Source organism: Cucumis sativus (genome assembly GCF_000004075.3).
Source record: "Cucumis sativus mitochondrion chromosome 1, complete sequence".
Lineage (NCBI taxonomy): Eukaryota > Viridiplantae > Streptophyta > Magnoliopsida > Cucurbitales > Cucurbitaceae > Cucumis > Cucumis sativus.
The window spans coordinates 683,497-754,471 of NC_016005.1; the positions used below are offsets into that span (position 1 = coordinate 683,497).

Below are 70,975 nucleotides of genomic sequence, written 5' to 3' on the forward strand. Positions count from 1 at the left end.
ACAGGAAAACTCTATCTATTTCCTAACAGCTACATAGTCACTCATACATTAGTCTGTCAGCATAGTAGTTACTCGACTGACAGAGATACGATTTACCTTAAAGAAGTGCAGAAAGAGTATAAGCAAGCTAAAATACACTCTTTGGCAAGGATAAGGAAATGGATATTACAATATTGAAAGACAGTTCATCTTGACTCACTGAAAGGCAGTCTTTTAATAGAATATGGAAAGGTTCTGGCGCATCAACTGGAAAGGAAGTAGCTTGTGCTTGGCGTACTCTAAGCTCCGAAGCGGATCTTCGATTGAATTCACCTCTTCAACTCGTTCAAGCAAGTTTCACTAATGGCCGAAGTCAAGTCCTTCTTCGCGCCCAGACGGACCCCCTCGATTCTTTGTTGCGGGAATCAGGCTGGAATCTCTCTCTCCCTAGCCCTAGGATAGAATGTGATCTCTTTCTCTCCACTCCCCCTCCCTTCCGTCCTCTCTTCTCAGATTTCTTTGACATAACATAGAAGGCAATCTCCACCATGTACACAAGAGCAAGCAGAGCGAAGTACGACCGAGAAGAAAAGAGAAGACCAGAAAAAGGTTATGAAAGAGACTATCGACCAATAAGGATAGAAGCCTGAGAACGAGAAAGATAAAGAAAGGGGAAGGTTATTGCGAGATCGTATAGCAAAGCAGGACCAGAGGAGAGGGTCGGAAGGAGCTCGAGTTTAGTTGCAGAGGGTCGGAGCTCTTCTCAGTTTCAGTTGAATAAACCCTTGCACATGCAAACTCTGTTCCTAGAGATAGGGTATAAATATGCTCCTCCGGTCCGGAGGGAGAGGTTATTCAATATACCGAGTTGGATGGATCGGATTATGAGTGTTGAGGGAATTGTTATCATACTCTAATCTGAGTTCTCATCATCAGTCTTCTTGACAAAGAATCAGAGGCGCGTATTCTCGGCAGAAGAAAGAGTTCAAAGAGTCCGCATCCCTACAGCGAGACAAGAAAAGGAATAAGTGCTGTTGCAGTGAGTAAAAGATCTTTCATTCTCAGTTGGAGAAGGTTAGCAGCTTCTCTCCTCGATTCAGGTACGGCTCCCTGGTATGCTAGGCTGATGGAGACTTTGGAAGCTCATTCTCTGACTTGTCCGGGTGGAGCACCCTATAACCGATTGAGGTTTCTCATTCACTTGTCCAAGTCTTCCGCTTATTATGACCCGAATGCTTGTCGGTGGGTGGGGAAGTGAGTGTTGCCGATCTTCTTCGGTTTCTGTAGTGGATTGATAGCTTTTCAGCTAAGATTCTGTAATTGTTAGTAGTTTCACGAGTAGGATAGATCGACGGAGAACTCAGACTAAGAGTTCTCAAAACAGCTTCGTGTACAAGAGAATTAGGCTCATACAGGACGGACAAACTCCCCTTCATCTGCAGACAAGAATCAGTTAATATGGATAAACAAGTCCCATAACAAGATAATATGGATAACCAAATCAGTCCAAAGTCTGCAGCTTTAAGTGGTTATTATATGGACCGGCTGGATCGTCGGCAGCAAGAACTCAGAGTCATGATCGGCCGGATCGGAGGTATTAAGTTTACCAGATTGAGTTCGACAGGTAACTTGAGGAATAGGGGAAGAAGTTCCAACAAGAGGAGAAAGGGGAGAAAGCAAGAGCTATTCGGGTCTTTCAGTTCGTAGGACGCATGAAAAGAAATAGGAATGAGACCGGCCGGGCCGAGTCGAATCGGGTAGGGTCTGTCTTGAGTTCTTCCCCTCTTCCAATAGGGAGAAGAGCTTCAACTATTAATTCTGAGTTCTTTCCTTATTCCCTTTAATGAGTCACTGAAAGAGGAAGCGATACCAGAGGGGATAGGATCGAATATCCTTTTCCATCAGGATCGGTTTCCGCTTGACCTCGGAACAATGTAATTGAGTCCTTTACCGAGTTCACGGTATTCCGAATGAGAGAGAACAAGAGGCAGCTAGAACTCAATAGGAGTATTCGAAAGGATATGCTTTATTACTTAAAGACCCTGAAGAGTATGAGTCATCTTTCTCAGTTTCCGTATCGGAAAGGTATGAATATGCTCCCACGTAGCGGTAGAGGTGTGAACCAGCACGCGAACTCTGATTATCAAGGTCGAAGGGTCTTTCCTTCGTTATGATGGAATTCTTAGAAGAAGAAGTGATCTTTCATGAGTATGATCAGCCCACGGAGCGGGAATTCTTATGCAATAGACCGAGAATACGAGGTCAGAAGACAGAGGAATGAGAAAGAGGCTCTCCCGGCCGAGTCTCAGAACTCTTCTACTTAGCCGATAGGCATCGGAATCTTTTTATCCCGACGGATAGGGTAGGTAGGTTGCTGCTACGTTGGGAGATGAGGAGGAATCCTCTGACCTTGGGGAGGCCCACTACGCGGTTATCAGTTAGTATGATATGTTTCCGAGTTGTAGAAGCAAGCTAGAATACGAGACTTCCCACTACGCGGTAAGACCAAGACCTCATTCTATCTTTCAGTGAATAGGGGGTTAGGATGTGGCTCCTCGACCGAAAGGTCTTATGCTTTACAAGTCTTCTTTCGTAAGAGTCAGTCGCTGTGGAACTTCAATCGGCATCGGAATGAGACCGATCGGCCGAGTTGGAGCAGCTTTACCTAGTAGGATGAGATCTTGTCCCATTTCTTCAGAGGAAAAATGAGATAGATCTTGAATCAGAGAAAAAGGGGTTAGATAGAGATAGGCTTTCCCAATAGAGAGTTGGGCCGGGGAAGAGTTCTTCTTGAGTCAGCTAGGTGCGAAGCCACTCGACGAAGGATAGGATAGAAGCTGCGAGAAAGAGTTCTAAGATCTCAAGGATAGAAGAAGCTCTCCCGCTCCGTGGGGGGCGCAGATCAAGGGAAGAAGCGCAGAAGTAGTCCCGCGAATGAAATAATCTGATATAAGAAATTGAAAAAGAAGAAATTCAGAACAAATATCGGTAGTTCTTGCTTTCTCTCTGAATCTTCCTCTTCGAAAGAAGAACCTACGGCAAGGCGCCATTGAATCAGACTAGGGACAAACTCCCCCGATCGACAGGGCTAATCAGCCTCCCTCTAAGTTCTTTCTACTACTACAATAGCCTCAGTCTCATGACTATGCTTTCCCCTTTTCTGAATATCGTACCGAACCCAAAGTTGAGACCACCCACTCCGCGGTTGATTCGCAGTGGCTTGTCTTGTTTGTGTCGTAGTTGTTCAAGCAAAGCGCTTAGATTGTTAACTCATATAACGAAATAATCTATATAATGAGAAAAGATTTCCCATACCGAACCGAAGAGAAGCATTCCAAAGAACTGAGATCGGAAAGTGGACTAAGCAAAGTCGACACGATGTACAAAGTAACTCGACCCCAAACCTAAGGCAGAGGGACTAGCTAGGGCCGGGCCCCATTCCATCGACCGCGGTGAAGGAATTATGCCCGATCGGGGCATATGGTTTGACAACTACGAAAGAAAGCGGAAATCTTCTTTGAACCTGGGTTTCTTATATAGAAAAGACTACCCGTCGGACCCTGACATTCGCACTAAACAATGGCGTCAAAGAGGCAAGGGGAAGAGTGAATGGGATCGACCGGATAGGAAGAAAGAAAGCTCCCTGAGTCTGACTTAGTTAGTTGGGGGGTCAGTCCCAGTTGCAAGTAAGATAGGATAAGACCGACGATGCATAGCCACTTGTTCATTCTACAATCCATGAAATTGAGAAAAAAGGCTTGATATTAGCCTGGGGCTAGAGATCTTCCTTACTCCCGAAACGACTCAAGAGATCCAGCAACCACTCCTTCAACTGGTCCGAAGGACTTCTTTATGGAACTTAAGCTTGTTGTAGGCTATACGAGTTGATTGCATTTTCAAAGCAAATGCTAATCCTTGTTCATTGATTTCTCACTTGGCTAATTCCCGGATGAATACCAAAGGTTTGAGTCCATTTTTGAACATCTTTTCCCGTTCGGAGGCAAACTAAGCTGCTTAAGCCACGGGAGAGTCATATTATGGATGGGGATCCAGCGGACCTGGTTGAAGGAGCCGTAGTTGCTGTCCTTGCTTTTGCTGCTATCTCTCTTCCCTAACGCCGGATTTCATCCTTTTATTTCATTGATTTATGTGCACCCTACTATTCATGGGAATAATGGACTCATTCCTTGATGGAGGCATCTGAGTTGTTGTTAGTTCTACTAATCGGTTACCTGACGGGAAATACCCCACGTAGCGGTAACCTAGAACCTAAAATAAATACGAAAGCCTAGCCTCCAGAAAGATAAAGTAGCGCTCGGGGAATAGGTTTCTTTCCGTGTTCAAGGTCTTAAAAAGGGTAAGGCCTTTCCTTATTCAATCAGTCTGAACAAGTTTGAGTTCCATGAAGCTACTTTATTAATGGGGTGATGAGACGGGGTTAGTTAGGCTAGAAAGGAGAGGTGCGGCGAGGGTAGAACGATTGGATTGACCCCTTGAGGCATCGGTTCTTGAGCCCGTTGAGGCGCAAAGAATATTGCGAGACCGGAGGAGAGGCATGAAATGGCTCGACTGAAAGGAGAGGCATGAAATGGCTCGACTGAAAGGAGAGGCATGAAATGGCTCGACTGAAAGGAGAGGCATGAAATGGCTCGACTGAAAGGAGAGGCATGAAATGGCTCGACTGAAAGGAGAGGCATCCCTTTCTCTTTCATCTCTTTCCGGAAGAAGAAGAGAAATCGGAAACCTACCTAATAAGGTGCCTCAGTCGGAGTCAGTGGGGCACTTCAGCAGTGAGTATTCCCTCTTGAGTCAAGCAAGAATGCTTAGCCCGATGCATCAAGAAGAAGGGAAGATCTAAGTAGTATCTTCGCCGAAAGGAATTTGTCTCCACTAGCCTCATTCTTTAGGTTAGGATGCGACCGAGTAAGTAGGGTTCAAGAGGAAGACTAAGCAAGAGAAATTATGGATAGGATAGATCAGTTTCATAGGTGACGAGGGAGCGCTATGATGATCGACCGAGTGGGAGAGGGGAGATTTTTGCAAGAAACCGCGGAAAAGCAGCTGCCATGGGTCTTCGGTCAACGAGCCCAATGTTCAAAGGGGAGATTTTTCCATCAGAAATCCGCTAAATCAGAGAAGTAGGAATCCGCTACCTTGTTGGCAGCTTTCCCTAAGGGGCCGAAGCACGTAATCGCCGGCAATGAATTTGACAACAGGGGCTACTTTTATCTAGCCAGAAAGCAGAGGAAGTATTATCCGTCAAATAGGTTATGTTCTACTTCTCATAGAAATAAGTAGTCTTTTCATCTGAAATCAGTACTCTCCTCGACTTATCCACCTGAAAAAGGCAAAGAAAGAAGAAGAAGACATTAGGCAATACTCTCTATCTCTATAGAAAAGAACTTTGACTTAGCTATTTAATAATAGGTCTTTCTCAATTCATTCAGCCTTTCTTTCTCTCTGAATTGAATGCGCCTCAAACCTTGTTCATTGACTCCTTCTTAGTCGAGCTGCTTCGCACCTTTCAGTCGTCCAGAGGCTCAAAGAAGATTTCGAGAAAGATTAGACTTGAAATTCAGATCCTAAAATAGTGGGACTTCTTTATAGGACCGGTTTTTAGTAGGTTTGGAAAGAGGAAGCCTAGGGAGAAGGAGAAAAGTGATCTTCTGCGTCTTATTTGAGAGATATGGTCTTGCTTGGGATTGCAATATATCTAATCTCTAAGAGAGATGTTATAGAATTAGTTAGACTTCTCAGTTGATACTAGTTGTTGTTTACAAAAATTCTTGATAGAGCTTCAATCTCTCCCATGGGGCTTGGTCTAAGCCTGTCAATCCAGTAGGCCAGAAAGGTTCCGCGAGAAGTCTTCCTCTCTATCAGCCGCATTTACAATGCTTGCCTTTTATCCGCCCACTTCCCCTATTGCTGAGAGTGCTTACCCTATTTGTCTCTTTCTTCTTCTCAAATACTTTGAGCCTTTAGTAGGACCTTCTTTCTTTAGAGAAAGGAGCCCTTCCAGAAAACCAAGAAAAAGAGTATAGGTACCATTCTTTGACGACCCGTTCTCGATGACCACTCCCTTGCTTAGGGCTCGGTATGCGGTAAAAAAGGCTTTCTGACCGTGAATGGGAGCTTATCTCATTCCTCCAGGGCGAGTGTAAGAAAAAGAAAGCTGAAAATGCTAGCTTCATTCCGTTAAAAGAGCAGGACATCTTGTGTAGGCTTGCAAACATGGGCTGGGTTCCTTCCTCAAAATAGGCAAGACTGGGGAAGGGCTTGCTTGTCTTCTTTAATTCTTCTTTAGAGTAGAAAAAGTAATTAACCAACTTCTCTGGTAAGATCTCAGTCGATGCCAAGCATGAGACCTCGCATCATCGTTGATCCGCTCTTTCTTACTCAGCTGTAAGAAGACAATAGGATCGGAACCGTGAACTGGTGAATAGCTTTCTTGAAGAGCCAGGGGTTTCGGCCGGTTTTACCTACTATTGGATTTGAACCAATGACTCTCGCCGTATGAAAGCGATACTCTAACCGCTGAGTTAAGTAGGTCAAGCCTCATTTGATCAGTACCCTAGGGACCTCTCTATCTTTTAGTGGATAAACAAGGCGCAAAGAATATTGCAAAGGTCCAGATGAAAAATAGCATTATTTCTCTTTCTGGCTTAGCAATCAATGTTCTTGGTAGGCTTAAACGCATCTCTCTTTCAATAGGTTTCGCTTCGTCGCCAACAGCAAGCGCGTACCCTCCAGGGTGAGATCTGAGATCGTAGACAAATCAGATTATTTATGTAATTCGTCGATGAACCCACGTAGCGTCAATATTCTTTGAACCGCGGAGTGGGTGTCCCCTACAGCTTCGCTACTGAAGTAAGGAAAAGCCTCTATCTATGTCGCCCTCTTGCATGTGATTGGTCATCAAGGGAAGCGGTCCAGGCAGTCCGTGTTTTCGTCATCTCAGGTCCAGAAATTTCTTTGAAAGAGGAGTTCAGTCGCGCGGATAGAGGAGTTCACCCTCAATACAAGCGAGAAAGGGAGAAGGAATGGCTCAGGAATCGACTGGTTCCGAGCGGACTTGTGGAGCTGCTGCTTGGATTATCTCCGAATAATCTCCGCCGTCTTAGGAAATGATTGAACTTCAAAGTCAAAGACGGATGCCGCCGCTGCGAGGCGAAGGAGATGCATTTCTGGTCTTGCGGTGCACTCATTCCCCTTACGAGAATGAAAAACCAGCTCGACTCGAGACCAAGACTCCTTACAACTCGCACCAATAGCGGGAGGCCGGAGATTGATTTCAAAGGCAGCCCAGCCCCTTTAGTGATTGTGATTAAGAGCACACAGCTTACCTACTCAATCTCATTTGACGCGAAGCAAAAAAAAAAGGGGAACCCTTCCTTCCCAGCTCAGCCGCTCCTCCCCCCCTAGCCGCCATTGCTTTAATGGCGAAGGACTATTCGCTATTCTTAAGGGCTGATAGTTGGTCCGGCGGAAAAGGATCAGTCGTCCGTCTCTTAGTGATACGTGAATTGCTCAGTAGTGCTTCGCCACTACCGTAGCTGGCGGAAATAGCTTAATGGTAGAGCATAGCCTTGCCAAGGCTGAGGCCCACGGAGCGGTCGTCAAACTTTTCACGCAATATTCTTTCTCTCAAATTTCATTGATCCTTAGGCTCCAGTCCGAAGGACAGACAGGTTAATATGGATAGGACTGAGGACGGGATTTCTCAATATTCTTTGCGCCTTTCTTCTTTCTCAGGAGCGGAATAAAGAATAGACCTCTCAGTATCCGTCCGTAGGACTATCCATTAGAAAAGTTTTCACAAACTATGTGAATTTCGAAAATCAAATAGGACAATGCCTTGCTATTTCCCGGCTTTTTTGCTTCTAAATAGGACTAAATCGAATATATATATCTAACGAAAATTGTCTAATTTTGACTGATTTTTCATGATTTCTTGCTACTTCCCTATGGGCAAAACCTAGCAAAATCATGTATTTCCCTCCGTCTTCAATCTAGCAGATTAATCTGAAATCTAGCAGATTCATAATGATTCTTGAATTCGAGTTATGAAATCATAATGATTCTTTCATTCTCGTTAATGAGCTTCTTTTCTTTGCGCCTGGACCTTTCTTTTTGGAGCTTTTCTTTATTAGTTTAGCTCAATTAATCTTCACCTCAACTGGGACCAGATCCTCTTTATTTGCTTCTTCCTCATACTCAAGATAAGCGAGCAGCTCTTTCGCAATATTCTTTGCGCCTCCCCCACTCCAAGAAAGAGATAATACCGCCGCCTCTCCTTTCAGTCGAGCCTCACCTGCCTGCTCGTAAACTGATCATTAATGAGAATGGAGATTTCAGGTACTTCTGGATGGAACAAGACTTCTGACTCGTACTGGTATTCATGAAAGGACGACGGATTCCCCGGTACAGGAAAGCTGCTTACAACTTCTTCTTCAACGGCAACTGATACGGATGAAAGAGGTGGGGTTCTTCGAGTCGAGCTGCTTCTAACCTCTCCTCTCGCTTACTCTTCCTTCCTCTCTCTCGCTACTTTGTGCCTCTGACTTTGGTCGAGCTTGTGCCTCTTAGGCCAGGCCCACTACGCGGTCTCGCTTTCAGTTAGAAAGTCTTATGAATTCATACCTTTCCAATCCAAGACTTATGAGAAGAACCTCACTTCCTTTCGTACTCTGACTCATACTCAGTCTTTTATGCAAGCCTATCTCCCCTACAAGCAAAAGAAGCATATTTTCAATCCTCGGTCGAGCAGCCCCACTCCCAAGAACCGCTACGTGGGCTTCTTAGATGAGACGGATGTAGAGCCAACTCTGCTGCTTCAACTGGTCCCGCCCGCTGGCTGCTTTGATAATTCAGAGTTTTCTAGCGCTTGAGCTTTCTTCTCGTTCTCAACTTCATTCCTCAACGGGTCTCGCACAAGACCCCTTTATTTATGGATGTTCATTGAGCCTTGGGTCTCGCTACTTTTCCTAATAGGTCAACTCGCTTACTCAGGAAAGAGATGAAAGAGCAGTTCCTTCCTATTCTCATTCCCTTGCTTATTACTCAGACTCTGCCGACACTTTCACTGAAAGAGATGAAACTGAGAACAGCTCCGACCCGCGGCAAACTTCTTCTGGGATCGCTGATGGGACCTATTCATACTTCCCTTCTCCTTTGCTGCCGATTCCCCTGCCCCTCGTTCACTCTATCGAGCCGTCAACTCCTCCTCCGCCTCTGCCTTCTTATCTTTTTTAGAAGGAGTCTTGTCCTCCCCTTTTCTCTGTCTCGTGTACTAAGATAGATGATTCAACCTCTGCCCCTAATATTCATACTAAGAGCCTTCCCAGTCGTACATACGCAATTTGAGACCGAACCCTCATTCATCTATTTTGGAAAAGGGGTATCAAAATACCATCTATACTCCGGGACATTACATTAAGGATCTCTGAAAGGCGAAGATTAATTGAGTCGACTGAGTTGGAGAAGGAGAGTGGGATCCATCTCGATCTTAGATCTCCTGTTGAGGTAGGTTAGAGACTCTTTGCCTCGAAATAAGGTGTACTCATTCCGATCCCTTATTGTCTCGTCCGGATACTCAAAGAATGGGGGCGTCCTCAGGAGGCAAGACTTTAGACTTAGGGAAGAGTTCCTGATATAAGCGACCACGGAAGGAGGAACCATAACCCCAAGTTCAAAAGATAGGGCCAAGACAGCGTGATTAGACGATGCGAAGGCCAGCATCACAATGAGTCCTTTTGCTCTTCTGGGCAAGTGAAAAGAGGAATGCGCCTCAGTCAGAGGGTTACCCCAAATGGCACTCGCCTTTCCAAAGACCAGATTCTCATGAGCGCGCGAAGCGGGCAAGGGAAAATAGGGATGAGTCCTTATGAGACGCTTCCCTACCTCCTTCTTCTTCCTTCTTCGAGCGCGCATGATAGAGAAAATCAAATCCATGTACGGAGAACCGAGAAGCGCTTCGGTCATGTACGGACTTCTTCTTTGAGCTAGTTGAAATTTGATGAGGATCCCAGAGGGCCAAATTGCTTCAGCCGTAGGATTTTCCCTCCTGGTAAGGGCCTTGATTCTGATTATTGGTCCTAGTCCACTCGGCTTACTTCTTTTCCGCGGTATGGATATAGCTATCGTTGACGCTGAGAGAGAGCAACTCTTTTCAGGGACCACCCCCCCCCGACCCTTATCGCACCTCTCGTATGACCTCCTTATGTGGGTTCCTTACCCTCTTCTTTCAGCTCCCAGCGCTACGCACATGTCGCCTACTCTCAGGAACCGGCTAGCCTTCAGACCAAGACCTTGCTTATTCCACTTGGAGTATCTTGGCCCACCGATCCCATGCCATCGAATGCGACCATTCAACCGAACTAGGTCCGATTGCGCCATTATAGCGGTGCTAAAAAGTTATGAAATCTTCGTCCATTCTCTGGGTTAATATGGATAGTCATCTGGACCCCTTATAATTGGGCACCGCGGAGTGGGGACGCATTCGATAGCATGCTCTCTGGCCGTATGTATTCGTTTTGCACGGTCGTGGGTAGTCGCTAGTTCGTCTTAGTATGGGCCCAAACATCCATATCTGAGTATGCTAGCTGGTCACACAGGCAGTGCCTTCTTCTATCTAACTGAACGGTAAACCGGGAGGGCGCAGCCCCTCCCTAACCCCTTTTTGGACACGATGACATAACCTCCCTTTTAAGTAAGCGGCCTAAGGCCTACCACTTACCTGAAAGGGCCGAAAGTTTGCCCCAGGCCCGAAGGTTGGAATTGACCCCCCAGTCGCTTCAAAACCTGTACCTCCCGCTTGATCTTCCTTTCTCATGCCATCCCCGGATCCAGCGAGTGGGCCCAAAAGTTCAGACCCCTAGACTCCACCTTTTCGATTATCTCTGAGATGGTCAGAGCCTCGGTGACACCCATCCCAGTGGGACTCAAACTCCCTGAGACCGGCCTTCCTGGGTGGATTCCTTAGATGCCATCCTCGGGTACTGCAATGAGGAGTATTGCTTCGGTACAAGTTTAGCGCGACAACTAAATTGAGGGCAGTCGAATGCTCACTGCTTACTTACGATAATCGAGAAATCGAGAAAATCAATGGGATTTCTTTCTTTTGGGGAAAGCTCTTGAGTTCTGTAAGAGGAAACCGCCTCTAAGAAGCAGAAGATTGTCTTTGTATTGAGAGCCCAAAAAGAATTCGCAAAATGGGCGTGTTTCCGCTCCGCTTTCCTACGCCTTTATATAAGGGGTCGGGACTCCTAATCCTAGGCCTTGATTCCATTCCCCTTGGAGGAGAGGGAAATAGGGACTAGATCCCAGGGACAGGATAATCAGGACCTCCTTATTCCTAAAAGGGCCGAAGCACGTAATCGCCGGCCGATTCGCCGACAAAGACAAAGAAAAGAAGAATTTCAGTCCGATTCTAAGACAAAGCAAGCGATTCTTAGCCTTAAGATCCTCCGGATCGGTATCGCCTTTGCCTTCTTTATCCGGGAAATTGCCCTTCTTAGTATAGGGATTAGTATAGGGCCGGGGAATGAGAAGACCCAGGGAAAGAGGAGAATCTAGACCTCTAGATACCTACATCCGAGGGGCCGAGAGGGACTAATAGTGGCTCGGTATCGGCTTTGCCTTTTCCTTCTTTATCCGGGAAAGGAGAATAGGGTATGCGGGTCCGATACCCCTTAAGCCGATAGGCACACTAATCCGATTCCTCTTCCTCTGACTCCCCCGAGGGGTTGGGGGGAAAGCCTTAATTCCATATTCTTCCTCTTAGTCTTCCTTCCGGCCGGCCAAGGAAGCGATTGGCCGAGAAAGAAGAAGAAGGAAAGAACCGATTCTTAGCCCTTGACCGAGTGAGTTGTCCTCTTTCCTACGCCTTTATATAAGGGGTTGGGACTCGTAATCAGCCTTCTTCTATATATTCTTTGCGCCTTTCATTCTTCCTCTAAAAATGACATAATATCTAAAGAGGATCATATTCTTTTTTTATGCCTCCTTCTCCAGAACCTACTAGTAAGAGGCCGACGGAGCGGTTAAAGGAAAAGGTTCGCCTATCCCCTTGTTCATTGAGGGACTCCTAATTTTTAATAGAATGAATGACTTGCACTCCTTTCTTCTTTTCCGCAATATTCTTTGCTCCGATCATGAAAAGAGCCGTCCGGAGGACCATCAAAGAAAGGTCCAGGGTCCGGAGTCCGGAGTCCGCAGGGCCAAAGAAAGGTCCAGGTGATTTATCCGTAGGACCATCCATATGGAGGGAAGTAGGACTATCCATATGGAAGTAGTCCGGAGGATTTATCCGTAGGACCATCCGTAATTAACCGAAGCAGTCCGCAGGATTTATCCGTAGTCCGGAGGACTTTCCGTAATTAACCGAACTTTGCGCCTTAGTTAGTCTTATTCCTGAAAGTATTATTCCGAAAAAAAGCTGTTAAATAGCTTAAATAAGCGGTTCAATTCCCACTCCTAAAATCAAAGCTCCAGATGAGTTGACAAGGTTCAAAGAATGATCGGAGTCTGCCGCTTTCTTTCATAACTGAGCCGAGAATGAGGCTGGCATAGTTGTCTCTCGCATGCAAGGAGATGCTGCTGCTGGATGTCACGGTTCTGGGGCGCCATGATCCTTTTCTCTGGAACAAGAGAGGCGCAAAGAATATTGCTCGACAAATGCCCAAATAAAATCAAAGAGGTAGGGACTTCATCAATCATCGCTCAGTGAGCTATTTATTGCCGCCAATAGCGCTTCGCTTGCACGCCAGCGCCACGCCTGGTAGAGCTATCGCGCGCGGGCGAAGGAGATGCATTTTGAGTACTGGTAGTACTGGACAAGCTCAGAGGGAATAATCTCTTTCTTCTTTCTTCCTTTCTTTCCCATGACGACTAGGAACAGGCAAATCAAAAATTTCACTTCGAATTCCGGACCTCAACATCCTGCTGCTCATGGTGTTTCACGATCAGTATTGGAAATGAACGGAGAAGTGGTGGAACGTGCGGAACCCCATATTGGATTACTCCAGTGCGGCACGAAGCCGCTGACGCCGAGTCGGCTCCTATGCCGCTAGCTATGCCCTGCTTGGTCCCCCGACACGGTGGAGGTTCCGTAGCGCGTCATGAGCACCGGGCTAAGGGGCGGTTTTTCTACTCAAGCGAACCGCCCTACCTTACTACAACATAGGGACAGAAGGGAGAAGGTTGTGAAGGTGGCCTCGTTATCCACACCTCTGGTCGGATGAATGGAGGACCTCCAAGAAAAAAGCCTAGGGTTTGAATGAGCGTTGGCGGGTCCTGGAGTGCCTGTCAAGGGCTCCCGCGCATACCCCGGGGTGATCATCACCACCTGCACCTCACATCTCGGCACAGTGGAACGTGTAACCCGCCTGCTGTCTCATTCAACTACATTTGTTCGTTCCTATAATCCATAGCCTAAGATCAGGCAGCAGCGAGGGGCAACCTGCCCATACAGCCAGCGGGGAGGATGGCACTACTGGCAAAGACCGTCTGGCGAAAACGCCGCAGGCGCGAAGCGTGGTAGGCCTGCGCCGGGGGGGAGCATAGCATAGGCGGGAAAGGGAGCCCGGACGGTGGAAGAGCCAGGGGAGGCCGGGTCATTTGACGGAAATGGAAGGCTTTTCCCCTATTTTCAAAGGCCTCATTCAAGGTTCCGTCTGGTCGAAAGATCTTTATGGAAGTGCATCAATTCTTGGAAAAAGAGTGAATGTCTAATCTTTCTTTGGGTCCTCCGTTTTAGAGTCCTACGGATAAATCCTCCGGACCAGTTCTTCCCGCTATTTATGGATGTTCATTGATCCTTAATAGAAAGCCGAGCCTTTAATTCTTTGCACCTGTCCTCCGTCCTTAGTCGTTCTTTATATCCATATTAGCTTAGCTTTCTGCGCCTGAGGACGTCCGAAGGACTCTAAAAAGGAGCGTTCTAATGGAATTCATATTCCGCAATATTCTTTGCGCCTAATCTCATTCATTCAATATTCTTTTCACCTTCGGTAAACTTTAGCGGAATCCTTGAGTCCTCCGGACGGACCGGACCACTATTTCTCAAATTCTTTGATCCTCTTGACTTGTCTTTCCTATAAAAGATAAGAAAGTCCATTCAATGAATAGATCTCTTTGAAAGGGTACGAGAGAGAGCGCTGCCTACACGCGAATTAGCTTCCGAGGTCAAGCAGTCTCAATATTGAACTACAGGATTGATTTGCGAATTCATGCTGGGCTGGGCCACCTCGAATGGCGTGAGCCGCATGCGGGGAGACCCGCACGTACGGTTTTTAGGGGGATCTGGTCGAAAGACCGGCGCCCACCCGACTAGAGGGACTGAGAAATTAATAGAGTACAAAACTTATCTTCAAGCTTTACCTTATTCTGATCGTTCAGAGGGCGATCGCGGAGTCACTGAATGAAGTCCTCCCTTTCTTTCGGAGGTGCTGACCCGCAGCGAGGCAGAGATGACTAAGTTACATATTCCATATGGCGACGACAACAGCATGTCGTAGAAGGAGATAAGAGGTGGAGCCAACGACCCACTAAGACTAACGTATCTACAACTACATCCCCGAGCGGCAGTCAAACGGAGGCGTGAATGCAAGATGCCAGCGGAATGATCGGCCGGACAGAGGCTAGGGCTGCTTTCTTCCCACCGCGTCCTTCCTTGTGTGTCGGAGATATAAAGCGAGTGCACCGGAAAAGAAGGGGAACTGGGTTGATCTATTCTATGGCGAAGCATCCGAAGCATAACTGCACACTCACACGATCTTTGCCGAGAGATAGGAGCATTCGGTGGAACCGGTGAACTACACTTGCTTCTGGATAGATGTGTGGGACAGAGGGCTCGTGGTACCTGCAGCCCACCCTTCCTCCTCTGCTTTGAGAACCGTGTGAACGGAGAGTGGGCAGAAGGGAAAGAGGTCCTCATACGGAGTCGCACACTGACTTTTTCTGTGCGGGAGACTGGAGAATGGGTCGAGTAAACTCCCCCGGGGCCGGCCGGCAAAATCACAGACTCAGTGCTATTTCTTTTTTCTTTATTGAATTTCAAAGGAGGCGCAAAGAATATTGCGAGGCAGAGGTAGTACTTCGAATGGCGAAGAGAGGCGGCTCGGCAAAGAAGGAATGGGAAAGATTCTGACTTCTTTGTTGGCGAAACGAAGGGCTAAATAGCGCCATTCTCTGAGCCGGTCTGGATTTCCAATGCCTCGGGAAAGAGGTCGATCTCGATGACAAGACCTTTTTCTTCTTTATTGGGTGCCTTCTTTTAGAAGTAGTCGGAAAGAGAAAGCCTAAAGAAGGAATTGCATGAATGATCGAGGATTCAAGTTCCATAAATCAGTCCAAGGCTCAAAGAGGTTAATATGGAAGGTGAAAAGTGGTTTTCAAAGTCAGAGCTATCCCTTATTATTGAGGGCTTTGACCACCTGGACACTCGCCTACTCAGTCGCAAGGATCAAAGAATTTGATTGACAAAGAATATTGCGATTTTACAGACTCAAGAGGATCAAAGAATTTGAGAAATAGGCAGTCATAAAGGCTCAGTTAAGCTTGATAAAGGACTCCTTCGCCCATCCATAAACATAAATAAATAGAGAGAGGCTCAAAGAATTTGAGAAAGCCTACCATAAATCAGTCCGACTATCCTGGGAAGTCGCGCTTTGCTTACCGGCTCAGGCTTCCAAAGGCGACCAGCTTGAAATACCTTTTCTTACGTTACGCTGCCATTGATTTTTCCAATCTCATTGAATAGCATGGCCTGGGGTAACTTAAGTGGGAGAGCCGTGTTATGGGTGACCTTATTGCACGGTTCAGAGAGCACTTGTGTATGTGATGCAAGTGAACGTGTACGAAAAAGCTGTAGGAAAGTGAGTTCTTCGTTCCGTCGTCGACCCTATCTATGTTTCTACGATGGCCCAAGAACACGCTCATTCTTCAGCTGTAGAGAGACTTTTGAATTGCGAGGTACCATTACGAGCTCAATATATACGAGTCTTATTCCGTGAAATCACTCGAATTTCAAATCATTCACTTGCTTTAACTACTCATGCTATGGATGTGGGAGCATCAACTCCGTTCCTGTGGGCTTTTGAGGAGCGGGAGAAATTATTTGAATTCTATGAAAGAGTCTCGGGAGCCAGGATGCATGCCAGTTTCATACGACCAGGTGGAGTGGCACAAGATCTGCCTCTTGGCTTATGTCGAGATATTGATTCCTTCACACAACAATTTGCTTCTCGTATCGACGAATTAGAAGAGATGTCAACCGGCAACCGTATCTGGAAACAACGATTAGTGGATATTGGTACTGTCACTGCACAGCAAGCAAAGGATTGGGGATTCAGTGGTGTAATGTTAAGAGGTCGTGCGACATGAAGACATTGATAGCAATATGGGGGAAGTTCCCATCAGGCAACAAGGGTTCTGCCTGACCCTACTTAAGCATGCATATTATGTCAGTGAAGACTTGGTGTGAAGCCTTGGAGCTTACGTTAGAAGAGCAAAAGGCCCGGGGCTAGGGTAAGCTGAGGGGGGACAGCGTAAGTGAGCGAATGTGTGTAAGCCCAGTCAAAGATGACTGTTCTAGGCGGGGCGGGCCACCCACCTGAGAATGGTCTTGGTCCTACGGACCGTGAACGGATTCGCCTCTGGCCTCTGGGTACGTCTCCACCGCATAAGTTCACCGGGGTGGAGCACGGTCCGCCAAAATCGGCATAGGTTAGGTGCTATTGATGGAACATGGTAAGCCTATCTTTCTCCATATGGAAGTGCTGCGGGCACATAGAGATGTGGGTAGAGGAAGCCTCAAAAAGCGAAGGCCGAGCTGTAGGTCACGTGACCTGCACCGAGTTGGTGGCTGACTGGGCTTTTTCCTAGATCAAAGCGGAGAAGCGAGCCTGATTCTTATCCAAAAGTCGGTCCCAAAAACTTTAGGGTTCTTCCCGTGTAGTGGGCTTGCTTTGCGCAACTGCGCCCCACTTTAGGAATTTGGTGTCCATTTAAAGTCTAATCTTTCACTCAAATTTCATTCAGCCTCATTCATTCAATATTCTTTTCACCTTCGGACCGTCCGAAGGACAGACGGGTCCTCCGGACCTGTGACGCCTTCGCACCTGGAAGTCGCTTCGCTTCGCGCCTCCTACAATATCCCTGTCTTATGGAGCCGGAGGACGGACCAAAAAATAGGCGAAGCGAGACAGAAAGAAAGCATAGGAGGAAGAGCCATAGGCGCAGCAGCTAGAAGAAAGCATAGGAGGAAGAGCCATAGGCGCAGCGCTTGTGATTAGAATCCCAGTCAAAAGAGAAATCAGCCTTTTGCCTTGGGAAAGAGAGAATTAATGAGAATGAAACTGGAAGTCTGACTCACACTTGAGAAATTCATGTGTCTCGCAAATGAGAGAGGATGTAGTAGGTCCATGAATGAATTGCCTTTTCTCCTAGGCTTTCCTTTCCAATCCCTATTTTTTTCTTTATGAATGAAAAAAGAAAGGCTGAATGAAATTTGAGTTTGCGCCTTCTGACTTTATCAAGCTTAACACATCTACATTGAATTATAAGGCGCAAAGAATATTGCGAAGCGAAGAACAAAAATCAGGCTCAATGCAAGAAAGCAAAGAACTAAAAAGAAAGGTCCAGATGCGTCACAGGTCCTCCGGACTGCGACTGAGGCGCAATGAAATATGCGTTCAGGATCAATTCAAAGTTCAGCGGGAAGAACTGGTCCGAAGGACTATCCATATTAACCCAAAGAAAGATTGACCTAGAAAGAGAGGACCGTAGGAGGCTCAAAGAATGATCGGAGTAGGTGCAAAGAATATTGCGAAGGCGCAAAGAGCTCAGAATTTTCTCTTTTTATCCACCCCATAAATCAAGTCCAAAAAATAGGCGTCCTTCGGACTGGTTTTTTTAGCATCAAAATTCAATTCTCCCAACATCGTTCGTCTTCATGTCTTTCTGGGAGTCGAGGGCTCTTCACTTTCATTCAGGTCTTTCCTTATTCCCTTTTTGAATGCATGAGACATGAAAAGAAAGAAAGCCTCAAGCAGAACCACATTCCTTTTGCGTGCGGATGTAGCTAAGTGTCTGACCCTTGTTTGTGATTCCCTGCTGTTGCGGCCTATCCTTGAATGCGCGTGAACCAACCCAAGAAAGAAGGAAAGGATGCCTCTCGGGGCATCTGAGAATGATTAGAGCTGTATGAAGGGAAACTCTCACGTACAGTTTCTTTTTTTTTGGGGGGGGAAGGAGCCCGACAGGGTCCCCCCACTGACTTGGCCCGGGCCTAAGTGAAAGTGAAGTGGTGGGCCTACCCATCCCAACCAGGGGTATGCTGGGATTTGCGAAGAGCAGCACCTTACGATGTTCATGACCAATTGGATCCTGACGTACCAGTAGGTACCAGAGGAGATCGCTATGATCGTTACTGTATCCGTATCGAAGAGATGCGACAAAGTGTTCGGATCATTGTGCAATGTCCTAATCAAATGCCTAGTGGGATGATCAAAGCCGATGATCGTAAGCTATGTCCTCCATCACGATCTCGAATGAAACTATCCATGGAATCGTGTGCCGTGTGAAACGTAGATCATCGCCGTTCTTAACCGAGACTCAGGTTAAGCTCCGTCTCGGAACCTTGTGGGGTTAGGAGTAAAGCATCCCGAGGTTGACGCATCTCGTTGGGCGTGGAGAAACATTGGGAACCAAAATAGCTTTCTTCGGAGCCGTTTCTTCTCCCGTCCCCCCGCCCCGGCATAGCGCTTCGCTTTCGGTGATTCTTCCGAATCAACTGACTTCTCCCTTCTTCATTGATCTGGGGGAAAAGGAACCGTCTACCTGTTGGGAAGCTAGACATTCAGTAAGTGGCTTGATGAGGATAACTAAGCTGACACGCCGGAGTTGGCTGCTGGCACAACTGGGTGGTGCCTTACCGCACCGCAGGTTCACGCGCGGTAGCGTTCGTGGTGGTGCTTCAGGATTCCAATGTACTGCATCCAAGATCAGAACGAGCTTGCCGGCGGACCATTGCCGTCCCATTCTTGAGTGAGCTGGAGCGCAGCCATCTTATCCACTGAACTAGCGTTAAGCTATTGCTTCGGGTCGAAGCACTAAAAGAAAAGGACCAGGAAAGGCGGCGGTATAGGAACCACGGGACCCCCCCACTAGTCTAGTAAAGGGAAAAGAGAAGTGCGCTCCTCTCCTGTAAGTAAAGCAGCTTCGCACCTCTCAAGAAATAAGAAGAGCAGCTAAAAGGAAGGAAAGATCGAATTCAGAGATCATTCAACTCTCTTTCATACTCTTTCTCTTGTTCCGCTACGTGGGCTTCCTCTTTCTTTTCCCTTTCTTGGTCGAGCTGCTGTCAATATTCTTTTCACCTGCGCACCTGCTTCAAAAGCCCTTTACCCTTTGAATAATAAGGTCAGCTTCATAGTTCCAACCTAGATAAGGCTTTTTTATGCCCTTTTTTTAGGTTGGGTTGCTGGATACGGGATCCTCGTAGTAGGCTGGACCAAGATCCAGCCGAGAGAGGGCAGCCTTTAGAAGGAAGAGGTTGGGAAAGCAAGAGAAGGCTGAGCCTTTTCTTATCTTTTTCCCTAGGCTCGCCCCTCTCCCTACGGTCGAGTCTCTTCGCCCCTCTCCTTACAGTCTCAATCAAATTCTTTGACCCTCTCCTTACAGAAAAAAAAGAGGGATTTGGATTATTGACCCAATGAGAAAGCACTAACATCTTCCTCGTTGGGGCTTCGCGCACTGGGAAAAGGCTAAGGCGACGGGAAATCGGCCGTCAGTCTGAGGAAGCCCACGGAGCGGTATCGAGAGGGCTATCACAGTCAGGTGGAAATTACCCCCGTACCCCTCTTTCATTATTATGTTAGGGGGTTGAGGCGAGAAATGGCTTGATTCACCCTTCCGTTCGCCACGCACCGGCCCCATTCACTTGCTTATCGTAGAGGCTTGAAGTATACAGTGCCCCACAACGTAGAATAGTATAGTGGGGTTGAAAGACGAGAGTGCCCGCCCTTTCTTTCAAGTAGGCCACTTTTTCCTCCACGCAGCCCGGGATAAGCGTGACCGTGTATATATATCTATATATATCTTCTCCTCTCTCATTTCTCAATGTCCGCTTCAACCGCTCTTTCAACTACCAAAAAGCTAAGTTGGCTTGACGAGCGCAGATGTGAGGAAGCGGGAGCAATAAAACAAGAAATCTCGAGGGCGAAAGAACGAAACTTGAAAGCAACCCGAACCTACTAAAACGAAAAGGAAGAAAGCCTAGCGAACAAGCCAGATCAATTATGAATTTGGCGGAATATAAGGTTTGAATTCAGAGGAAGAATCAGATTCAAGTCATAAGACGATAGAGGAAGAGGTTAAAGGACAGCGGGGAAGTCATATCTATCCATCCTTATTCGGTAAAGAAAACGGAGCGGTAAAGGTGCAAAGATCTATGGCCCACTCCTCCTTCAGCATAATCTATAAGAAGATTTGCACTGGGGGATATTCTTTGCTTGCTTTTCTTGTACTTTTTATAGGACTAAACTAAAGGGTGCAGATGAGATTTTCATGGGAATGCAGTTCGAGCAATCCGGACGGAAGAAAATCAATGAGGCCTCCTAATCGCATATTTCATTGCGCCTCCTATAAATAAACAAGTCCTCCAACTACGTTGCCTCCGCTCCCCCTAATGGATAGTCCTTCGGACCTGTCTTATGGCACCGCTACGTGGGCTTAACGGTTCATGAATATGGATCAAAATCAGTCCCACTATTTAAGGCTCTTTTCAGATTTCGAAAGAGTTCATTTTTTTCAATTTGAGAGAAGGACTGATCGATGTTATTGGCAATGAACAAGGTTCAAGCCTAGACTTAAGAGGAGCGCAATCAATGAACAAGGGGCCTACTAGAAAAGGAAGAAAAGAATGAGAGAGAAGAAGAACCTACTATTTGGAAGAAAGCCTATCCCAAAAGAAAAGATACATCAAAATAGAAGTTGCGCTTTCTTCTTAGTAGGTTTAGAAGAAACTGAAAGAAAAGAAACGGAAGGATGAAAGGAAAGATCAGTCAGAAAGACGCAATGGATAGTCCTCCGGTTCAAAGAATATTGACTAGCGCAAAGAATTTGCGAAGAAGGCTAGGCGCAAAGTTCGGTTAATTACGGAAAGTCCTACTTCCTTCTAATGGATAGTCCTCCTTCGGTTAATTACGGATGGTCCTACTTCCATATGGATAGTCCTACGGATAAGAATCCTGCGGACTCCGGACTACGGATAAGAATCCTGCGGACTCCGGACCCTGGACCTTTCTTTGATGGACAGGTGACGGGGGATTTGATGAGTGCAAGCGAAAACTAATAGATTTCATAGTCCTTCGGACGGATACCGCGCCTTATCCACGATCTGAATTCAGCCTTCGGTTCAATTCCCACGCCAAAAACAAAGGTCCAGATGAGTTCAAAGAATATTTCATGAATTTCCTCCTTTCAAATTCAAAATAATGGAAATAAGGGTCCTGACGTTCAATTATTCCAAAAAGAAAGGTCCAGGTGACCTACAATATCCCTGTCTTATGGAGCCTCCTCCTACGCGTCCAGATCCCTTTCAGTTCCACGCAATATTCTTTGCTCCTACAACTTCGGATATTGATCAAAGAATTATCGATTAGATCCATTGAATTTCAGGCTCAATGAAATTTGAGTCAAGATGACATTCTTTCTTTTCTGGGCCTTGTGTTAAGCAATTCCAGAAGAAAGCCTAGGACCATGAATTTATAGAGAATAGTCCTCCGGACCTCCTTCAGCATAATCTATGAATGATCGGAGCATGAAATGGAGAGGTGCAAAGAATATTGCGAAGGCTCTTTTCAGATTGAGAATATTGCGAGAGTAAGAGCTATCCAAAAATCATGAAGCACCTGGACACTCGCCTACTCAGTCGCAAAGTTCGGTTAATTACGGAAAGTCCGGAGGACTACTTCGGTTAATTACGGATAGTCCTCCTTCCTTCCATATGGATGGTCCTACTTCGGTTAATTACGGATGGTCCTACGGATAAATCACCTGGACCTTTCTTTGGCCCTGCGGACTCCGGACTCCGGCGCATATTGCGAGGAGCAGCTTAATTTATAGACCAGATCCCCATATTCATTAAATAGTGGTCCGGTCCGAAGGTGAAAAGAATATTTCATGAGATTAGGTCCATTCAAAATGACAGGAAAAGTGGAAATATGCCACTCTTATTCAATGAAGTGCAATATTGACTGCAAAATGGCGGATTTTTCTTCTTGCTGCTTTATATAAAGGGGCCAAAAGTGAAAAATGACTATTCCATTTGCCCAGGGAAAAGAGTGAAAAATGGCTCAACCCTTATCCAGCTGCCAGCTATAAAGAAGTCCGACTATCCTACTAGGCCTTGCATTTTGTGCATTTTCGCTAATACCTAAAACATTTAAGCGGAGGCCTTTTGTTCAAAGAAGATTTCCCGGTTGATTTTCCTCCCCTATCTTTTTATGGCCTTCTACGCGCTTGATCTTTTTAGTAGTCCTCTTTCATTGATCTATTTTGATGCCACAAACAACTAGAAAGAAATAAATGAGAAGCTTGATTTTAGGTTTCAAGGCGCAAAGAATATTGCGAGATTTCGCCTTCTATTTTTTTCCATTAATCAGTTGCACTCCTTAATAGAAAGCCGAGCCTATTCGCACCTGGAAGTCTTGTCAATATTCTTTTCACCTTCGGACGGAGGCAAAGATCAGCGCTTTTGCTACTGAGAAAGCGAAGGGTCAGCGCGAAGGTTCAAGACTTAGCCGAGCGTTAGCGAAGCCTCATTCTCATAGCGAGGCTCGGAGAGTTAGCGAAGCGCTGTAGTAGGGGCCCTATGTGCTATAATGCTGAGCCAAGGACGCTCCGCCTTATCTATATCAGCAGTCAACTGAGTTCTTCACGAATTAGCTCCTTGGTAATGGCTCAATCTATAGATAGAAAGCCTTATGATGGGAAACTACCACGTTAGGTTTGGAGAGAGATGGGACCGGCAAGACCCAGCCAGATGCAAGCTTTTTCTTTCAATAGCCGGCCAAATGACTAAGAGGATCATCATCGGTCTACTCTACCTCAATTCACCATTTCGAACTTTATACAGAAGGTTTTTCCGTACCAGCTTCTTCTACCTATACCGCAGTGGAAGCACCTAAAGGTGAATTTGGTGTCTTTCTGGTCAGTAATGGAAGCAATCGTCCCTACCGTCGTAAAATAAGAGCACCTGGCTCTGCCCATTCACAAGGACTCGATTCTATGTCCAAACATCACATGCCAGCGGATGTGGTCACCATCATAGGTACTCAAGATATTGTGTCTGGAGAGGTAGATAGATAGGACTACTAGTTGCTCGATCAGGGCCAACGCTTTATTGCGAGCCAAAAACCTCAGCGGATCCTATAAAGAGAAAGCAGCCTAGTGGAAGAGGTTAATATTGAAAAAGAAAGAATCTCATCTTGACTCAATGAATTCAGCCTAGATCAGTTCGCAATATTCTTTGCGCCTTATAATTGTTCTTTGCGCCTAGCCTTCGGACCTGTCTTATGGGGCCTTCGTAGCTTAATAATGGGGATCTGGACGTAGTATGAATCTCGCAAGTCAAATTCTCTAATGGATAGGCCTCACGCAAACCGTAATATTCTGCCCCGTCCTCAGTCGCAGGTTAATATGGATAGTCCTTCGGACCTGTGACGCCTTCGGACTGGAGCTTTATTTTTCATTAAGAAAAAGGACCAGTCCTCCGGACGGGAAGATCAATGAACGAGTCAATGAACAAAGAACAAAGAATTTGAGAGAAAGTGAAAGATTGAACCTTTACCCTCGCGGGTACATAGGAGGTTCGGGTAAGACCTCACCCAGACTGTCTCAGTTTCACCATCACGAGGACGAAAGAGTACAAACCCACCATTCCCACGGGGCGGTATGACGGGGTCTAAGCTAAGCCGGGAACATCACTCGCCCAGAGGTTTAGGCTCAAAGAATTATCGATAGGCTTTATGGAACCGCAAAATTAACTGGGAGTCTTCCCTCAAATCCTTTGAGCCTTGTTTTGTCTTCTTTCTCTTTCTTCAGTCCTTCTCTCGCAATATTCTTTGCGCCTTGCTTTCCTTGATAGCTGCTAGCCTAAAAGGTAATGAAGTTGGAAGGAACTCGACGGAGTTGACGAAGTTGAGATCAGAAGCTCGCCAGCCCTGAATTCTCATTAATAGAAGGGATTCACTGGATGAAAGTGTGACGAGAGTCAGACGTGAAGAACTGCTCTGTCTAAGTTAGCGCGTAGTGGGGATTTCTCAGTCCGTTCGGAAGCTACTGTAGGAGTTCCAGAGATTGACCGATACTGGGAAGATCTTCAGAGACGCCCACTGCACCTGGGAATCTTTCTCTTGACTTCAAGGCCCAGCCCTTCATGAAAGGCCAGCCCTTCATTAGTCAAGGGAATGAGAAGGCCCACGGAGCGGTATACCAGCGGGAGCGGGGGATAAGTGGAATTCCCCCATTCAAGGAAGAAGATGGGAATCGAGTGAGGATCTCTTCTCGCTGTGCTCGCATAGCTCTTGGTCTTCTGGTTACGGGCTATTCATTTTTGATGAAAGAAGTAGGATCACGTACGGATTGAATTGAACTCGACTCTCAGATAGAGGCGTCTTGCCCAAATTCCCCATGAAATGAGAGAGAACTTCTCCTTCCCCATAAAGGGAAAATGTCCTGATTTTAGGCTTTTCTTCTATTAGTAGTAGTAGTAGTAGTAGTAATGATATTTGTCGAAGATTCCTTTCTCAAATTCTTTCTCATATTTCTAAATATTAGTGGAAGGCAATCGCATCGCAAATTCTTTGCGCCTCCAATTCCCCGTCACCTGTCCATCAAAGAAAGGTCCAGGTGATTTATCCGTAGTCCGGAGGACTTTCCGTAATTAACCGAACTTTGCGCCTAGCCTTCGGACCTGTCTTATGGCACCGCTACGTGGGGTCTGAAACTGCTTTATAAAGGATCATGACTCTTTGAATTTCATGGATAAACAAGTCCGGAGGACGGGGTCCAGATGCGCGAAGCGAAGCGACTGGAAGGCGCAAAGAATATTGCGTTGATGAGTGCAAGGCTTAAAGATTTTTCTACCGCACCGTGGGGGAGTCAGAAACCGCATCTTTGCAAATATGAAGGCGCGAAGCGAAGCGCATGAATTAAAGAGAGAAAGATAGGCTGAATTCATTGAGTGAAACCTATTCAAACCGTCGTCAGGACCCTTATTTCCATTATTTTGATATCTCCGAAAGTCAGGCAATATCCATATTCAGTGGAATTCAATATTCTTTCAGTTCCATCAAAGAAAGGTCCAGGGTCCTACGTCCGCAGGGCCAAAGAAAGGTCCAGGTGATTTATCCGTAGGACCATCCATATGGAGGGAAGTAGTCCGGAGGATTTATCCGTAGGACCATCCGTAATTAACAGAAGTAGGACCATCCATATGGAAGGAAGGACTCTAAAACGGAGTGGGCAAATTTCATTGATCCATAGTCGCAGTGAATTGAGAGACCAGATCGATCCAATTCCGACCTGTGAAATCGTCTTGCGCCATATGTACTGAGATTGTTCGGGAGACATGGCGAAAAAAGAAGAAAGTTTTCAGTTCCGTGGCCTATTCATTTCATTAGCATTTTTTTGAGGATTCCAGCCCGAGAAGAACGAGAAGAAAATGTATGGGAAAATCATATGCAAAATATATCATAATTATTGCCCATTATTCTTTCTTCTTTAGAAAGATCCGAAGGCCAAATTTTCGGAATAGGCGGTCTCTGACTTTCCTTTTTCGTACTAATCCTTATATCAAAGATCTTTCAAAAATCTCAAAAAATCTTTTCAAAGGAAGGGCTTCCTTTTTCTTGTTCTTTCTTTCCTCATTCTCTCCTTGACCTCCATAGTCCTCTACTTAATACGACAAAATCTCACTACTCTTTTTTTCTAGTATTTTTGTATTAACCACGGGCGGCTTGGTTCTCACCACTTGTTCTTTTGTTGATGATCCATCCGCTTCTTCGGAGGATTCCTTCGACCTCCAGGTCCTCTCGGAGCCTTGGCCCGTAACTCCAAATAGCGCGGAAGAAACCTCTCTTTTTAATAGAATCAGACGATTAGAAAGAGAGGATTGTATCTTTCTGCTGGGAAGGGGTCCAGGTCTATTCTGGAGGGAATCTGTGAAGAGGACTCTTGATTCTTATACAACTCAGGAGGACTACGATTTCTTCCTCGAGTTCTCAAAGAGAGATCTGGAGATCCGGGAGCTGAGACACTCCTGTTATCAAAAGTTTTTTGAACTTCTTAATGAGAACCCTGACCTCGTGGAGAAAGCCCCCTGCGATCCAAAGAATTGCCTTATCCATTTCTTGGAAGAGAAGCGCGGCGAGCTGGACTCCTTTACGGAGTTGAGCGTCAAAAAAAGAGACAGAGAAGAAATCGAATTTCTAGAAGTGGAGAAAAATTGTTTTTGAAATTCTGAAATGACTGATGGAATTTCTTTCATTATCTTTCTTTTTTGCGAGAAAATATGGGGTTTCTTTCGGGTCGAAGGAAAGAAAGAGAGAAGGAAGTGGTCGGTCTCATCACCAAAGAAATCAAGCTGCATCTTTCCAAGAAAATAGCGAGACCGAAGAGGAGAGGTTTGAGGGAGGGGTTTCGATGAATCATACATATTTAGGAGGTTGGTTGAAGATGATGTTACCCGGCGTTCAGAACCAGCCTTGAAGTTCATTCATTTGAAAGAAGGAAGAAGTAAGGAAATGAGACGACTCTTTCTTGAACTATATCATAAACGGATCTTCCCCTCCACACCAATCACGAGTTTTTCTCCATTCCTCTCGTATATCGTCGTAACGCCCTTAATGCTAGGTTTTGAAAAAGACTTTTCATGTCATTCCCATTTAGGTCCGATTCGGATCCCTCCGTTGTTTCCTTTTCCTCCCGCACCTTTTCCTCGAAATGAGAAAGAAGATGGTACACTCGAATTGTATTATTTAAGTGCTTATTGCTTGCCAAAGATCCTACTTCTACAATTGCTAGGTCACTGGGTTATTCAAATAAGTTGTCTTTTCTGTGGTTTTCCCATGTTAAAACTTCCGTACCAATTCGGTCGATCCGGAATGGATCGGTTAAACATTCTATTAGGGAGCCTGGTCTTGACTCTTCTGTGTGGTATTCATTCTCGTTCGGCTCTTGGAATCACATCCAGCCGTGGTTGGAACAGTTCGCAAAATCCAACCACTTCACCTACTTCATTGCCCCCAACCCTTTCTCGTACCTCTATTGAAACAGAATGGTTTCATGTTCCTTCATCGATTGGTTATTCCTCCCCGTTCGTCTCTCTTTTTCCAATTTCGGTCTCTCTTAGTTTACAAGATTGAATGGCTAATTTCGGACCCTCGATTCGATTGTTTTCCAAGAAAGCCAGGTATGTAAGCCGTGTATCTGGATCTGGGAGGAAGTTCAAAGAAGGGCTTTCGCTTTAATCAAATCATTAGAATGATAAGACTTGGGGACGACTTCTCCTATTTCAAGGAGGACGAAAGAAAGAGAGTCAAAGGCATAATCCTATCACTCTCTCTTTGTCTAACTTGTTCAAATCAAAAGAAAAGAAAGAAAAGAAGGATATACCATTTGACTCTAAAATCAAGCTGCATCTTTCCAAGAAAATAGCGAGACCGAAGAGGAGAGGTTTGAGGGAGGGGTTTCGGAATTTTTCTGCTTTTCTTTTTCGGTATGCCGCTCCGCGATCAAGGAGCGAAAGAAGCAAGTGGGCTGTGGTGATGTCAGAATTTGCACCTATTTGTATCTATTTAGTGATCAGTCCGCTAGTTTCTTTGATCCCACTCGGTCTTCCTTTTCCATTTTCTTCCAATAGTTCAACCTATCCAGAAAAATTGTCGGCCTATGAATGTGGTTTCGATCCTTCCGGTGATGCCAGAAGTCGTTTCGATATCCGATTTTATCTTGTTTCCATTTTATTTATTATCCTTGATCCGGAAGTCACCTTTTCCTTTCCTTGGGCAGTACCTCTCAACAAGATTGATCTCTTTGGATCTTGGTCCATGATGGCCTTTTTATTGATTTTGACGATTGGATTTCTCTATGAATGGAAAAGGGGTGCTTCGGATCGGGAGTAATCACTAGTGAGAGGGCGATGCCTACATTAAATCAATTGATTCGTCATGGTAGAGAAGAAAAACGGCGCACGGACCGTACTCGAGCTTCGGATCAATGTCCCCAGAAGCAAGGAGTACGCCCGCGTCTTGCAACGAGAACACCGAAAAAACCTAATTCAGCTCCACGTAAGATAGCCAAAGTACGGTTGAGCAATCGACATGATATATTTGCTCACATTCCGGGCGAAGGTCATAATTTGCAGGAACATTCTATGGTCTTAATAAGAGGAGGTAGAGTGAAAGATTCGCCAGGTGTGAAATCCCATTGTATTCGAGGAGTCAAGGATTTGCTGGGAATTCCGGATCGAAGAAGAGGCAGATCTAAATATGGTGCAGAAAAACCAAAATCGATATGAATGGAAGATGCCTCTGGAACTTGTTTTTCTCGTCGAGGGAAGAACCACTAAAAACTCGGAATCTCACTACTTCCGAATGACCTCTCATTCCGTCTACTACACTAGCCAAGAAAGAGTGTATTAGAGACTCCATTCGCCCGTGAGTAGAGGTGCAAAGAATATTGCGGAGAGAAAGGCGGAAAGAATATTGCGGTTCAGTCAGGCGCAAAGAATTTGCGAAGAAGGCCAGACAGGTCCGAAGGACTATCCATATTAACCCGTCTGTCCGAAGGACGGGATATTCTTGGGGATTTGAGATGCGTTCATAAATTCAGTTGACCACTTCTGACTTAGTCTTGCTACACGAGACGAGTGAGGGGTTCAGAGATTGAGCTCGCGGATAGCTTCAGTCTAGAAATTTCAGAAGCATATGGAATCAATGAATAGAGGGAGAAGGCCTCCTTTGTCGATTTGCGCTCCTTAACATAGGCTTTCCTGGAGAGACTTTCTCCTATTAGAACCTACTATTTGGAGGACGTAGAAGGCATCAAAATGCAATTCCCCGCTCCCGTCAAAGAAAGGTCCAGGCGCAAAGAATATTGCGAGTCATGATCTCCAGCTCGAGTTTAGGAAGAGGATCTGGGCCCACGTAGCGGTATTGTATTCTATGAATACGAAAGGGTATTAGAGGTTGAATGAGTTGTAGAGGGAAGAATATATCGACCGATCCCCTTATTTATTATTCATGAAAGAATCGGAATAAAGAGCGGAGCCGGCTTCGATCTAAGATGCTGAAGACTCAGTAACTTCAATCGTAAGCGAGAGTCAGCGGGACCGATCGGGGAAGGTTAGAATAGACCAGTTGAGGATAGGGATCGGGAGTAGTATGATGAGTTCTGAGGTATCCGTAATTGCATTGAAGAAAGGCCCTACTTTGGAGTCCGTAGAAGTCCCCTTGTTCATTGATTGCGCTCATCAACACCTTTGGAGTTGGCTTTCTTCTTTATGAGACTTTCAGTCTTCCTTTCTCAAATTCTTTTCCCCCCTAATCGACGATAGGTCGTCTGAATGAAGCTGAACCTTCGCCTTGTTCATTGACTCCTCTCCTATTCGCCTATTTTTTGGTCCGAAGGCGTCACAGGTCCTCCGGACTGCGACTGAGGCGCAATGAAATATGCCTTGAATGATTGAATGATTGAGAATTTGACTTTGGAATTTCACGAAAAAATCTCATTTCTCCCTCCGTAGGAGTCTCCTCTGGCTTCTTATCTGAGGTAGGAGTCTCGACCGAGTAGTAGGTTCTTGTCTTTTATTTCGATCTACGTTAAAGACCATAAAGGCAAGATTGCTCATCAACCCGGTTCTTGGGACATTACAAGAAAAGGATAAAGAGAAAGAAGCCTCGCCAATAAGGCATGAAAGAGCTTACCGATCGAAGTTATGCTTCGGCAACTGTAGCGGATGAGGCATCCGAGTATAGAAAGTCGAGCCACTATTCAACCTCTGAAACAACCTATTCAACCGCTCCGTGGGCTGAGACTGAGGCTTACTCAGCCGATGACGCTGCCTATCGGTCTCGCCCCTACTCAGCTCAGTCTGACCCTTCCCGCGGATCTGACTAAAGATATCTTCCCTAGCCTGATGCTGAAAGTTCGAGATCTGACCTCTCCTTTTGAGTCTTATGACTTTTTAGTGGAATTAAGAGGTCCTTCGCAAATTCTTTGCGCCTTGCCTTAGGCTTTTCTTTTAGAATAGCCGCAACTCAATGAATTCAGCCTCTCAACAACGCAATATTCTTTGCGCCGCGTAGTGGGCTTACCTTTAAGACTCCTTCTTTTCAGTTCCATAAGACTCATCTGGAGCTTTTGTTTTTGAAGGCTCAAAGAATGATCGGAGCATGAAATTCAGAGAGAAAGAAAGGCTCAAAGAAGATTGAGAAATCCATATTAACCTTTGGGACTTCTTTATGAAATCCATATGAAATTCAGAGCGGTTCAGAGGTCGAAGTGGGTTGAGTCCGTATCAGTCCTTGTGCCCTCTTTGAAGCAGAGGTCATCGACCGCCTTTTAGTTCATTCCCCATTATCTCGTATATGAAGAATAGAATATTCCCACGGAGGCTCAAAGAATTTGAGAAGGAGCTTTGAATATTGCGAAAAAGGAAGGGTGCGCGTGCGGAGGCAAAGAAAGCCATCAACTTCTAATTCCCCGGTCTAGTGGACTCATTTCCCTGGATTCCTACTTCCGAGACACCTCTTGATCCGAGTACTTCCCGCCGACCCCTTTCTTCTTATATACTCAAAATAGTGGAAAGGGATCTACCGAACCTTCCCCCTCCTTGATCATACTCATTCACATTCTTCTTATGCCGACCTATGAGATCAGGCTTGAGTTCGGCTAGCCCTCTTTTTAGATATTATGTTCAGTGAGAGGGAAAAGAAGGGCAAACAAAGAGGTGTGGGGTTGCTCGGGCCTCTATCTATTCTCTCATTGGGTAAGCATTTTCTCGAAAAAGACTGTGAAGGTCTTGGAAAGAAAGAAGGAATCCAGATAGGAATCATTACTAAAAGAAGAAGTCACGGAGAGAAGGGAGAGTCAGGATCGGTCTTGAACCAGATCGGCGGGATAGCATCTTGAGTCCTTGAGTGCTTGGCTCCCTATCACATGATAAGAAGAATTCGACCATAGTCTAATTGAGCTGGGAGGGCCATTGAATAATCGAATAGATAGGAAGACTGTAAAGGCAGCGAGATCTTTTTTTCCCGTGTAGTGGGTTGGATGAAATTTGGAGAGGGGATTACTTTGTCCACTAAGGGAGAGAAGTACTATTCAAAATCTTAGTCTTTGGTAAGGCCACTTAGAGGTTCAAATCCTCCACTCTGATTCCATTCCGTCTGGTTGGAACATCCTATTGGCGGAATAGAATGAAAGCATATTCACCCGTACTCTCCCGCCGATCGACGGTCTCTATCATCTCGAACTAATCAAGTCTTTTCCTCTTCTTTCATGAAATATTCTTTGAACCTCCCGCTCCGTGGGAATTGAACCGTTAAGCCCACTACACGGGAAGAAAGCCCACCTTCCAACTAGTGGATTTCAGACTCGTCCTTTTTTTTAAGACTCCTTCAAATTTCAGGCAAAGAATATTGCGTTGCGTGAGATTCCACTTCAAATTTGAGAGAAGCTGTTAAATCCTTTAAAGCAGACGTTAGGCTCAATTCAAAGTATCGGGATCTTGTAGACCGCTCCTCTTGAGTCTGATTCCAATAATATCCGTCACCTTTCATGCAGCTGCTTAAAAAAGCGCAAAGAAGCGAATCCTAGGCTTGATTCATGAAAGCTATAAAACAGACGTAGGATCAATGAAATTTGATGATGATGAGAGTCCGTCCGAAGGTTCAAAGTTCGGTTAATTACGGAAAGTCCTCCTTCGGTTAATTACGGATAGTCCGACTTCCTTCCATATGGATAGTCCTACGGATAAATCCTCCGGACTGCGGACTCCGGACGTAGGATAAATCCTGCGGACTGCTTCGGTTAATTACGGATGGTCCTACGGATAAATCCTCCGGACTACGGATAAATCCTCCGGACCCTGGACCTTTCTTTGACGGTGCAAAGAATATTGCGGATTTGCGTGAGAATGAATTTGCCTGACGAAAACCCTACCCGACCCCGACTCGGGCATATTATATTCATGGGTCGAGAGTTTAGTCTTTCTCTTTCTTTACCACCAACGGCTTCTGAAACGGCAACTACAACTAATATGGAGCGTCTCCTTAACTCAGCCTTTCATGTTCATGATGAAGGATGAGGCCACTTCTTCAACAAGATCTCATGCCTCTGGCAGTCGAGTTCGCTTCCTTTGTTCCACGTCCCTCTCTCCTATTTCTACTAATAACGAAAAAAGACGAGATCCCGCATCCGGAAAGAACTCCTTACTTTGGAAAGAGATAGAGAAAGATGGATGCTTCTGACTAAAAGAAAGTTCAGTCAGAAAGCCTAGGGGCGTCCAATTCTCTTAAATGAGGCTAGGGCTAACCGCTGCTCCAGGTCGAGCAGCATTTCATCCTCCACGAGCCACCGATGGGGTTTGGCTTCCTCGTTCTAGATCTGGTCGGTTGGGGAGCTCCCTTTTCTTGGGAGTTCATCCCTTTCTATAGTTCATCCCTCGTTCTTACTTCTTCATACCACATACATATTAGCTAATAATTGCTTTTTCTTTCCACTTCTCCAGCGACGAGAACACCGGATGGTGCTGGAATCCACTACAGCCCTCTTCCTCTTGAGCATATTTGATGCCCGTGAACCTCTAAGCTCTACAATCGCACATTCAAAAAAGAAGTTTGAAAAATCCTCGCAATATTCTTTGCGGGTCAAGACGAGGGGTCCTCCGGACTATTCAACCTATTGGAGTCAAAAAATCAAGGTCCAGATGACAGGCGCCATAAGACAGGGATATTCTTGAGTTTCTGACTCCCCCACGGTGCGGTAGTCCGGCAATATTCTTTGCGCCTTGCACTCATCAAATCCCCCGTCACCTGTCCGGAGGATTTATCCGTAGTCCTACGTCCGCAGTCCGCAGGGCCAAAGAAAGGTCCAGGTGATTTATCCGTAGGACCATCCATATGGGCCAAAGAAAGGTCCAGGTGATTTATCCGTAGGACCATCCGTAATTAACCGAAGTAGGACCATCCATATGGAAGGAAGTAGGACTATCCGTAATTAACCGAAGGAGGACTTTCCGTAATTAACCGAACCTGGCACCGCTACGTGGGCCTGAATTATCGAATATTGCGGAAAGAATATCCTTTTTTTTCTATGAACTAATATTTCGGAGCCTTGTCTACGAAGCAAGTTGTTCAGTCAGCGCATAAATCGTCTGCGAGTGTAGAGTAGTACCATTAGCCTAAAGGCTCCGTATCCTGAGCTATTGGAACTATGACTCCCGCGCTCCGTAAACTAGGCTCGGCCCCGGGTCTCGTCTCAAGCTGTGGTATAGACGACTCCCGTCACAAATCCAGAAAAGGGTAGCTAGTGCCCTTAATCGATTGAAAGACTTCTCCGTGGTTGCAACCACACCTACTCTTAGTCTAGTCTTGTGACCTGGGCTTTTGAGGGATTCCCTGAAAGCCTTCGCAAGAACCGCTTTCTAGTTGGATTCTATAATAGCAGATAAGGAGTCAGAATCAAAATCCCTCGTAGGTCGAGCAGCTTCTACATCCAGCCTCCTACCCTATCTGATGAAACTCGGTCCCTAGGCAAAATCTTGTGCCTTGCTTGCTCTGTCTAAGAATTCCTTAGAATTCTGATAATGGAACAAGGGATCTAGCTGCCGAAACAAGACCTATGCACCTATGAAAGACCTATTCAAGATCTCATACGAAAGCTTTGAGTGATCGACGAGATGATAACTCTTATGCTGCCTCAGCTGCAACGGGAGACGATTCTTTTACCGATATTCCCTCGTCGACTCTGTCCTCTCTCGTTCGCCCCGAGACCGCCCATCCAAGCTAAGGGAGAGGTGAAAAGAATTTGAAAAGCTACTTTCTTCTTCTCCTTCGTAAACTAAAGAGGATGAGTTCGAGCTTACTCTGAATGTCCCCTTTCTCAATAGTACTTCCGAAAGAAAGAGAGGAGAATCGCAACTCATATTGCATTGAGCCTTCCCCTCTGATTTTATGGATCGGTCGATATATTCTAACCTCTCACCACTCTTGAAAGAGCATTGCTTCGCACCTCGAAACTGCTCAAGAAAGATCAATGAACAAGGTGAAAAGTCGCATATTGAATTGCGCCTCCGGACCACTCCTCCTTCAGCATAATCTATAAGAAGATTTGCACCGGGGATCATGACTTCTCGCAATATTCTTTGCGCCTGTGAAAAGTCAAGAAAAGAAAAGAATAATGAACTCATTAACGATAATGAAAGAAGCTCAAAATGGGAATGAAAGAAGAATTATGAATCTGCTAGATTTCAGACATCTTTGTGCTAGATTTCAGATGAATCCGCGGAGGGAAATGCTAGGTTTTGGGCCTATAAAGTAGCAAGAAATCATGAAAAATCAGTCATTTTTCGACAATTTTCGTTAAATAGAAATCTTTGATTTACTATGAAAAAGAAGCAAAAAAGCCGGGAAATAGCAAGGCATTGTCCTATTTGATTTTCGAAATTCACATTGATCAGTTCTAGTTTGAGTTTCTGGTCCGGAGAAAGAGAGGTCTATTCTTTATTTCACTCCAGGTTATGAAAGAAAAATGATGATTTCATTCTCGTTAATGAGCTTCTTTTCTTTTCTTGACTTTTCACAGGTGCCATGCAATTATAAAGTAAAGGGTCCAGATGTTCCGTTCCATAAGACAGGTCCTCCGTTTTAGAGTCCTTCTTCTTCTTTCTGGGAGTCCTCCTTCGGTTAATTACGGATGGTCCTACTTCCTTCCATATGGATGGTCCTACTTCCATATGGATAGTCCTACGGATAAGAATCCTCCGGACTCCGGACTACTTCGGTTAATTACGGATGGTCCTACGGATAAATCACCTGGACCTTTCTTTGGCCCTGCGGACTGCGGACCCTGGACCTTTCTTTGGCACTCCGGACTGGATCTTGTAGCTCAAAACCTACTATTTGGAAGAAAGAAAAGGAAAGCAGGGAGACAAGACTACAGTTCCCGCTCCGTCTTCCGCGTAGTGCGATCTATTTTTTCCTTCTACGTCCTACGGACTCTTAATCTACTCAAAGGAAAGCCTAGACTGATCGATCTGGGGGGGGATAATGAGATGAAAAGCGAGAGGAAAAGAATCAAGAAAAGTGTCTTTCAACAAGGGCAGAAGCCATAGAGTCACCTCGCCGAAAGGAATCCCCCGAGGCAGTGGAAGTCGTCGCTCTTGCTGCAGATGAGCCAGTCCCACCAAGGCGCTTATAGCGGGGCGTATTTATCCTTTACGTGTCCGTCCAATCATCTAAATCCGAGTACCTTCCTTACTCAAGCATGAATGAGGATCCGAAACTCTTTCCTCACCGCTCCGTGGGCTTCAAGAGCCACTACTACTTCTACTTCTAGAAGAACAAGAAGAGCGGCAGCAAGGACAGCAGGCACAAGAGCCTCTGCCTCCGAAACAGGGACGGATGCCCCTCTCATTTCTCATTCAAGATCTCATACCCTGGTCGAGAAAAAAGCCCTTGCTTTCAATGCGCCAGTGGGAGTGAAAAATAGACTTCTGGGGAATCTTTCTTATTCAATGGAAGAACCTTCCTGTGCCGCACCGCGTAGTGGGGAAGAGTGGAGATCCCACTCTGAATCTTGAGTGATAGCTTTAGGCAGCTTCACACCCCCGATCCGGTCGGTCTAGGCTTTTCACTGGTACGAAAGATAGGATTCGTGGACTCACTCACAAGACCTTGTACGATTGAAAGGATGTAGTGGTACGATTAGATCGAATAAGCCCTTCTCGCTAATAACCAAGAATTTTCCTTTATCATGGGTAAGGACAGGCTCAGATAATAACCTCTATTCGCAATGCTGACATGAATAGAATGGTTCGCATCTACTAAGATAAGATCACCGAAAACATTCTTTGAATACTTGAAAGAGAAGGAAAGCCGTCAGTCCTTTAGCAAAAAGAAAGGTCAAGATGACATTCTTTATTTAGGATCAATGAAATATGAGAGGCGCCATAAGACAGGTCCGAAGGACTATAGGGAGAAGGACGAGGTTCAAAGTTCTAATGGATAGTCCGGAGGACCGAGGAGAGGATCAAAGAATTATCGAAGCGAGAGGTGCAAAGAATATTGCGTTGACAGGGATATTGTGGGCATGTCTTCTTTTTCTTCATTTTACACCTAGAGAAATTCTTTCTAATTCCTTGGGAAACTCCTTCTTTTATGGGGATCTCTCAAAAGGAAGTGTCTGAAAGAGAAGGGCAGAATCATCCATACCTCTTTCAGCCCTTGTTCATTGAGGCGGTTAGGAGCAAGACAACGAGTTGGATCGGACAGCTCACTATCAGAGTTGGGCCTAGTAAGGATAGGTTTGAATTGCAGGTCTCGGCCCTCGGGTTTCGGAAGAAGAAAGAGAAAGCCCTTGTTCATTGAGGCGGGCAGACAGGGAGAAGAAGGGAATGGGGCGTGGAAAGGCCACTAAAGCGAGAGGTTCAAATCCTTCCGTCCCAGTCTTCGATGAGAGGTGGGAGCTTCTCGTCATTCTTGACGAAGAATGCAGAATGAACTCAATCGGTACTCCACCCAGGAGCTCATTCAAACTCCCCAACCAAGGCGCGATAAGCTGCTCGACTTAGAGGAAGGAGAGGTGCGACTTCCTGGTCCTTTTTGTGCGGTATTCAGTTCCGGAAGGCTCTTATTAGAAGCTTCACACCGAGCTAACTAAGCTGCTTTATCGAGGAGTGGGTAGAAGCTAGGGTTTGAGATTGGTATGGCATTGAATGAGATGGGGCTTATTTATGCTGAGTTGGATCGAAAGATGTCCCAGAATTAGACGAACTATGAACTCCTCATACGAGGGAAAGGTGCGAAGCCGCTCTCAAGAGTTCACCCGAAGGAGAGGTGCGAAAAGATGCTCGACATTCAAACTAGAAAGTGGAGTGGAACAGCGCGAGACTAACCCGCTGGGTCAGAGGAAGGTAGCTGTTGTTGGTGCAGAAATGCGAGGTTACGTACGAAGGATCGGAAGTGGCAGTTCTTCATTATGAATGATATCCCCAGGAACTCTAAAGAACAAGGGAAAGGGCTAACTTCAAGACTCAGCTCGCCGCCCAGAGAACTCTAGTTATTAGGATCCCCAACAGGAAGAGGTTAAGCATCCAGAAAGAAGAGGATAATGCATTCTGCAGGTTGAACAAGAGTGGGGCATCCGGATGGCTTTTCGGTATCAATATCAAAAGGATGGTTCTTGCGAAGCCTAGGGAGAAACTGAAGGATTTAGTGGATAAGGAAAGAATTGAATTTTGATGCCGTAAAAAAAGAAAAAGAAAGGCGCACATTGCGATGATGTGCCATAAGACAGGTCCGGAGGATTTATCCGTAGGACTCTAAAACGGAGGACCCAGAGAAGAATATTGAATTGACCATATTAACTACTTTGGAGCTGGCACACTGGATAGGAGCGAGAAGGCACTTCTGCTTGGGCTTGGGCAATTGGTCTATGGTCGATTCAGTAAGAAATAGGAATTGAGAGTTCTACCTCTAGGCTTTCTTCTTCTTTCTTTTGTTTTAACTCTTGAAGAAAGAAATGAAATTCTGTGAAAATAAGCAAATATGTCAAGGAGTCTATCCACCGCATATAGGCTTTAAGGACATCGTGGCATAACCGTCGAGGTAAAGTAGGGGGACAATGGAAGGATAGAAAGACAAGTAAATTCCGCTTGATGTAGAGGTTGAGTAGGTACCTTAAAGACAAGAAAGAAGTGAGACCCCAGCCCAGCAGCTTTGTTTCCGAGGTTATGTATGGAATGGAATATCTGGGAAGGTATCCCAAAGGGCTGTGTAGGGTTCTTCCTCTATTTATTGTATAGAATACATAATGAGTGCTAGCTTTCTGACTCAGAAGAAAGGAAAGAAATCCCAGGCTCGTGCTTGGGACCGGACCAGATAGGAGCGATATAAAGCAGATTGCCCTAAATTGGATAGGTAGCCGAATAAGATGATCTTAGGGGGCATGCCCAGTTCAAAGCAAGGCCATTGGGTCAAGAGATCATGACCTTGCACTCCTAGCCCCACGAGCCAACTAAGGATGTTCGGAACCTGCCTGCCTGCTTCGAGATCTTTCTCTTGAGTCAGAAGAAAGAGAAATTCTCTGGTTCTCTTCTCTAGCCGGTGTCCCATTCGGGGATAAGTTCTTCAATAAAGGAGGGCTCATTCATCAAGATCAAGCCTAGCGAAGCGAAGCGACTGTTAAGGAGAAAAAAAAAGACGAGAGAGGCTCAATGTAATATGAGTTGCGGAGAGAGAGAAGAATATTGAATCCAATCTTCTATCAAAAAAGGGGTTTTATACCTCACCCCGGATGAGAAAGTGGGTTGGGGAATAGACCAGATTGAGTCGGTGTGCTCCCGGAAGGAAGAGAACGAAAGCCACAGAAAGGGGATAAAGCCGCAGAAAGGGGCATTGAATGAGTGAGTCGTCCGTCTTCTTTCCCTATTGTAGCCCTTCTTCCTTCTCTTGTCACAGCTCTCGTAGCTTTCCTTGCATCAGAAGTTTCTGGCATCTCTATCCATTAATATGAATTCAAAGGCGATAAAGTGACGAAGTAGCTTTCTCTTTCTCTCTGAAAAGGGGCATTAGAGTAGGATAGATGTAATTGAGTCGACCCGTCCGAACCAATGAAACTCCAACGGAGCGCTCAATGCCCACTACACGGGAAGAACTTATCCACGATCTTTGCGCCTTGCACTCCGTCCTCTTGACTCGTTTTTTTTCTCTTCTTAGATAAATGCGCTTCGCTTCGCGCCTCAACTGCGCCCCACTTTAGCCTTACAGTCGAGCCGCTCTCATCACGCAATATTCTTTGCGCCTCAGCTTTAATTTGAGAATATTGCTCAGAAGAATATTGAGCGATAGAAGTCGTGAAGATGAGTTCTCTTTCTTATCTATATTCTTATCTCTATCTTCTTCTCATTAAAGTCTCTTTTGTCGGATAACGAAAAGATATAAGTACTTTCTCTTCTCTTTCTCTCTTAAAGTTGAATACTAACTTGCCACCTACTAAATCCCACTACGCGGTAAAGGAGCGAAGCCTCGATCAATCATATTTCATTGATCCTTTGCCTTTTTCTACTTTCAGTTTCTAGTCGGCGTAGAAGGCGCAAAGAATATTGCGGCAAAGAATTTGCGACGGAGCGGTCCGTATCTGAATTCCGTATTAGAATGATCCCTTCCCGAAGGAACTGCATCGCAAATCTGATGACATGAGCGAGAATGAATAGTCAATGAAAGACTGTGAGAATCGATCAGAATAACTACTATTACTTCACTCTCCCGGCCTCGTCTCATTCTTCAAGAGTCATGGTGAGATCTTTCTCGTCTTATTCCAAATAGTAGGTTTGAATTTCATAAACCCCATTGTAATGTTTTGAATAGTCTATCTAAGTGAATGATCCCTTGTTCATCTGGACCTTTGTTTTTGGAGAAAAAGTAGGGTAGGTCGGCATAGACCAGATTGAGCTGTATCGGCTGGAGAAGTTGTATAAAAAAGATCTCTCCTTGTGGTTTTGCAGTCCCAAGGCCTCATTCAAGGCTTAATCGAGAAAGTCAGGAGATAGAGAGGGGCGCGTGAACTAGAAAGTAAGGTCGGAAGAAGTTGAGTCTGCTGACTCCGTTGTGGTTGTTGAAGACTAATCTTTCTCGAGAACACTACGCGGTACATAAACTATAGCGGAAAATCAAGGTCTTGAGTGCTCTTTAAAAGCGCAAGCTTGGACACATAGTGAGATATGATCACAGCCTTGAGACGAATCCCTTTCCGATTCAAACTCGGAAGCAGGAGCTCAGCAGACTCAAAGACGAGGCTGAATTCATATTCGTCCTAGAAATCACTCTTTAGTCTATTTATTAAGTCGGAGGGAAGCCCCTTCACACAGTTTAGGCTCTTTCTTTCTCAGTCACAGTGGCAGTCCGAAGGACTCGTTCATTCCATATTACGGCGATTCCCCGCATTTTCTGCTAAATTCAAGAAGAGAAGACAGAGTACGAATCACGGCCAGCTAAAGAGAGACTGAATCTCTCAGAACCGGGCAATGCTTCGACCACTGGTCGATCTGCAGAATCCATTTTATACTTCTTTCTTCATACAAAAAAGAGAAGAATTTCTTAATTAGAATAAGAAGAGGAAAGAGAAAGCCTAGGGGACGAGACTAAAGAGGAAAGGCGCTAGGGACCCGATCCGAAGCTCAGGCTCAGAAGGAGCATACAATTGTTGAAAGAACCTCGCGAGCATGAAAGCGGGGCTTATCGCTCTTCTCCCAGAACAGAGTTTAGACAAAGGCACGCTCCCAAAGTCAGAGGCACGCACCGAGGCGCACCAAACTCGACCGAAACTTTTTTTCTCTTTTCTTTTCAATGTCAAAACTATTCAAAACATTAGTATGGACTATTCCGTAGCCTTTTTAAAAGACTCTATTATAAGGCGCAAAGAATATTGCGGCGGGAAGGCGCAAAGTTCGGTTAATTACGGAAAGTCCGACTTCCTTCCATATGGATGGTCCTACTTCCATATGGATAGTCCTCCTTCTAATGGATAGTCCTACGGATAAATCCTGCGGACTGCGGACTCCGGACCCTGGACCTTTCTTTGATGGACTGGATCTTGTGGGCATGTCCGAAGGACTATTCGCTATGATAAAATAGCTTAACGAGCAAGGCATCCTTAATCTTGTGAGAGTTGCTGGAAGCAAGGGGAAATCACAGTAGAAAAGGAGAAGCTCTCATTTGATTAACACATTCAGATTGGGAAATCGGTCTTGCTCATAGCATACAACTATGAAAGAGCATATTTCATACCCTAGCTCATCCCCGCTCCTGCTCGCCCCTCTCCCTACGGTCGAGTCTCTTCGCCCCTCTCCTCTTAGCCTCGAGCTAAGGATAACCTCTCCTCATATCGGGCATAGAAACCCCCTCTGCTCTTGTCTCTCACTGCCTCCACTCGGGGTTTGAGACCTTCCTTAAGGTTCCTGCGGTCCTTGATAATCACATTGGATGTCCATGATCACTCTTGTTGAATGAAATATGGGGGGTCTCCTCCTTCGCCTAATGAATATGGGGATCTTCCTCTCTCCTCCGATCGTTGACCTTTCCTGTCCAAGAGGAGGGGTTTGAACGTCCAAGAAGCAAAGATCTGACAAGTCTAAAAAGAGAAAGAACCTTACATAGAAAAGAGATCATGAAGAGAGCTCATACGACCAACTTGTCCAGCGACTGCCACTGAAACTCCTTCTTCCACAGCAAGATCTACTAATACTAACGGATGTGGTGACCTTGCTGCTTCTGCCTAAACTGAATTCCCCGAAGGGCGCCTCGACCCCTTGATTTATGGATGTTCATTAAATAGTGGGACTGATTAATGGAACTAATATTTTGGAAAGAGGTTCAATCACCTAAATTCAATCTGTTCCCACTGGTGGGAATCGAACTTTCTTTCTAAAGGCCTTACGATCTCATGAAAGAGCTTACCGATCGATCTTTCTACTAAGCGCGACTTCAGCTACAGCTTCCAACAAAAGAAAAATCGAGCCCTCACTCTCGCACAAGACCCCTTTATTTATGGATGTTCATTGAGCCTCAATGAAACTCATCTGGAGCTTGATTTTGACAAGGGAAGAAGTACCAACCAGAAAGTGAAAGCAGCCTAGTGGAAGGCGCAAAGAATATTGCGAAAGCGAGACAGTATCTTTTCGGAAGCTAGAGCTTGAAAGCAAGCCAGCGGTATGAGATCTTCTTCCAGTTGAGGAAGAAGCTAGAACTAGAAAGTAGGAAATAGTTATATGAAATCGGCAGAGACCAGGAAGATTAAGGATGCCTTGCGCAAAGAATATTGCGAGGATTATGAGGGTATTTGGGTATTAACTCATAACTGTAGAATGAGTCAAGCTAGAAGCGATAACTACCTACTAAAGCTTGATAAAGTCCTTCTTTGTCTTTTCAAAGTCAGAGCTATCCCTTAATGTTCAGGGAGCATCTGGACCCGTCCGTAGGAGTATTTTATTATGGAACTGACGATTTGAGGTTAGTGACTTCTAACCGGGCTAGTCCTGATCATCGTTCGAGGATGCCTCAAAGGGGACTTTCTGCCTTTCGCTCCGTGGCTTTCTTTACGTGGGCCGAGGAAAGAGGCTTCGACGCTGAAATGAAGGGGGTGGGCTTCAGTCGATCGGGGCTTCCTTTGTTCACCTCTTTCGAGAATTCTTTGAGCCCTCCGTTAGGCGCAAAGAATATTGCGAGACCGCGTAGAAGGAGTCTTATGAAACCTGGACCCTTCTTTCCATATGGATAGTCCTACTTCCCTCCATATGGATGGTCCTACTTCGGTTAATTACGGATGGTCCTACTTCCATATGGATAGTCCTACGGATAAGAATCCTCCGGACTCCGGACTACTTCGGTTAATTACGGATGGTCCTACGGATAAATCCTCCGGACTACTTCTAATGGATAGTCCTACGGATAAATCCTGCGGACGTAGGACTCCGGACTACGGATAAATCCTGCGGACTGCTTCGGTTAATTACGGATGGTCCTACGGATAAATCCTCCGGACTACTTCCATATGGATAGTCCTCCGGATAAGAATCCTGCGGACTCCGGACCCTGGACCTTTCTTTCTTTAATGGATAGTCCTACGGATAAATCCTGCGGACTGCGGACGTAGGACTCTAAAACGGACCGCAACAAGATCAGTTCCACAGGTCCTCTTGACTATTCAACCTATTACACAGCTCCGAAGGAGGCTGAATTCATATTCGGAAATCATTAGTTGCACTCATCAAATCCCCTAATGGATAGTCCTTCGGACCTGTCTTATGGCATCTGGTCCATCTTTTCTTTGATTTACTCGGGCCTCCGTAGCTTAATATGGGGATCTGCTCATTCATATGGATCAAAATCAGTCCTTCGCTTCATTCTATATGTCCTTATCAATGAGACGAGATCCAATCCAATTAGGAGGACTTTTCTACCTTTTCCTTGTTCATTGAGGACCTTTGTTTTTGGACTTCTTAATGGAACAGGTCCGAAGGACTCTTACAAGGTAGAAAACTCGTCCTTCTCCTCTCTCCGCAATATTCATAGATTATGCTGAAGGAGGTCCGGAGGACTATCCATATTAACCTGTGACCGCGGGAGGCTCCATAAGACAGGGATATTTGTAGGCGCAAAGAATTTGAGAAAGAATATTGACAAGAAGAAGAATTGAATTTTGATGAAAAAGATAATTCAAGGAAGAAAGCCTACCAGTTCCTTTGTTTACGAGGCTGAGTCAGAAGCAGAGGTTAGGGCAACCCCTACCCCTAGGGCTCGGGGGGAAGGGTACCCAGGGGAAGGTGTGAGATCGGAGGATCGGGATTGGAGTTTCACACATCCCAATTCTCAGACTTTTTCTTAGGGAAGACCCGTCCGGAGGCTTGAAAAGTGGACTTCTTTATCCATGATTAAGCTACGAAGGCCCCATAAGACAGGGATATTGTTGAGGTTCGACCAGTCCTCCGGCGCGAAGAACAAAAATCAGGCTAGGCTCAATGCAATTTGAGAAAGCAAAGATCTAAAAAGAAAGGTCCAGATGACTATCCATTAGGGAATTGGAGTGCAAGTCATGAATAGCTTGACTTTGGAGAAAGTAGCGGACGTAGAAGGCCAAGTTTTAGTGGAATTCTCCGACCTATCCACTGAAAGTAGCGGAGTAGTCTTGTCTTCTTCTTATTCCTTGAAATTCAAAGAAAGTCCTCCCCATTTTTTCTATGGAAGGACGAGGCATAAATCATATTTCATTGATCCTCTTTAGATATTATGATCTTTTTCTGGAGTCCTCCATTAGTTCCGAACTTGGCTCCGCTTCTTTAGAAGATATTATCTTATCTTCTCTCCTCATTTGATCTTTCTCTTATCTTATCAAAATTTCATGATGATGCTTCCTTTCTTTCTCATCAAAATTCAATTCCTTCCTGAAATTCCACTTGATTGTTATGGACTGAAAGAACCCTATGATTCTGCTTTGAGTACTCTGACTCTTCCTCAACCTTCATTCCTCTCCACTTGGGCGAGTCGAGCTTCAACTCATCTGGAGCTTGATTTTCTTTGTCTAGTTCTACCCTCGTAAACCAACTCAGCTGCCTCAGCAGCAACGGCCGGCCGCTTCCTCTTCTTGTTTATGCTGCCAATAGCTCAAACTCATGATTCCAAATTGAGAAATCTCATTGATCAATGAGATTTTGAAGAATGATTAGATTCGTCGAATTTCACTCAATTTCTCTCTAGTGGTATAAATACGCTTCGATCACTCATATTACATTGAGCCTCAACCAAAATAATAGCCGCAATATTCTTTGCACCTCCCCGTAGTTAGGAGTATTAAGACCGGTCCGGAGTCCGGAGTCCGCAGGGCCAAAGAAAGGTCCAGGTGATTTATCCGTAGGACCATCCATATGGAGGGAAGTAGTCCGGAGGATTTATCCGTAGGACCATCCGTAATTAACAGAAGTAGGACCATCCGTAATTAACAGAAGTAGGACCATCCGTAATTAACAGAAGAAGGACTCTAAAACGGAGGACCTGTCTTATGGGGCCTCAGTAGCTTAATATGCTTCAATCTACCATATTAACCTCTTTTTCACATTTGAAAACCTTCTACGTTAGATATTATGATTCTCTTTTTCTTCCAATATCCTCAGCAATATTCTTTGCGCCTCTCATATGAGAGACTAAAAAATAGTAGTTTTAAGGAAGAGGCGCAATTCAATATGCGATTGAGATTTTGATGCCTGAAGCGAGGTGCGAAGCGAAGAGTTTAGGGTTGAAGCTGAAGGCATGCGGGAGTGGTCCGGTGGGAGTGTGAAAAGAGGATAAGTAGATAAGCTTAGTGAATTCACTCACTTAAGAATAATCTCGTTAACGAGAATTCCCCATCTCGAACTAACTCATCCCCCCTTTTCTTTTATGGCGGTTTTTTTCTTTCAAACTTGCAAGGCTCGATTCAATTGAGTTTAGTAGGCTTTCATCGAGCCTTCGTCTGCAAGCCTCCGGCTAGGTAAAAACCTAGGAAAATGTGCATTCGCACTATGATTAGTGCTTTTGATTTGGGTTCATTCTCATTCCTTCCCTGAAACCCGGCATTCAAAGAGTTAACCACCATTTCTCTTTTCACATAAAAAGAAGAGGTTCGTGCGGGGCCACCCTTGTTCATTGATTTCTCTCTTGCTCTTCTTGCAGACTGATGATTTGACTGATTTTAGCCCTTACTCGAGATCGTGCAGGTCTATTTCAGAAGAGACCATAGGTAAGTCAAAGACCTTGTTCATTGAGGCGGTCGGTCAGATGAAAGAGATGTAAAGGAAGATGGTAGCTCTCTCTCCTTGAAGTCCTTGACTAAAGCTTAATAAGATAGTGAAAAAAATGAATGAGATTTGAACCGTACGAATCGAGAAGACGGACGCGCCGGAACCTCATGGGGAAGAAGTCAAATCAGTACTATTCTCAGAGGTCAGAAGACCTCCATACAGAGGCTAGACTTCCAAGAAGAGATCCCAATGATAGAGATCGGGTATCCGCTTGACTTAGCCTATTCAGGATATATAGGAGGAGTCGGAGCCCTAGCTGACCGAGATATCTTCACTGAACTTATTCCTTTTCAATTCATTCCTTCATAATGAGTTGAGGCTGAATTCTCTTAATATTCATTCAGTGTGCGACTGAGAACTAATAAGCTTCAGTAGGGTCCCCGTCCCCTGAAGTTGAAGCCAGCATAGGCCTTACTAAAATAGCGATTTCCCCTCATCAAATCCCCCGTCCTTCGGACTGTGACGCATCTGGACCCGCGCAAAGAATTTGCGAAGGACTATCCATATTAACCTAGCCTCTCGCTCCTAAACTCAGTCGAGCTACTAATTATCTTTCCTCTCGCAAATTTGTCAAGCGACTACGTGAAAAGAGCAACTGCATCTTCAAAGAAGTCTCGACTGATAACGGGAGCTAATTCCGAAACCTTGATGAGAGCCTAATGGGGAGTGCTTCCGATTCTGCTTTGAGTACTTACTACTCATCCATTCCACGTGAAATTGAATCAAAAATCAGATGTTATAATAGAGAAATCAGCCTATTTGGCTAAGTAGCTCCGTACCCGAGCCGAGATAGGATGACGCTACTGCACTGCAACTCGAAAAAAATAGCCACTACTGCCCAAAGACCACACCCTTTGGATCGATCCGACGAGTCTCGTCTGAGTGAAAAAGCTTAGCTTCGCGCCTTTCTCGCCGAACTATCTTATCTGTACGCCTTCGCGGGTTGGTACGGATGTGCGCCCAATAAAGAAAGCACTACGCGCTTTTTCCAAATATGGGTTTAGTGACCACTTTCCGAAATCAGAGATTCAAGTTCATATGGATAAAGAAGATTTAGTGGATTTAAGAGAGTCCTTCGCCTAATGAATATGGGGATGATGTTGGATAAAAGTCATCCATTCATTCTTTGCCTTTTCCCCGTAGAAGGAGTCGACTCAATTACATTCCATTTACAGTCGCTTCGCCTCCAGTTCTCTCTTCTGAAACTCTTCGTCGTCCAAGTATAATTCATACTTGCACTCCTTTCTTTATCTCTTCTTTATTAATTAAGTCGCTTGGCCTCAACTCATCTGGAGCTTGATTTTCGCCCCTCTCCTTACAGTCGAGCCGCTTTCGCCCCTCTCCCGTAGCGTAGTAGGAGATGTAGTGCCTCCAGTGTGCGCTCCTCTTAAGTCTTCTCATATTAATTTCACCTTGCCATAGTAATCTTTGAAAAGAGCAAACTGGTCTGCCTCGTTCATTGACTTTCTTCTTCTCACCTTTGTTTTTGTACGATTTTCAGTCAAATCCCTTTAAGTCTTATAAACGGCATTCTTAGAAAAAGATGTCCAAAGGATTGAACAAGAAAAGTGAGAGCCAGCATAGCCCAAAACCTAGGAGTGGTCAAATGGGGATTTAGACTAGCAAAGTGGGGATTGAACCTTCCCACTTGCCTCAACCCAAAGGAAGAACCGGGTAAGGATGAAAAGAATTTTGGAATGGAACCCATTGACTCAAGTCTTTCCCGCGCAAGAACTGGCTAGACACCCGGATGTGGGTGGGGATGTATCAACGGGTGCATGATCCACGCGTCAAGTACGGGATATGAAAGGAGTGGAAGAGCTCGACAGAGAAGACGAAGGGAAGGAGCTTCTTGGCCGGAGGTAACTAAGATACCTTTTTTACCCGGATACCGGTTTTTCAGTGTGATCATTGAGTACGCTAGATCTCACAAAGAAGGCTTATAGCGAGGCTTTGAACTCAATTAACTGGGATTGTTCATCATCTAAATCAAAGTACAAAGAGTGAAATGCATAGACATGAATCAGGCATGAAAGAGCTTCCTCATCAAAAGAACAAGAGTGCCACCAACGACTTCTAAAAACCTCTCCTGCTCCCCCCTTTCCACCAAAATCAATCTCTCAATATTCTTTCTCAAATTCTTTGAGCCTCCCTCCGAAGGAGTTCTTTATATCCATATTAGCTTAGCTTTTTTGCCTCATCTTTAGTAGGGCTTCCCCGTCTAACTGAAAGAGCTAGAAGAGAGTGGGCCCCAGGAGCGAGACCAGGAAATTCCCCGTGAAGTCAGAGGTCTCGGCCGAGGAGGATCTTCTTTTTGTCCCAATGCCTGTTGAGTCTAATTCAGTTGAGGAAGATGCAGTTTAAGCAGCCCTTTTTTGAGTAGTTCTTTTTCTTGTTCTCCTTTCAGTTCAGATAGACATTCTTGATTTTGTTCACTTTGCTCCCTCCCCCAGTGCAAAGAATATTGCGAGACCTCAGGTTCAAAAAATATTGACTAGACTCTTAAGGCTGCATAAGACAGGTCCTACGTCCGGAGTCCGCAGTCCGCAGTCCGCAGTCCGGAGTCCGCAGGGCCAAAGAAAGGTCCAGGTGATTTATCCGTAGGACCATCCGTAATTAACAGAAGTAGGACCATCCGTAATTAACCGAAGTAGGACTATCCGTAATTAACCGAAGGACTCTAAAACGGAGGACCCAGAGAAAGATTATACTTTCTTTTTAGGACTCAAGATGGAATATGAACTTGGCATCAATCATCACGCAATATTCTTTGCGCCTGGAGAGACTTTCTCTTGTTGGATAGGCTTGATATTCCGCTCCGTAGGTTCCTGACTTGTTATGGGACTCTGAAATCCATATTTCTCTTTCTGACTTCTGACTGGTCCGAAGGCTAGGTTAATATGGATAGATAGTCCGGAGGACTCTTAGCTTGATTTTTCAAAGAAGGTATTGAGATTTCTTTGTTGATGAGGCGCCATAAGACAGGGATATTGATTGAGTTCCTGCCCCTTTCTTGAAAGCTAAGTGAAAGAGCTGAACCTCCTACGCCGCGGACTCTTATCTTTTCTCGTAAATGGGATTAGTGAATTAGCGAGATCTTCTTTATTTTATAAGCTGCTACTTATTCATCCTGCACAAGAGATCCTTCAATTCCTCAAGGTCGAGAAGCTTTTCTGCTTCCACAAGAGCAAGAACTGGGAATGGAATGAGAGGACTCCCTGCGCGATCCTTCTTTTCCCCTTTCCCTTTCCTCTGTGAACCAAGTCTTAATTTCTTTATGTACGTTAATATTACTCGAAAATATGATGAATAGTCCAGAGGACGTCCTTCGGAGTATATAGCGTAGGAGGAGCAAAGAATTTGATCTTTATCCCCCCTCCTTAGCATTTAGTGGAATAAGACTCGTCCGGAGCGCGGATATTATCGGCTATTTAACAGCTTTTTTTCTCCATAAGACTTTTTAAGCTAAAATAATGGCAATATTCTTTGATCCTCCCTAATGGATAGTCCTTCGGACCTGTCTTATGGCACCTCCGGTCTTCTCAATATGCTTTGCGCCTAAGAAAAAGAAAGAATGTCTTTCTGAGACATCACGCAATATTCTTTGCGCTCATTGATAAGGGCAATATGCAAAGCTTTGAGCAATATTCTTTGCTTTTCTCAATCCCCCGTCACCTGTCCTACGTCCTACGTCCGCAGGATTTATCCGTAGTCCTACGTCCTACGTCCTACGTCCGCAGTGCCAAAGAAAGGTCCAGGGTCCGCAGTCCGCAGGGCCAAAGAAAGGTCCAGGTGATTTATCCGTAGGACCATCCATATGGAGGGAAGTAGTCCGGAGGATTTATCCGTAGGACCATCCGTAATTAACCGAAGTAGGACTATCCATATTCAGGAGCGGAATCCAGAATAGACCTCTCAGTATCCGGACCATAAACTCAAACTAGAAGTCTTCATTGATTTTCCCTGTCCTAGGAGTTCTTCTTTCATTGCGTTTTCCCGGCTTTTTTGCTTCTAAATGTGACTTTTGTTAATCTTGATATTTAACGATAATTGTCTAATTTTGACGGATTTTTCATGATTTCTTGCTACTTTATAGGCCCAAAACCTAGCATTTTCTTGTATTTCCCTCCGCGAAGGACTAGTCTGAAATCTAGCAGATTAATCTGAAATCTAGCAGATTCATAATTCTTCTTGAATTCGAGTTAATGAGCCCGTAGTTAGGAGTATTAAGACCGGTCCTACGTCCATTTATCCTCCGGACTATCCATCAAAGAAAGGTCCAGGTGATTTATCCGTAGGACCATCCATATGGAAGGAAGGAGGACTTTCCGTAATTAACCGAACTTTGCGCCTAGCCTTCGGACCTGTCTTATGGGGCCTCAGTAGCTTAAGATGGGACCGGCAAGACCATATTAACCTTTGGGACTTGTTTATGAAATCCATATGAAATTAAGCGGTAGCATGATAAGTTCTTCCATTTTTTTAGCAGAAGTGAGTAAAAGAAGGAGAGGTCTTGCAGCTAAGCTATCCCCATCATCGGTGTGAATAGGCTAACCCGACCAATAAGAATAGGAGCGAAGCTGCCGATATGGATCCGCTCGACCTAGTCTTGAGTCAGAAAGTCAATGAACAAGGCGCAAAGCAAGCCCACTACATTAATTGACTGGATCTTGTGGACTAGCGCTATCACTATTAAGTAGGGCGCGGAGCAAAGAAAGCTTCTTTCCGCTTCGGTTGAGGAAAGCGAGAACTCATTTTCAGTGACATAATATCTAATTTGTTATTCTTGAATTGAAGAAGAAAGAAGACAGAGTTCTCAGATCTCTTTAAAGAACAAAAAGGCTAGGTGTGAAGCCGCTCGACTCTCAAGGAGAGGAAAGAGTAGGGAGCGGACTAGAATATCTCTGATTATTCTCGGGTAGGGGCATTGAATTCATCTTCTTTCTACCGTAGAAGGAGCGCAAAGAATTTGCGAAAGAAGGCGTCACAGGTCCTCCGGACTGCGACTGTCTGTCCTTCGGACGGGGAATTTGATTCCTTTCAATTCAAACCGCGGAGCATAAGAAGGGGAGGACTTTGATTGGAAGTTTCAGTTCCATTCTCATCAGTTCTCAAATAGGGGATTGGATAGGCTAATAGTCCTTTTTTTAGGTTTGGAAAGAAAGTTCAATATTCTTTCTCAATCTTCGAGCAATATTCTTTGCGCCTGTCTTATGGCACCGCGGAGTGGGCTTGCAGTCCTAGAAATCCATTATTTTTTTCGTTCGTCAATCAAAGGTTGTTATCCTTCCTTTCTAGTCCTATCTACTTTCAGCGCTCTTACCTCGGTCTGAGTAGGTTCAAATCCTACAGAGCCTTCTTCTTATCATGCGATAGGGAGCCAACCACTCAACCACGAAAGATGCTTTTTCAGTTCCCTGTCTTTCTTTCCCCTGGGAAGGAAAAGAACCTTATAGTGGCCTTTCCACGCCCCATATTGATTGAGAATACCTCGTATTCTTGGTCTTGGTGTGTCCTATTCCCCTATCAAAGCCTTCTCATCAACGGATGGTAGGCTTTATCTTGACTTTCTTCTTTTATCAGAACTCAAATTCTTTGAGCCTCACCCCCGTCCTCTTTAGAGTCCTTCGGACGTCCTCAGTCCTTTCCATTAGTAGTTAGGAGTCTTAAGACCTCAGTCCTATCCATATTAACCTGTGACGCCTTCGGACCTGTCTTATGGCGCCTTCTATCCTGGAAGTCTCGTCAACTCATCTGGAGCTTTGATTTAACCTGAAAATATGAATCACTCATATTGCATTGAGCCTTAACAGTCCGTAGGACTATCCATTAGAACTTTGAACCTCCCTCCATAGTCAATGTTTCTGACTCACCATCAATATCCGAAGTTGCAGGAGCAAAGAATATTGCCTTCCACTAAGAGCAAAGTTCATTGATCTCTTTCTTATTTCTTAAGACTACTCTTGACGAATGATAAACCGAGCCTACTGATAAAAACCTTCTAGTATCAGGGTCGTACGCCTGGAACACGTCGTACAATTTCGGCGATTACTAAAATCAAGGAGTATATCCCCTCTCCCTATCGCAGCTTCGCACCTCTCGCTTTAGTAGCTATCGCAGCTTCGCACCTCTCAATAAAGAAAAGCTGAGCGACTAGATGATTAGAACTCCTCCTCCGCGCTCCGTTTTAGAGTCCTTCGGTTAATTACGGATAGTCCTACTTCGGTTAATTACGGATGGTCCTACTTCCATTAGAACTTTGCGCCTAGCCTTCTTTCGCAAATTCTTTGCGCCTCCGTCGCAAATTCTTTGCTCATCACCCCATTAATAAAGTAGCTTAAATAGTGGTCCTCCGGACTATCCATTAGAATGAATTCAGCCTCTCAAATCCGCAATATTCTTTGCACCGCTACGTGGGCCACGATCTTTGCTCCTTCTGCTTCATGATTTTTGGATAGCTCTGACGGGACCAAATTCTCAATATCCCTCTTATGGAACCTTCGGACCTGTCTTATGGCACCTTCTGACTATGAATAGCTATTACTTTGAAGGACTTCTTTATCAAGCTTAATCTTGAAAGAAAGGTCCAGGTGACCTACAATATCCCTGTCTTATGGAGCCTCCTCCAGATATAAGGGGTCCATCTGACTATGAATAGCTATTACTTTGAAAAGCGGATGACTCAAAATCTTTCTCTCTTCTCAAATTCTTTGAGCCTTGGACTTGACTATTTACCGTGTAGTGGGAGTAAATACTATTTATGTTGGAAGAAAGCCTAGAAGTTAATATCTTTCCTTATCAATGATCTTTGCTCCTCCTAATCTCTTCTTTATGGCTTCCAAACCTACACTCATTCATTGATCTATTTTGATGGGACCTCTTTTTCAAATATTCTGAATAGTCGTAGTCGTCCGGTCCGGAGGACTCGTCCATCCACTATTTCCTTTCCGTCGCAAAGTTCCATGAAAAATCAAGCTCCAGATGAGTGTCCATTAGATCCATTGAATTTGAGAAGATATTCTAACCTCTCCCGCTCCATGGGTTCCACTTCTCTCGTTCGGGAACATTCGCCCAATTCTTTTTCATCCCGTCCTCCCCAAAAAGCAAAAAATGATGTTACGACCACTGAACAAACTTGGTTGACGAACATGGTTTATGCGCCGCTAATGTAGCGGCTTGTCGAGCATTTGACAAACTCACACCATCCATTTCAAATGGGATTTGTCCCGTGGACACACGAGCAATCCAACCCGTAGGATTTCCTTTTCCTCTTCCCATTCTGACTTCTGTAGGTTTCCCGGTAATAGGGAGATCTGCGAGAACTCTTACCCATATTTGACCATTTCTTCGGAATTGTCCGCTCATAGCACGATGGAATTGTCCGCTCATAGCCCGACGCGCTGCTTCAATGGCTCGATATGAAAGACGACCAGCTCTACAACTTTGAGTGCCATATCTTCCAAAACCAAGTTGTGTACCGTCCGGTTTGCAACCCCTACTACATCTGCCTTTACGATATTTACTATATTTCGTACGTTTCGGATATAACACCTTCCTTTTTCTTTTTGATATATGAAATCCACACTTTGACACCTGAGATTCCATAACGAGTAGATACTTCCGCAGGAGCATAATCGATTTTCTGGTGAAATACATTACGAGATGTTTTTCCATACTTTCCGCATTCAGTTCTAGCTATTTCCGCGCCTTCTGATCGACCTGAACAACATATACGGATCCCCTCAACCCCTTTATTCATTACAAATGGAATATCCTGAACTATTTGACTCAAAATGGAACGAAATGATCTTGTTTTCTTTCTCAGTTGAAAAGAGATGTCTTGAGCAATCGGAGAAGCACTTTGATAAACAGATTTGATCTTGACTGACTCAATTAAGGTATTAGTCTTTGTTCTATTAGACAAGAAAGATCGCATTTTTTGCACTTCGTTCAAATAAGAGTTGTACCCTACGGGAATTCTTCTGTTTCTCAGTATGATCTCTATCATCATCTCTATTCCCTTTATCAATTCTCCTATCCAACCTAGGTCTATGAATTTCTCTATCAATTCGATTACCTTATCCTTACCCATGAGGTTCCAAGATTTGATCCTTAATTGACCTAGGAGTTCTTCCCGGGTATCCTCAAAAAAAAGGTTTTTATCCATCCCCTCCCGCTCACATATAGCTGCTCCTAACTCTACTAATGGAAAGTCCTTCGGACTCCGGACGGCTCCTCTTGAGGAGTTTTCTACCCTTTTAGAGGCGAAGGACTTGTTTATGGAACTGAAACCTTCATGTTCCCGGTCCCACTCCGCGGTTCCATCTAATTCATGTTCCTGCTTTTTCTTAATGGAACTCAATGTTATGGTAGCACCGAAGAAAGGAAAGAGCGAGATGCTTCTTTTTCTTGTTCCCGCGAAACGAAGATCATTCCCTTGTCGAATGAAGTGGGTCAACCTCTTTTTGGCTTCGGCCAAAGTCAAAGTGGTCGAGCTTTCTAGAAAAAAAGCGATGCGAGAACGTATTCTCTTATCTAAGCTTCTTCCCTGTGTATTCGCTCCCCCCTGAGTAGATGGTTCAGCCACGCCCGGTGCCACGAAATGATTGAGAACGTAGACGGGGTCGAAATGCATTTTGTTCTTTGTATTCAATAAGTATTGCATGACCAAATAATGAAAGGAGGAGCGCACTGCGGGGAGGGTGATTTTCAGTAGATGACTCGTCGGGCCGTCGGAGCGGGACTGATTTGGGAAAAAGAACTTGAATAACTTCGTTTTTCTGAAGGAGTCGTCATTTTCTATCAGGAAGGCTATGTCATTTACAACTCCGGCATATTTCGGATGCTTGAAGGCCCCGCCGCTGACGCGAAGTAATTTAGAAAGAAGAATCTTTCGAGATGGTGATCGGTCATGGTATCCATAGCCTTCCTTCTTTTTCGGCCAAATCCGAATTGCCTTTTGCTTTTCCCGGTCTGAGAGCCTGATCGACTCGACTCTTTTCTCTGCCTCCAAGGCATCCTTATCTTGGGGGAGTAAATCAAGCTCCAGATGAGGAGTCCGAACCCCTCCGAAGGAGCAAGGAGTCTTAAGCGGAGCGGCATGAAATTCCTCTTCCTTTCGTTCTTCTTCTCTATCCTCGCTTGAATGAAGACACCCGATTGGCCCGACTTTCCCAAATGCCCACCACCGGCCCTTCTCCTCCTTTCCGGGTTTGGATTTTTCGCCTCCTTTCAGTCCTCGTGGTCGACGAGGAAGAAAGAAATGAATGAATGTTCTTTTGGGAAAATGTAAAATAATACACCTACCGAGACGAAAGCCAAAGGTCAGTCTCTCCGGTGGACGTATCGAACCGAAATAAGATCTCAGATTGACATCTTGATACAGTGATTTACCATAATAATAAATAGAGTCAATGGCGACTCCGCCGTGGCGTGGGAAGAGCCGCTTCTTTCTTGCTTGATAGGGGGGGCTTCTATTCACCAACGCAGACTAAAAGTGCTCTCCGAACCGTGCTGGATAGTCACCCATCACACGGCTCTCAAACCCAACCCGTGGTCGATCCCGGGAGACAAAGTCAAAGCGCTTGATCCTTTGCCCCATACTTTGAGATCCTCCTCCCCGCCGATCCAAGCAGCGAGGCTACTCGTGCTCGACAATATCCCTGTCTTATGGAGTGGAACTATAAGGGGTCCAGATGCGCGAAGAACAAAAATCAGGCGCAAAGAATATTGCCGCATCTTTGCAAATATTCAGGAAGGTGAAAAGAAGAAAAATCAGGCGCGGGTGCAGATGACTATCCATTAGAGAATTTGACTTTGGAAGACTATCCATATTAACCCAGAGAAAGATTAGACTTTATTAACTTCTTCTTGTCTTTGAGAAAGTCCGTTCGCTCACTCAGGTGGTCTGAAGTCTTTTTTAGGTTCAGACTTGTTCTGCTTTGAGAAAGGAGCACGCACCGGCCGAAGGCTCTGAATGAATAAGAAATAGACAGCGGAGGTCAGAAATTTCTTGATTCTTATTCCACCGAGTTGAAGCTAGCAACATGTCGATTACACACCGGAGGTTGGTAAGAACTGAGGGACAATGCCCCCTCCCCTAACCGCGGAGTGGGTGGGCCTACCAGCAAAGCAAGAGGTACTTGATCGGGCTAAGGGGGAGCGCTTTGCTTTCGTGCAAGGCCTCGCAGCAGGAAGAGGCTGTTCGAATTTGAAAGGAAAAGCCCGGGTTCCAAACCAGCGCACCAAAAAACAAAAAGAAGTGAGCCTTCAGACCGAAAGAACAAATAAGATAAGAAGAGCAGCTAAAAGGAAGGAAAGAGATACGAAAGACATGTCTTAAGCATTAAGGAAGAATTGAATTTTGATGCCAAGAAGAAAGAGGTTAAAGACATAATATCTCAAGAGGAAAGCCTACCATAAATCAGAGGTTAGGAGCAAAGGATATTGACGCGCCTTGTTTTCATTGACGAAACCTCTCCTTTATCGCCTTCTCTCTCACGCAATATTCTTTGCGCCTTTGATTTGCCTCCGGCTCTATCAAGTCATCAAGATCAAGCCTAGCCTGAATTCACAAGGCTCAAAGAATTTGAGGAATGAATGAATGACGCTTCTTCAACGGCTTTCTCTTTCTGACAAATAGTAGGTTCATTTTACTTTCTTCTTTTTCTACTTTAGTGGAATAAGACTTAAATAGTGGGACTTCGAAGAAGTCATTTAGTGGTCACATATTAAGCTGCTCCTAACTAGTGGTAAAGGGTAGATTCATTCATTCAACTCATCTGGTCCGAAGGCTAGGTTCATACGGATAGTCCGGAGGACGGTTAGTTGGGCTTTTCTTTTTGGAGGATCAATGAAATTTGAGAGAGTCATGATTCGGAGGTTAAATAGGGCAATATTCTCAATCTGAAAAGAGCCTTTCTTCTTTTCTTAGATAAATGCGCTTCGCTTCGCGCATCTGGACCCCTTAGTTAGTCTTATTGCACAGATGTCTAATTTTTCAGTGGAAGGCAATATTCCCCATATTAAGCTACGGAGGCCCCATAAGACAGGGATATTGATTGAGAGGTGCAAAGATCTATGGCCCAGCGGTGCCATAAGACAGGTCCGAAGGACTATCCATTAGGGAATGTGAGAAGCGCATGAAATTCAGAGGTGCAAAGAATATTGCGAAGGCTCAAAGAAGATTGAGAAATCCATATTAAGCGCCTAACGGAGGCTCAAAGGATATTGAGACATTCTTTCTTTTTCAATAGTGGTCCGGAGGCGCAAAGAATATTGCGAGGCGAAGGACTTGTTTCAGTTCCAGGCTTCTTTGCTCCTAACGCCACTCTCAACAATATCCCTGTCTTATGGCACATCTGCACCCTTGTTTTTTTTTGGATAGCTCTGACCGAAGGATGAATTCAATTTTCGAGAGAGAAAGAATATTTATGAGAAAGAGTCTTCTTCTTCACTTATGTCCGTAGGAGCCCCATAAATCAGAGGTTTTTTTTCTTTCTGATCCTTATTCACTTTTCCTTATCAACAATGAAAACATGAATACTATTATGAACCTTGTTCATTGATTTTATGGAGTTCGGATTGCTCGAAAAGAAGGAGGATAGGCGAACCTTTTCCTTTCACCGCCTCAATGAACAAGGGCCTCTTACTAGTAGGTTCTGGAGGCGTAGTAGGTTTAGTAAAAGAAAGCCTATCTTTCTCTCAAATTCTTTGAGCCTCTAGAGAATTGAATTTTGATGCTTCCTTTCCTGACTGAACTTTCTCTTCCTATTTCTTTATGGATGTTCATTGATTTCTCGTCTTATTTGAGTCTTATTCCTTTTAGTATTTTTTAGGTTCATTCTCAGGATAGGTTTTTTTTCATGAAAATGTACGATTTATCTTATTCAAAATATGATACATAATATCAGTCTCGTTTTGACTGTCCAAATCAAGGTTCAAAGAATATTGACAAATCCTTCCCCCCTGTATTTTTGATGAAAACCCCATGCTGAATTCCCTTGCTTCATTTTGAGCATGAAAACAAAGAACAGAATGGCGATCAGAATTTGAGTCTTGTCTCTTTCATTCTCAGTTCAAAGGAATGAGCTAAAATATTATTCATTCATATGAAATTCAGTATAAGCTGAAGACACATAAGGGCCCTAACCATATTTCGGCTCGTGATCAATCCATAGATACCGATAGAAAAGAAATAGGCACTTCTAATAAGTACATCTTCTCGCTGACCAACTCCTTATCAATTCCGATTCATTGAAATATGAAGAAAATGGATGAAATGCAATTTGGGGGTCGATTTAGGTAGGCTCCTTCCCCTCCACTGCATAGGAGCGCTAGCAGGTACTACGAGCCCTCTGTCCCACGCATCTAACCCGCTCGCGTGGTTCACCGGTTCCACCGAAAACTCTCATTTGTTGAAGGGGAGCATAGTGCGCTTTAGGCACCGAGCGAGAAAGGTCTCTTCTTTCGTTTCGGTTTATTCACTGATCTGAAACTTAGCACTTCTTTTCTGAAACTTAGCACTGGGCTAGGCCTTCTTTCATTCAGTCGAGACGAACCGAATTAGCACTTCTCAGATCAGGCTAGGCCTCTCCTGCTCGGGCTTAGGGGCCCTGGATGCGCTAGCGATCAGCACATAGGGGGTGCTTGCCCGGGTTTCTCGGCCTGGTATCCTGCACCTCGCGTTCATGATATCTACATTCAACTGTGCCCCGGAGACAGGGTCGAAGCACGCCCAGTGTGCTTCTTTCACGACATGCTCTGGTCCCGGGTGTCTTCCAGTGGTCTTCTAGCCTTAGAAGAAGTCGTGTCCGTCCAGAAAGCCTAAAGATGAAATCAAAAAAAGGAAGACGTAGAAGGTAAAGGAGGGAGCGGACTACGGAGGCCTTTGAGTGGAATCTTTGATACATTCTTATATGAGTCCGACCTATCGAAAGTAGCGGAGGTTATGAAATAGCGCTCTTTTTTTTATCATAGCGAATAGTCCGGAGGACATGCCCTAGGAATGAAGCTGAACCTTCGCTTCTCTTGAGATAATTCTTTTCTCATATTCAGTCAGAAGAACCGAGAAGTCTTTTTTGGTAAAGCTAATCAATATATAAGGAATAGTCGCAATATTCTTTGCGCATCTGGTCCCTTTTATTTTGTTCTTTGCACTGGGGGAGGGAGCAAAGTGCAAAAACAAGGGTCCAGGTGACAGGTGGAAATCTTGTTGAAGACGACCCACTCCGCGGTGCAAAGTCAGCCCTTCGTTAATTACGGAAAGTCCTACTTCCTTCCATATGGATGGTCCTACTTCGGTTAATTACGGATGGTCCTACTTCCATATGGATAGTCCTACGGATAAGAATCCTCCGGACTCCGGACTACTTCCCTCCATATGGATGGTCCTACGGATAAATCACCTGGACCTTTCTTTGGCCCTGCGGACTCCGGACCCTGGACCTTTCTTTGATGGTCCTACGGATAAATCCTGCGGACTCCGGACGGAGGCGCAATTCAATATGCGGGGAATGTGAGAAGAGCAGCTCCAGCTAAAATCAAGCTCTGGATGAGTCTTTATCTTAGGAGCAGCTTAATATAGACCGAAGGAGGCGCAATGAAATATGCCTTGAATGAATGAATGAATCTACCTTTTTAACATAATCAGAGATGAAAGTCAGAAAATCAATGAAGAAGTCAATGCCCACGGAGTTCATATAGTATTCATGAAAAGGAATTTCATTCATGATCGAGGCTCAAAGAATTTGAGTCCCACGCTTTTTTGCTTTTCTTTCTAGTCCAAGGACCATTCGGTGACTTTCGCGGTCGCCCTCACTGAACCGACTTGAATCTGAACTACGATTCTGATCAAGTCTTACCGAAATCTTATTTCCTTTTCGTGCCATATGCGCTTAGACTTTCTCCCCCTTGTTTTTCCCGGTCCAATCTTTTTTTCTCGCTTTCGATCTCCCAAGCAAGTTCACCAATGTCCTGATCAGTCAAAGAAAGCCATATACATTCCTCCTTGGTTCCCCCCGACTCTTGGTAGTAGGGAGTCTTCGATCTGAGATATCGGTATTCAGTTTCTTTCTTACTTAATTCGTTCTCCACAAAATGGGAGATTGGAATAAGAGGAACTTTCTCACGGACAAGGGCATTTCTCTCTTCCCCGGCACACTTGCTATATCCACTAAGGCTTCGTTATCGGTTGCATGCTATAGAGCTATGTCGTCGAGACTCTTTCTTTTTTCTCTCGCGTAAGCCCTGCCCTATTCTATATACTAAAATGTCAAAAGCTAGGATCAGCGCAAAGAGCATTCTTACTTGACCAAAACCCCTTTGGTTCTCACTGAATTTGAACTCGTAGACAGACAGAGAAATCGGAGAAGTTGCCAACGTCTTTTTGGGCATCACCTTCCCTCGGCGACGTCCATCTCAATGTTCAAAACTCCATATAGCATAAGGAAGAAGAAAGCCTACGCTGCAAGCTGTTTACACTCTGAGGAATTAGGGAATGCGGTGAGGGATTGAAGTATAGAGAAGTTCCTGCGTCGCGCCCACTACGCGGTTGGGAAGGAAAGGTTTCGGATTGACTGGCTTCGTGAGAGGTTGAAGCTGTACCATCTCTATCTGCAGAAGCTGTAGCCCCATCTCTTTTAGCAAGTTCTATTCCTTATCAATGACTGAATTCAATTAAGGCTAACTACTTAGATAAAGCTAGGCTAGGGTCACTACTGTGGCTGTGTGAGATATGGTTTGTGTGCCGGTGGAGTATCTAAAACCACTTCCTCATCCCCCCCTTGTTCATTGAGGCGGTTGGCTTTCTTGCTTTTCTTTTTGAAGTTTGAAAAGTCCTGTGAAACTATAAGGAATTCAGCTGTCAAGGAAGAAGAAGGAGGGTTTGAATATGAAATAGTCTTTGGTTTAGTGAATCTAGATTGGAACTGCTGTCCTTTCTCTTTTATCAAGGAATGAATCTAGCTATCCTGCTTAGCTACTAAAGCTAGGGTTGCAGAGGCATCAAAATGCAATTCTCTCTACAAAGCTTTTTTTGTTCTGACTTGCCGCTGCTCTATCTCCTTTCCCATAGAGAATCTCACTATTGATTCATTGGGCGAAAAATGGTATGTTTCAACTCAAATTCTTTGAGCCTTGTTCATTGATGGCCTAAATGCTATTTGCCTTCTACTTCCTATAGGATATCCTGCTTTGTGCTACTTTCATTCATTCAAGGCATATTTCATTGCGCCTTCTTTTTGTCCATTTCGATAGATCGGATTTGGCCACTTCTCTTCCGACAACAGCTTCCGTAACAACCCAATCCTCGATCTCACTATGGTTAACACATGCAATTGGAATTGGCTCTTTCCTCCTTTCATTTCAGGCAAGGACTAGAGTCCGCTTTTGATAATAGGTGGACATATCTCACGAATACGGTTGATGCCATAAATATGGACACGCTAGGGGACTGCGGGGCAAGGGCTTTGCTATGGTCAACAATCGGGCTTCATGCCATCATCCCTGAATTTTGACTATGCATGCTTGCTCTTCGTACAGTGAAGTTCCTTGCAGCAATCGGATTTTTCAAACCTTGCTCCTCTAAGAGTTCCGGGCAATCGACAAGTACCAACCAGAAAGTGAAAGTGGAATGAGACATAAGAAAAGAAACTTACTCATTCATTGATCTATTTTGATGCCATTCAGTTCCATTAGACTTTTAAGTGCTTTCGTCTTATTTTTAGGTTTAGAAGGCGCAAAGAATATTGCGAGGCGAGGAAGAATTTCAAAAAGAAAGAATGTCTCTTCTCAAATACTTTGAGCCGGAGTTAGGCGCAAAGAATATTGCGAGACCGCTCCGAAGGCTAGGCGCAAAGTTCGGTTAATTACGGAAAGTCCTCCTTCGGTTAATTACGGATAGTCCTACTAGGTCCATATTAACTTTTCACGAAGAACGTCAAAGTATTGAAATAGAAGAAAGAGGTACTGCTCCTCGTTCAACTTGTGTGAATTGCAGTTTCCCGGTAACATCCATAGGAAGCGAGACCCTAAAGAGAGAGAGTCCGCTCTCCCGGATTGAGTCGGGGAGGATTAGTAGTTGGATTCCGGAATTGAATAACTAAGAGAAAGCGATACCGTAAACTGAGAAGCCTCCGACGGCGAGTACTCTTTGGAGGAGTCAAATCAAAGCTCCAGATGAGTTGACGCTCGACGATAAGAGGATCGGGCTTGCTCTCTAACTAATAGAAGTACTGGTAAGACCTCTAGAGGTAAGACCTCTGAAAGGGTAAGACCCAGAGACTTCTTTCTTTGAGTTTTCCTCTTCTTCATCCTTTTGTCGCGCTGACTCTTCCTAATTCTTTTAGTACTTCTTCCTCAGTCAGTTCCCTAGCCTCTACCCTACTCTTTCCAGTTTGCATGTGTTAAGTAAAGCCTCTCCGCAATATTCTTTGCACCTCTTCGAAAAAACTAGATGAAGAAGGCTAGGCTTTCTCTTTATTTTAGTAGGTTCTTTGGATAGGCTTTCTTAAGAATAAGTTGCTTTGGCTAAGAATAGGTTTCATTCTCAATGAATTAATAGAACAATCAATCTCAGAAATGAGATTTCGAAATTACATAAGTTAAGAACTGGTAGTTCTTGCTTTCTCTATCGATCGGATTCTGATCTTTCTGTCTTGAGAAGGCCCCAAGAAGCCTTGTAGTCGGCTGGTCCACGTATGCTTAGTACAAAGCAATAGAGAAGAGATCTTTGAACTAGCTTCTTTCTAAAAGGAAGACGGAGAATAAAGGCATAAGAGCTTCATTCTCATTCTTCATTGACATAGGTTCCATTTCAAAAGCAAAACTCATTACTACTTATTAGTTCTGCATTAGTATTCTTCTTTCGTATTTATGATTTCGAAATCCTATGAACATAGAATATCAACAAAAAACTCCTGCTCAATGAATTCAGCCTTGCTAACCCACCTTTCTACGCTTCTCAATTTCATCCAGCCTTCAGCCTCTTTACGAGCAGCCCCGCCCGACCTTGCCATACTGGTCTATTCAGAGAAAATGGAGATGAGGCTTTCCGATCTGGTCCGAACCCTACTTCTTAGTTATTGCTGGCGGGCTAGTCAAGTTCAAGAAAAGAGAAACTAACTCGTAAAACCCTCATACCTGCTCTCCGGACCAAGGTCTAGCGGACTCTTCCTTTAGTGCTCGAACCATCAACCTTTGCCTATTTAATAGAATGAATGACTTGCACTCCTCGCAATATTCTTTGCGCCTGGAAGTCGCTTCGCGCACCTGGTCCGAAGGACTGACCGCAGAGGTTAGAAGTTTCCAGATTTCTAATGGGCAATATTCTCATAAAAAGTGGAAGGTGCAAAGAATTTGCCGGGCTGAGGCTGAATTCAATATGAGAGGCTCAAAGAATTTGAGAGAAGCGAAGTGCATTCAATGGAGAGAGAAAGAAAGGCTCAAAGAAGATTGAGAAATCCATATTATGCGCCTCCTTCAGCATAATCTATAAGAGGATTTGCACCTAGGGATCATGACTCATCGCAATATTCTTTGCACCGCTCCGCTCCGTGGGTCTGCGAAATATTTAAACGATGACATTCTTTCGCAATATTCTTTGCGCCTCTGACTTTTTTCCTATAAACAGCGTAGGAAGGACGTCCTCTGGACCTCTCTTATCCACTAAGTCAAAGGCCTAGGCTTTCTTCAGTATTTTTTAGAGGAAATAAACCTCATTTTTACCGCCCCGTGGGAGGGGTTCATTCTCATGCAAAGGCCTCTCTCCATACTAATTCTTTCAAAGCGAGGAGTTGCAAGCTACCTTTCAGATTCAAGAGATCATGAAAGCGGAACAAGGAGAGAAAGGACGACTGATTCAAGAGGGTTGCTCTCGCAGCTTCGCTTTTCATTAGTTTGGCGTCCTTCTACTTCAACATAGAATTCCCTATTATTCATGAAATGAACCGTCCGCTCGATCCGTTATAGGGCATTGAAGGCATAAGGCAAATAGCCTGACTTTTGACTCGTCCGAAGGACTGATTTATCCAATTATAAGGCTGAAAGATCTCAATCTTCCTTTCTTAGTCGATTTGAGGTTCCAAGATTCCTTCCCTGAAACCCCCTGGTTGGGTTAGGATCAGCTTTACCCGGAATAGCTCGAGAAAAAAGGAGAGGAGTGGAACTGCTCGACTGTAAGGAGAGGATCAAGGCTCGAGAGTAAGGAGAGGAGAGGTCAGAATCCGTCCCAGTCCCGGAAGAGGTTAGAATAGAAAGACCGCTCGATTCAATTGAGTCGACTGAGTTCTTTCAGGAGATAGAAAAGGGGAAGGAGTCCAGAATATAATAGAGGGGAATTCGCTTTCAGCAGTTGCAAGAAGAAGAAGTCGATTTTCTTCTTCCAGTTGAGGATATTATTCTCTTTCTTTCTTTCTCTTTCTTTCGTAGATGAACAAACTCATATTCCCATTAGTAGGAGAAATTAAGGCATTGAAGGAGAATCAAGGTAAGACGATCTTTCCCTAGCTCGACAGCTAAGAGGCACCCTCCCCAACTAGGGAGAAAGTAGGGAGACCAAATAGGATAGAGGGAGAAAGTCGATCATAGGTTAGGCTTACCCAAGCCGCTATCCGGTCAGAAGGCTATCTATCAATCGTCCGCAAGGTTAGCCGCATGAGAACTGGTGTGTGGAAGCTTAGCTTAGAAAGGCGTCTTGTCCTAATTCCCCGTGTAATGAATGAAATCAAGTTTTCAAAGTAATCAAAGCTTCATGTGTTGGCGAAGAACTTTCACAATTCAATAAGAAGAAGAAGAAAGCCCACCTTCCAACTGAAATCAAGCTGAGGCGCTTCGGTTAATTACGGATAGTCCTACTTCGGTTAATTACGGATGGTCCTACGGATAAATCCTCCGGACTACTTCCATATGGATAGTCCTCCGGATAAATCCTGCGGACTCCGGACTCCGGACTCGAAGATTGAGAAAGAATTTGAGAAAGAATTGAGTTGAGTGATTCACACTGAAAAGCGTGAGGGTTGTCGGCAAGGAAAGCCTCCGATAAGAACCTATAACCATACATAATTCGATTACAGACTCAAACTCTCGACTACTACATCAATCCACAGGAATTCCTAACATAGAAAAGATCTCCACCTCCTCGAGGCTATAAAAAGGGAAAAGAGGCCTGACGGAGCAAAAGAAGAGTTGCGGGGGGCGAGGCAATGCCAATTGAGATAGTTGAATCGGCGGTAGACTAAAAATCCCCAATTCCCCGGGTTCTATGGGGAAAGTCCCCCTCTTATTCAAGTAGTGAAGATTTCGCTTCGGTAAGCATTCGTCAACTCATCCGGAGCTTCTCAATATTCTTCTAGGTGCAAAGAAAGAATATTGCCTTGAAGAGATGCCATCTGATCTTTCCTGGTAAATAAGGGCAAGGCCAAAAAGACTAAGGATTTGCAAGAACTGAAATTCAAGGAAATGGATCTTTTTTTTTGAATAATAAGCTAAAGGGGCGCATCGGTAAAGACATTAGACTTAGCTCTTCAGGATAAGTGGGATCAATTCTTTGCGGCACCCGGTCCAAGAGAAGAAAGACTGCGCTTTCTCTATGCGATTCCATGATCTACTTGGGAGGAATCCGTCGATGTGGTCAAGCTCACACCTCAATGTGTGGAAGAAAAGAATACAGATCGAATCATCACCGGAGAGGAATGAAGTAGGGAGACTGGGTCTTAGTAGAAGAAAAGTGAACAAGGTGAGACCCACTCCGATCCCGATAATAGGGCTAGGGCCCCGATCCTCTTCTTCTCGAGCTCCTCCTCTTTCTACTCCCAACTCCGCATCGGGGACTGGAAGAAGATCTTCCCTCTTACGATACTGGGAAGGCATACTGGGTACGGTTCTCCTTCTCCTACCGCTCCGTGGGATTCTTTATCCAAAGGACAGAGATCCGATGATCCTGCCAAAGAGAAAGGGATGGCGGATCCCCGCTTCCCCTCTGCCACTGAAGAAAGAAGAGCAAAGGGTCAAAGAATTTGAGTGGTCTCGCCGCTGAACTCCTTTCGTACTCAACCTCTTCGGTCATCCTTTAAGATATGGTCATTCAACTCATCTAGAGCTTTTCTTTTTGGATTCCTAAGCTCGGTGAGGTTATGATGCCCCCCAGCCCGAAATAAATAGAAGTCGTAGTATTTTCCTTCTCTCGTGGGTGAAGCTCCTTCCCTCCTTGTACTTAATAAGAAATTATATCAGAGAAGAATGATCGAAGCTATTTTACTTAAACCTTCCTTAAGAGCTTCGCTCCCTTCCCTCTTATCTGACCTCTAAGATGAGGCCTCAACCCGATAATACTGGGTTTCATGCGCAATGAATAAGAAATCGCCGACGGCGAATCAAATTGGCCTTGCAGAATTCACTCTCCCGGATCGAGCGGGTTTACAGTCTATAATCACTGTATTGAGAATAATATACTCTATGTGGATAGGAGCTAGTCCTACTATTTATTAAGCTCGCAACGGCTGGTCTTTCTACTTCTGACCACGAGGGAAACTGATCATGGAGATTCCGACACCTATCTGACCTATTATTTCCTTGTAAACTCAGGAAAGGATATGATAACCTCTTCTTCTCCTTTACGGGAGAGCATACCTGGTCTCACTCAATTAGATCCTTCGAATAGAATAAGACGGTCAAGCATATTCATTCCTCGTATGAAGATGGAAGACTGAAACTCGGTCTCTACTCTCCAACCCTCTAACCTCTCTTTCACCTGCCTGGATTTGGGTCGAGAATCCCATTCTACCCGACTAACTAAGTCTGATGAAAGCTAGCCTTACGAAATTTCAAACAAAAGAAAGCGCAAATGGGGTGGAAGCCTCAGGCTACTTCCTTTCCTCTCTCCGCATGGATTTTGGTGAGGTTCAAAGATCCATGAAAAATCAAGCTCCAGATGAGTTTCAAGTTTTTCAACATATTTCTTCTTTCTTCTTGAAGCTAGGGCATCCTCCTATCGGGTGAGTTGATGCTAGGGTGGTGCTTGCTCTTAACCAAGTGCCTGAAAGAAAATTGCTCAATCATCCCATTCCGGGTTCTTTTTTGAACCTTCTTTTTTTCCTGATCAAATCTCTAAAGAAAGAGAAGAAGACAAGTTGGGACATCTTAATCCCAGTGAAAAGAGAAAGAAGGCTAATTGGCTTATTTCTTCATTCATTGTCTGAGAAAGGATTGGTTTATCCCCTTTTTTAGGCCGAGGACCTTGGGAAAGCTAGCTCATTCCCCTACTGATCTTTCAACTACCGCTTCAAAGTAAGCCGCTCCTCCTTCCCCTCACTCGCCGACTCCAGCACCGCTACGTGGGCTTGGAATGGGTGAGGACAGACGAAGCTCCCTATAAAAGAGAAAAGAATTTGATACGCCTCATCGAGATTGACTCCTTTTCATTCATCGATAAAGACCGAGGGGAATTCGGACAAGAGGCCTGCCGATCACTCCCCGCAATCAGACTCGGTGGCCGGTCGAGCTCAGTCTTCTCTTCTTGCATCCATCAGGAAATTCTGCATGAAGAAAATAAGAAAATACGATTTCATCCTTTTCTTTCGTACTCTTGTACTCAAATAGACCGAATTCAATATCTTCTGAAAAGAAGAAGATATCCTTTTTTTCTTGAAAAGTGACCTCATAATCCGATATTCAGGAGCGGAGTGGGGATTTGAAAGAGTATTCCAAAGATTACTATCGGGGCGGAGAGGTGCGAAGGATTGAGACGGAGTTCACTCAAAAGAAGAAGTCTACTTAAGAAGAGCTTTAAGAGAAAGAGAAGTCATTAGACGAGATCACTTATCTTATATCTTTTTCATATTTATGTGCCCGATTATGAGGATCGAGATTTGAGAACTGAGTGCTTAAACTCTTTCTCCGGTTCGGGGCATAAGGATGAGGCTTCGGCGGGACGGACGGATTAGTCCTTACCTCCCACTCAAGTCGACTTTTCCTCTGATAATGGAGGAGGGAATCCGGGGGATACGAACTCCCTCTCTCCAACTAGCTCTACCCTGGTCACTGGGTCAAGTAACTCCTCTCGCTTTATTAGTTTAGCTCGAGCCTCCTCTCATACGGCATATATGGCTTAGTGAGAGATCCTTTACTTACAGTGGGGCTGGGGATGCAAGAAGAGAAGAGGAATCTGTCTCGGATCGATAACTAATCCATAGTTTTCTTAGAAGGAGAAGTTCAGGCTTTTCTTCTATTTGGCTGAGGCTGTAGCAGTTCTTGAAGAAAGATTCCCTTCTATAGCTCAAAGAATGATCGAAGAAAGCATTCTCAATTCTGACTCGTGTAGTGAGATTTTGAAATTACGTAATTCAGGTGCAATCATTACGCTATCGGCCTGGGGAAGAATGAAGATCTTCTTATTCTCTTGATCTTTCGAAAACCTTACGCCCACTTAGCCCTCAGTGGCCGATATACAGGTGCCTGCGAAGCCGGTCAAGGTGAGGGTAGAGTACAAAGAGAAAGTTTCCTCTTTCTTTCCCTATCCTTTCATATAAGAGAGAATAAAGACTTTGATGATTAAGCTTCATACTGAAAGTGCTCATTCATCACTAGGTTTTGCCGCGGAATGAAAAGGCAGAATTCGCAGAATTAGAGGAAGAAGACATAAAGGACCTCACTCTTCCTTATCAATGAAAACCTTCTTGAAGTAGCAGTGTCGGAATCTCCACTCACCCCGGTCAGCAAGGAATCCCTCTCTTTCATCAGAGGATGCTGACTAAGCTCCCCCTTCTATAGAAATGATAGAGAGTTCAGGCATAATCATTCAATTCTTCCTTCTTTTTCTAGTAGGTTTTGTTCCTATCTTATGTTTCGGCTCTTGCTCTCCTCATCCGTGGGTTTTTCCTCAAGCCTCATCCCTTTCCTCATTAAGAGGTCTTCTTCATACGAGGTAGATATTATGGTACGAAAGGTCTACATCAATCTATATTCACGCTGGCCTTTTCACATGCGGGAAGTAGTGGTCTTTCTCCTTCATTCAACGGCATGAATTACGGTCTGGAGCTAGGATAGGCTGCTGGTAGGGATCAAATTACTCTAGTGGAAGGAATATGCCAATTCTCAGATCGAAGGCCAGACCCCGAATAGCGAAGTGGAGACAGGAATCGGGGCTAAGTCGCTGGACCGCTGATAGGGAATCAAGGTAAGAGGCTCCCCCTGAATTAGTTCTTTCCGCGGTTGCTTAAGTAGACGCTGTAGCCGTTGAAGGTCTTATGGATAGATCCGCAAAGAAAGAAGTGGGATTTCACTCTTTGTAGTACTGGGATTGAGAAGGATTGAATTTCCCATGAAATAGAGTTTAGGCCGACGGCCAATGCATGCATCAGGCATCTTTCTCCTTCTCCTTAAAGAACGGAGACAGCGGCGGCACCAGACCGACCAATTCATAGTTCATGCGCGGAAACCCACAGAGGGTAAAGGACAGCAGCTCCAATCCTGGCACCGCTACGTGGGGAAGAGAAGAGTTCTGATCCCTCCTCCTACGCACATATTGAATAAGCTTTCAAAAGGTATAAATCTTCTCTTCTGATCTTTCTCTTAGAAGATAGAGGAAGAGGAAAGCCTATGGAATACTCTGGAAATCAGATAAAAACCTTCTACTCGTCTTTGAAATCATAAAAAACCTCTTCTCAATCTCGCACAATACCCCTTTTTTATGGAGCCTCCTTTCGTCTGCTTTTTAATAGAATGAATGACTTCCTCGCAATATTGCGCATCTGCGTGGGCCACGATCTTTGCGCCTTCTCTCACTTCGGAAAGATTTAGCAGTATTTTCTTATGATGACCTGGTCTTCCGAGTATGATACATCGGTGTAAAAGATTGAGTGGGAGTTCGGATCTCGAGTACAAGCCAAGGAGAAAGACTGCCATCTCAGGCATACCATCGACAGAGTAAGGAAAGGACAGTTGCTTTCTAGCGAGTCACTCCGTCTCCTTTTTTTTGGGGTAACCCCTTTGCACCATTGTGCTTACTTACAGGTAAGGGGAAAATCTTAGAAGTGAATCACGTTCGAGTGCTTCTGTCTTCGAGCCAGTACCCTTTCGTCACAAGGGATAAAGGATAAAGAAAGTCTCTGTTATTCACCAGTGCGTACATTGCCTTTTCAAGCGGCTAGTTTCTTGCCGTTCATATAGATCACTAAGGCTAGACAGCAAATAAGCTAGTTTAGTTCCCTCACTGATCCCTTTCTTAGCCAGAACAGTTAGAAAAGGAGGATTATTTCAAGTTCATTTTTGATATTCATATTCACATGGGACAATCTTTCGAGTCCTATCTCTACGGGACATGATATCCAGCTCTAGCTTTCCTTGTATAGGGTTCTAAAATACATCCGAATCCGAGGAATGACTGCTCTTACTAAGACCTGAAGGAACTTTTGAAAGGCAACTAGTGAAGATGCGCCAATACCCCTCTTTCCATAATTATTGCTGAGACATGCTCCGAGAGGGTTAGCCCCAGCTATCAAGATGGGCTAAAATAAAAGGTCACACCTCTGTCCTAAAATCAAAGGAAGATCTCGGGAACGGCTCAGAACTGCCAATAAGGAAAAATCAAGCTCCAGATGAGTTGACCTATCCATTAAACAAGTCCGGAGGACAGGTCAAAACACCGGAAAAAAAATTGCTTAATCAGGTGGTAATTGAAAAAGGCTTGCTTAAGGGAGCTCAAGGCCCATTCACTATGGGTGCCAGCCCTTACAGGCTACCTACCGGATCACTACGGCACGTGAGGCAACGTCCTCTACGAAAAGAATTCTGAATTGGTCCGCAGCTCATACTTCATTTTTTTCCCCTATCCGAAGAAAATTAGGCGGTTGTTGGAAATACGGAGGGGGCCACTGGTAAAGTGGGAAAGAGGAACTGTATTGAGAAAGTCTACCACAGTTTCCCGATAAGGGAAAAGAGATCTTGATTGACAAGCAAGCATTTCCCAAGACCGCACAAGCAGCGCCGCTTTCTATTCATGACCACTCCCGAATCAGAAGGTGAACCTACGGCCGTAGACTTTGAAGTTGCCCAAGGCTCAAAGAATTATCGAAGAGCAGGCGCAAAGAATATTGCGGCAAGTTTGAAAGCCTTTAAGCATTCCCCGGTGCTTATGCACCTTCTAAAAGTCTCTGTCCCTGTATCGTCAAACTATTAAGGAAACTTCTTTCATAAGCATAGCTTATCTTTATTGTATAATAGCTAACCAAGAGCTTGAAAGCGGCTACAGTACTTATTTGATTTGGATTGCTTTCCTCCAGCTATACTACGGAAGGAATAGCTTTCCCTGGCGTGTTGAAGCTTGACGAAGATGAAATGAATTGGGCATTTGTCCCGTCACAAGAATCAGCGGCAACCCCT

General features: G+C 44.9%; 6 protein-coding genes and 1 non-coding gene, besides 2 other annotated features; 4 read left to right on the top strand and 3 right to left on the bottom strand.

Moving 5' to 3' along the window:
* Positions 1-6,455: 6,455 nt before the first annotated feature.
* On the bottom strand, positions 6,456-6,528 carry trnM. The gene has a single exon. It is a non-coding gene; the product is annotated as a tRNA-Met (tRNA).
* A 6,332-nt stretch (positions 6,529-12,860) lies between these two features.
* On the top strand, positions 12,861-23,352 carry nad7 (NADH dehydrogenase subunit 7). One transcript has 5 exons: positions 12,861-13,003; positions 14,309-14,377; positions 15,885-16,351; positions 18,307-18,550; positions 23,091-23,352. Exons 1-5 carry the CDS (start codon positions 12,861-12,863, stop codon positions 23,350-23,352), a joined length of 1,185 nt encoding a protein of 394 aa, YP_004849328.1.
* Positions 23,353-26,789: 3,437 nt separating this feature from the next.
* On the top strand, positions 26,790-27,410 carry ccmB (cytochrome c biogenesis B). Its single transcript has one exon. It carries the CDS (start codon positions 26,790-26,792, stop codon positions 27,408-27,410), a length of 621 nt encoding a protein of 206 aa, YP_004849329.1.
* Positions 27,411-27,812: 402 nt separating this feature from the next.
* On the top strand, positions 27,813-28,169 carry nad3 (NADH dehydrogenase subunit 3). Its single transcript has one exon. It carries the CDS (start codon positions 27,813-27,815, stop codon positions 28,167-28,169), a length of 357 nt encoding a protein of 118 aa, YP_004849330.1.
* Positions 28,170-28,186: 17 nt separating this feature from the next.
* rps12 (ribosomal protein S12) lies at positions 28,187-28,564 on the top strand. The gene has a single exon. It carries the CDS (start codon positions 28,187-28,189, stop codon positions 28,562-28,564), a length of 378 nt encoding a protein of 125 aa, YP_004849331.1.
* A 7,438-nt stretch (positions 28,565-36,002) lies between these two features.
* Positions 36,003-36,142: a sequence feature (chloroplast-like DNA).
* A 1,549-nt stretch (positions 36,143-37,691) lies between these two features.
* Positions 37,692-37,919: a sequence feature (chloroplast-like DNA).
* A 14,798-nt stretch (positions 37,920-52,717) lies between these two features.
* On the bottom strand, positions 52,718-53,152 carry rpl16 (ribosomal protein L16). Its single transcript is given in 1 exon segment — positions 52,718-53,152. A coding segment is annotated over 1 exon segment (435 nt).
* rps3 (ribosomal protein S3) lies at positions 53,124-59,490 on the bottom strand. One transcript has 2 exons: positions 59,417-59,490; positions 53,124-55,005 (listed from the first exon to the last, which is right to left on the bottom strand). The coding sequence occupies exons 1-2, from the start codon at positions 59,488-59,490 to the stop codon at positions 53,124-53,126; spliced, it is 1,956 nt and encodes a 651-aa protein (YP_004849333.1).
* Positions 59,491-70,975: the final 11,485 nt, after the last annotated feature.